At 47.7% G+C, this 72,089-nt stretch overlaps 3 protein-coding genes and 1 long non-coding RNA gene across 4 annotated transcripts; all 4 read right to left on the minus strand.

The window, feature by feature from the left end:
- Positions 1–16,991: 16,991 nt before the first annotated feature.
- On the minus strand, positions 16,992–18,170 carry LOC136485280 (uncharacterized). Its single transcript, XR_010766388.1, has 4 exons — positions 18,035–18,170; positions 17,856–17,957; positions 17,167–17,229; positions 16,992–17,060 (listed from the first exon to the last, which is right to left on the minus strand). It is a non-coding gene; the product is annotated as an uncharacterized lncRNA (long non-coding RNA).
- A 41-nt stretch (positions 18,171–18,211) lies between these two features.
- On the minus strand, positions 18,212–19,700 carry LOC136485279 (uncharacterized; the record flags this gene model as incomplete). Its single annotated transcript, XM_066482193.1, has 3 exons — positions 19,583–19,700; positions 19,105–19,476; positions 18,212–18,405 (listed from the first exon to the last, which is right to left on the minus strand). Coding segments are annotated over exons 1-3 (654 nt in total), but the record flags the coding sequence as incomplete, so codon positions are not given.
- Positions 19,701–20,386: 686 nt separating this feature from the next.
- Positions 20,387–21,791, minus strand: LOC136489029 (myosin-binding protein 7-like). Its single transcript, XM_066485777.1, has 2 exons — positions 20,839–21,791; positions 20,387–20,698 (listed from the first exon to the last, which is right to left on the minus strand). The coding sequence occupies exons 1-2, from the start codon at positions 21,544–21,546 to the stop codon at positions 20,387–20,389; spliced, it is 1,020 nt and encodes a 339-aa protein (XP_066341874.1). The 5' UTR covers positions 21,547–21,791.
- A 12,400-nt stretch (positions 21,792–34,191) lies between these two features.
- LOC136485100 (uncharacterized) lies at positions 34,192–36,328 on the minus strand. The gene has a single exon (XM_066482046.1). The coding sequence runs from the start codon at positions 36,203–36,205 to the stop codon at positions 34,463–34,465; it is 1,743 nt and encodes a 580-aa protein (XP_066338143.1). The 5' UTR covers positions 36,206–36,328; the 3' UTR covers positions 34,192–34,462.
- Positions 36,329–72,089: the final 35,761 nt, after the last annotated feature.

Here is a 72,089-nt window from a genome sequence, read left to right on the forward strand (position 1 = left end):
TTTTGTTGTGAGAGAAAAATATTATAGATTCTAGCTGATAAGCCGGCTAATAAGTTCAAGCCAAAAGGCAAAAGCTTATATTAATAATGGTGATTGAACTCCTGATCCGTTACCAAATTTTATCCGGAAAGAAGCTAGCTTTCTCCGAAAGGCGTAGTATAAAGAAAGAAAAGCAGGAAATGCGGTATGAAGACATGCATACACGTACGCGTGGATTGCAATGGCAGCCATCCATCCTAGATTAATGCTAGGGAACATAAGTACTGAATCTTAGGAAAATCGGACGCTCTGCTCTACGCTCGCTCCAGTACAGCGACCGGCCCAACAAGCCCATCTACGCTCTCTCATCTATCTACTCCATCTACACTGTGATAGCCGACATAAATCCCTAACTCCTTGCTTCAATCATTGCGGCTCACCGCGCTGTCCGCCCGCCCCAAGTCGCCTCGCGGTGGCAGCCCCATCCCGTGTCGAGCCGCGACACGTCTGTCGTCGCGCCGTGCTCCATCCTCCGCTGCGTCCACTCTGCCTCATCACGCCGTGCCAAGTCCCCGCCCTTGCACGCCATGCCCCGACCCTCGCTGCGTCGACATGCTGTCGACGCCGCCATTCCCCACTAGGAGGTCGTGGTCGATGCCAGCGCCGCCACGACACTCGACCTCAGCTCATGACATCACGAGATCTGGAGTGGCCATACCCAAAATGGGCTTCTCCGGCTGCACCTCGCACTCCCTTCCTTCCTCAGATGTTGCAAGCACATGTTGCATGCATATGTTTCCAGTGCTTCCGGTCATATTTCATATATATGCATGTTACAAGTGTTTCATGTGGATATTGCAAAAGTAGATCGGAATGTTGTATATGTTGCAATGACTATACACGTATTTTGTAAGCGTCTATTCCAAATGTTTCAGCTGTTTTAGATGGATGTTGCATATGTTTTATCCGGGTGTTGCATATATTTCACAGTTGTGTTGCAAGCTTGTGTTTCATCCGGATGTTGCATATGTTTCCACATATATGTTGCAAGTGTTTCATCTAGATGTTGCATATGTTTTTGCAATGGTTGCACATGTGTTTCAGACGTACGTTGCAAGTATTTCAACCGTTCTAGACGTATGTTGCAAATATTTCCTCTAGATGTTGCAAAAGTAGATTTGGTGTTGCACATGTTGTGGTGGAACCCATCTGCAGTTGATGACTGTTACTGTAGCTGCTGGGCCCGCCTGTATGCGCGTGGGTGTGGAGAAGACGCAAGCGGTAGGTGCGGGAAACTGTGTCGGCACAGATCGACATGGAGCGGCACGGAACACAGAGCAGGCCTAGGACATGGAGCAGCGCGGGACCCATGTGAAGCAGGCTTGCGGCGCAGGCGTCCGGCACTAGCCTCTCCCTAAATTCTTATTTTTCTGTGATTTTTGTTAACAGACCACTCATCAGCACAACCATGCAAGGGACACCCAAAAAATATCAATATAAAGAGCACAGTAGTCCCCCCCCCCCTCTCTCTCTCTCTCTCTCTCTATATATATATATATATATATATATATACTAGCCACTACTGCCCGCGCTTCGCTGCGGGTGATGTGCTTGGTATAGGAAAAATTTGAAGAAATATGGCTCACATGTCTAATATGTTTTCTCATCGTGTTGGTACGGAAGGTTGGTCTCAGTATTGTAAATGAACATAGAGGCTGGTTGTCATTAGATGGTGCCTATTCTAGGCCAGCAAATTAATGACATGTTAGTGGAAAGAAGTATTTGATGGAGCTGGGCTCAAGCAACTAACACACTTAGATTTAAAGTACAACATTGGATAGGATTACATTATAGGTGGAAATAGCAAAAACTACAACACAAATACTTCTCCTAACGCGAGAGTTTACAAAAAAGTGAATTAGGATACACTCCCCTTAGGCAAAACTACAACACGCATCCAACAACTACGGATGACAACAATGACAAGAGTACACTACAGGAGGACAGTGACGAAAAGCACTACTACTACGGGTACAGCATCCCAAGGCAACTAATCTACCTTGGAACCACACATCTTTATTCCTGTGCTCGACGGATTCTTCTACCGCCCTGGCTATGGATCTGCATCTTCTCGTGGCAATGGCTGAGTGAGAGGAACCAAGGGTTCTGCTTCTAACACTTCCGAAGGTGGAGGTGCTGACGGTTCTACATCACCGGTTCTCCTTTCATGCGGGTGGATAGGGATCACCTCCAAGATCGGGGCATCCTGCCTTTCATCAACCAGCGTCCTCCGCTTGGCCCTAGTGAACAGATAGGCCTCACCCAGCTGATGAACATGCCGATCTTCGGCCTCCTTCAGAGCTTCTGACATAGCAGTCTCCCAGCTCTCAGCAGCTGCAGCACTGGCATACGCTTCGGCGAGCTGCACCTGGAGCATCCGAGTGAAGATCTCGGCTTCTTCAGCGCGCCGGAGGCATGCCCTCAGCTCCAAGGCTTGCCGGTCATACTGCTCATCCAGAGCAAGCAGGTACGTGGTCAAGTGCACTACGGTAGGACTATCTTCCTGCGCATCCCGCCCTTGCAAAGCCTCCATGCGAGCCCTCCATGCCCGTCGATTCCTATCCAAGGGTGGAAAGAACCTCATGGGGGTACGGGCAACGGGCTCTTCATAGAGCTGGCAAAGGTACCGCAAGGCTTTGCGGGCCACAACCTGGTAGGTGTCGGTGAAACTAAACCCGTTTGCGGTCACACTCCAGGCTTTGGTGATGTCGGGGAACTCTTCACTCTTCCCAATGTAGACAGTAACCTCACACCGATCGGTGCCATGCTTCTCATACTCACGGCCCTCATACTCGGGACGATCTTTGACTCCGAGCTTTTGCAGGGTGGCATGCAGGATTCTAGGAAAACCCTCAACGTTCAGGCAGTAACTACTAACCCAGGCTCCTACCATTTCTAGCGGTGGCTACAAAGAAGGGCTGAGCAAAAAGCTTGTTCAAAGGGAAAACCTAAGCGAGCTACCAATGGCTAAGGCAGGCTCTGCTTATAAAGGCGGACCAGTCTGTGGTCCTGGCACGGTTCACCAGGGTTCCTGCGCGGGATCACTATGAACGAATCGACCAAATTCCACGTGTTCGAGATGAGTGACATGCGGTGCCACTATTGAGTAGTACAACTGTAGGGCAAGGGTCTGACAAGAGCGTAGAAAAGGGGTATGAGAAGACGTGGGTCACTACTGACGTGACTCACGGGCGAACGCGGAGCACAAAGCCATAGTGCAGACCTAACTCTGTAACAAGCACGAGTAGGCCATGCACACTACGACACGCGTGACACCTATGGATGGCGTATCTGCCAACAATATGGCACAATAATGCACAAACAGGCTATGCATTAATGCACATCCTATGTGTTCGAGGTGAGCAATGTCCGAGGCCATTAATGACTAATACGGCTGCAAGCCAAGGTTCCGACAAGAGCCCAAAAAAGAGTGCGGGGAGACTTGGGTCATGGTAGGCGTAACCGCAGGCGACGCAAAGCACAAAGCCACAAGGAACGAGTGCCTCTGCAAGTATGGATGCAGATGCAATTATGGTAGCTGTAGTAATGGCAACCAACCCAAACCACCGACCATCTCGGGAGTAATGTGCACACAACCCAAGCTGTGTCTTAGATGCATGGATGCATGTGTAAGTACAAATGGCCCTACATGGTCAGTGAATCATTTTTATCTGATGGTAAGGAGGAGAGGCATTAAATGTGTCCACCTGCCTGATTTGTTTTTATCTGATGGTAACATGAAGAAGAGGCATCAAATGTGTTCACCTACTGTTGACCCACCCTGCGTAGGTGAAGATGTCCAGTGCTTTCAAACTTACTTAGTGAATTTCTGGATACCTTAGGGAATGGCTTCGAACACTGCTCGTTTCATGCGCGTAAATATCTTGCCGCTTTCCTTTTATTGGTCTCCGCACCAGACTAAATAGTGGACTGCGCTAGGACCAATAACCGCTCCACCATTACAAAAGGCCAGTGGTGCTCAAAGGAAAAGCTAAGTAAGCTAAAGTGCGTCGAGTGATGGTACCAATGGCTAAGCGAGGCTCTGCCAAATCCGCTGGTGCTATGATAAACTATATTCGGCAGATCTAAGTGGCTCCAGTATCACCAAAAAACAAATGGTGCTGATTCGGTACGTAGTCAAAGGTTTCAGGGGCACGCAGCCCAGCCGTACAAACAAAATGGTGCTCATTCAGCAAGCTAAGTGGCACCAGTATCACCACAAATCACACTCATTGCCCACGTAACCAAATCAACACCCTCTCCTTGCAAACCCTAGCTTATCCCCTGGCTAGAGCCACCCACCGAGTAGGCGAGCACATCTATGATCTATCTAAGACGGCTGTTGCACGTTAAGAAGCGGATCGTTCATCATAACATTAATAGCCATTGCTGCCCGCGCTTCGCTGCGGGTCATGTGCTTGGTATAGGAAAAATCTTGGGAAAAATGGGAAAATATGGGAAGGAAAGGTAACCTGGCTCTTTTTCATTACAATGTTGTAAACGAACATAGATGTTGGTTGTCATTACATGGTTCCTATTGTAGGCAAGCAAATCAATGACATGTTAGTGGAAAGAGGTATTTGATGGAGTTGGGCTCAAGCAAATAACACACTTAGATTTAAAGCACAACATTGGCTAGTATTACATTATAGGTGGAAAGAGCAAAAACTACAACACAAGTACGTCTCCTAACGCGAGGGTTTACAAAAGGGTGAATTAGGATCCACTCCCCTTAGGCGATACGACAACACATTTCGTAAATCTAGAATTACACGAAAGATTACACGACGTCGAACACTAAATTACACCTGGATTTAAAGTTACATGGTTAAGAGCAACCTAGTACAACCAAGGCTTACTCCAGAAGTCGGGATAGACGAGGGCAATGGAGAAACAACAAGATAATGATTATCCAAAACATGGCATATGACCAACAGATCCAAAAACAGGAGTCTGAGAAGTCAAACATCATGAACCCTAAGACCAAACTAACCAACGGTAGACTTGAACTTCTTTGAAAACTAGATCCCTTCTTCTCAGATTACACCATCGCCTCTGTCAGATGAACCTAGATCCACAATGATGACTGGATCCCGTAGCTTTGCTTCGGATTCGAGAGAGATGACGATGAAGAAGAAGAGCAAGGACCAAGGGCATCTTATAGTGGCGAATGGAGATGGGGCGCAGCGCACCGGAAGTGGAGACGGCATGGATGGGATACACTGCCGGTTCATGTTGTGGGGATAAAGTCGACCATGGCGCACTCCCCACGTAAGTGAGCAGAGGGGGGAATAAAGGAGAGGAGAGAGGGTTCGCTCGACGAGGGAGGCGTGCGGGCGGCCATGTCCCCAAAAGAAGAAAGAAGGGAGGGGGGTCCAGTATGGGGATGAGGGCGAGGATGAAGAGCGGACCGGAGGCCGGGAAAAGGAGGAGCGCACAGCGCACAAGGACGGTGAGTGCGGCACGATGTCATGAACATGCGAGGATAGGGTGCTAATGGGCCCGACACCGACGGCGTCCGCGGGGCACGCGGTGACAACGACTCAGCATGCGTAGCGTGGTCGAGCTGGGCATAGTGCTTGGGACTTGACATCCACTCAGGCTTTTCTAAGTACTCCCTACTACCCAAGGCTAACTTTTTCTAGGTGTTCTTCTTTCCTTCCCTTCCTTGTCCACAACATGCGTCAAACTTTGTATGAAGTGAGATCGCAACATACATGCTTCCTCTGAAACCACCTCCTCTTGTTTACTTGAGAGAAAACTATTGCATCAACCCGTTGTGGATTTCCCGTTCAAGCACCCGAATATTTGTATCAAAAGTGGTATGGCGCTGTAACTTGGTAAAGGCACTTGGTTAATAACCTCAATACCAGCGCGTGCCGAGCAGCGTCACCATGTGGCAGCTATTCCACAGGGGCCTTCGGTTTTGTCGCGACACCATAAGCTATTAATCTGTTGCTTCTCTTAATCCAAGTCTGATCTTGTTGCTTCTCTTAATCTGCTCTATCTTATTCCAAGTCCTTTTGAATTAGATTCTTGTTCCATGTTATTCAAGTTAGATCTTGTTGCTTCTCTTAATCTGTTCTAATGAATCTTATTATCCATATGTTAAGCTTCCAAAAGATCTTGCTTCGCTTTAATCAGAACTTTGAATTCTATGGTTCATTTTTATGCATTTGAAATGTTTTACTTTTCAAAGGAAGCCTTTCAATCAAAACCGAACAATTTTTTTGTTTTCAACTCCTTTTGAATTAGCTTTCAAAATATATTTTATGTTTAGAACTCAAGAAAATATTTCAACCATGTTTCACAACAAGGGACAAGGACTTCAAATCCAACAACGGATTTGATTTAAAGAGATTCAAGTGTTCTGCTGGGACATCCATAGTTAGTCGATACAATGTCCTATGTTATCCAATCCCGGCTGGTCTACTCGCATCCGAATGGCAATTTCTCTTGTAACCCACTTAACATCACCCTCGAAAACCCTAAGCACGTCTAACAAGACTTAAGGTAGATGGACCCAATAACACAGCGAAATAAATAAAATGCATATTCTAAACATCCTTATGCTGGTACAACATACAGCACTTACTCTCCCCATTCTCGACACATCGTTCACCTTTCCTATGATCGGACTACCTCAACAACTACGGACGAAATACAACGGAAATATTACAATACCGGTGGACAACGACGAAAGACACTACTAAGTACGGGTACATCATCCTAAGGCAACTAATCTACTTTGGACCACGCATCTTCATTCCCTGGCTCGGTGGATTCTTCTAATGTCCTGGCTATGGATCTGCCTCCTCTCTTGGCAACGGCTGAGTGAGAGCAATCAAGGGTTCTACTTCTGACACTTCTGAGGGTGGAGGTGCTGGCGGTACTGCAACAACTGGTTCTCCTTCTTTCTAGCGGGTGGATAGGGATCCCCTCCACGATCAAGGGATCCTGCTGTTCAACAACCAGCGTCCTCCGCTTGGCCCTGGTGACAAGGTAGGCCTCTCCCAACTGATAGGCATGTTGATCTTCAGCCTCCTTCAGAGCTTCCGACATGGCAGTCTCCCGACTCTCAGTAGCTGCCGCACTGGCATGCGCTTCAGCAAGTTGCGCCTGGAGCATCCTGGAGAAGATCTCGGCTTCCTTGGCTCGCCAAAGGCACTTCCTTAGCTCTAAGGCTTCCCGGTCATACTGCTCATCCAGAGCAAGTAGATACGTGGTCAAGTGCACCACGGTAGGACTATCTTCTTGCGCATCCCGCCCTTGCAAAGCCTCCATGCGAGCCCTCCATGCCCGTCGATTCTTTTCTAAAGGTGGAAAGAACCTCATGGGGGCATGGGCAACGGGCTCTTCATAGACCTGACAAAGGTACCGCAAGGCTTTGCGGGCCACAACCTGGTAGGTGTCGATGAAGCTAACCCGGTTGCGGTCACATTCCAGGCTTCAGTGATGTCGGGCAACTCTTCACTCTTCCCAATGTAGATGGTAACTTCACACCGCTCAGTGCCATACTTTACATACTCATGACCCTCATATTCGAGACGATCTTTGACTCCGACCTTTTGCAGGGTGGCATACAGGATCTTGGGAAAACCCTCAGTGTTCAGGCAGTAACTACTAACCCAGGCTCCTGCCATCGCTGGCGATGGTTGTAAGGAAGGACTGAGCGAAAAGCTAGCTCAAAAGGAAAAGCTAGGCGAGATAAAGTGCACCGGGTGATGGTACCAATAGCTAAGCCAGACCTTGCTTATAAAGGCAGAGTGGTCAATAGTCCTATCGTGGTACACCAAGGTTCCAGCACGAGATCACTATAAATGAATCGACCGATTTTTTCACGCTTTCGAGGCGAGCGATGTTCGAGGCCATTAATGACTAATACGGCTGCAAGACAAGGTTCCGACAAGAGCCCAGAAAAAGAGTATGGGGAGACGCGGGTCACGGCTTGCGTGAACCACAGGCGACGCGAAGCACAAAGCTACAATTTAGCATTAACTTTAGAATAGGAATGAGTCAGTCGTGCACCATACGACACGCGTGACACCTATGGATGACGTATCTGCAAGCAATACAGGCACTACAATGCATAAACAGTATATGCATGAATGCATGTCCTATACATTCTTCTACTGTTGCCAACATATAGAGCAACCATCCTTAGATTTTTGGCATACCGATCTCTCCATGTAGTTAGTCGATACTATCGGACTATGCTCGGGGTCAGTATACCTGTAGAGAATTTGATTAAGCCTACCTAAGTCAGCAGAGTGCCATCTATCCTGGATACATAACCATAGTAATAGGGCTACTTATATAACTTCACATGCAGCGTCCTAACTTTTTGGAAAAGAATTTGTTGTTAAGTTTTAGTTTAGAAATAGGTTCTGAAGCTTTATTTCCTCATTTATGCCGATGGTGCTGCTGGTAGTGTTGGGAACACGAGCGGTGCAAGGAAGGCAGCGGATCTTCAGCCGTAGTCCACAGCGATCGCCCTGATGTTTGCCATGGTGAGGTGGACACGGAGGTGCTAAGGGATGATGGGACGTTGCACGACTGGGAAGTTGAACCTGCACTGGGTAGGGAGCCATACTAATGTCGACCAACTCCAACCACCGACCACCTCGGGAGCAACGTGCACGCAACCCAAGCCGTCTCTTAGATGCTTGGATGCATGTGTAAGTACAAATGTTCCTGCATGGTCGGGGAATTGTTTTTATCTGATGGTAAGGAGGAGAGGCATTAAATGTGTCCACCTGCCCGACTTGTTTTTATGTGATGGTAGCATGAAGAGGAGGCATTAAATGTGTCCACCTGCTTTCGACCCACCCTACGTAGATGAAGATGTCCAGTGCTTTCAAATTTACTGAGTAAATTTCTGTATAGCTTAGGGAGGCACTCGCCATGTTGTTTTATATACTTTGCACGTTCAGCCTATTGCACTCCTTGTATAAATTCTCCGGGGACCACCATTTATTGCTTCATCTTTATCGTGTTTTTTTGCCGTGTCTTTACCGTGCTTTTAGCGGACTATAAAACTTTATTCGTCGATAATTTTGAGTGTTAACACCTAAGTACTCTCTCCATCCTAAAATGAATATAATCCTCACTTTTCAATATGTTAGATAATTTTAAATTTAATCAATAAGATAGACGGTGTGGTTTTAAAGACGCGGCCAGACATAGCGTGATGTGAACCTCAGGAATTCCCTTCTACTTTGTCAGGACCATACAAAATCTTACAGACACGGTTGACGCTTTCAAGACGTTGAAAAAGTTAGCTCAAATTTGGTCAACTCCATTCTTTTTAAGTTGATACTTCGCTACCTGTGGTCGGGGAGGAGCTGTGCCACCGGTGCTCAGGTTCTCGCCATTAATGGTGTCATGTGGCGCCATGGCTGCACAGGGAGATGGAACGACGCTGTAGCTGGGCGGCACGGCGTGTAGCGGGGGGGGGGGGGGGTCGATGCTCGGCATGCATGGCCGGTAGCTCGTAGCGTGATGGTTGGCACGCATGCGAGCACGAACCGCGTGCATGCTGCTGAGGCCTTTGCTTGTGCCTGCGTGCTAACTTTGCATGGTGCACGCAAATGGAGGGCGACCAGTTAGCATGGTTAAAGGTAACAAGGTGCATGCGTGGTAAATGTGGTGGTTGTCTACGCGCGTGCTTGCCTTGCTCTATTTGCTGTGCATATACGATTGTGCTGCTCGTGCTGCTGCCATGCATGGAGAAGGGAGCGGGAGGAAAGGTGGGAGGTGAGACCGCTGTCATGGCGGGGTGCGAGCTGCCGTAGTCGGCGAGGTAACAAATTGTGCGCTTATCCACTCCTGCGCTCTGACGGTTGGCTGCACAGCCAGATGTGGACAACGCACGGCCTCTGCTCTTCAGCCGGGTTTTTAGGTCCGATGCAAACCACTCTCCTATTGTTTTTTGCATTGAACCCCAGTTTCTTCTCCTTGTAGGAGCTAAAGCAATGAAGCTAGGCGGTCACCGGTCACTCCGGTCCCAGTTCATATTCTAAGGAAAGCTGGAGCCCCCATGGAAAAATCCTTGGCTCAGAAACGAGAGCCGAAGACAAACACATTAAGGCCTCGTTCGGCTTATCTTAAATCTGGCTTGTTCGACTTCTTTTTTCAACTGAAACAGTGTTTTATCTCACAACGGTTCATCCAGGACAGTGTTTTCCACCCACTTTCAGCCAAGTTTCAGCAAACCGAACGGGGCCTAAACGTTTGTGGATAATTTAGTACAACCAATCAAAAAATTGCTTATCTTCATGCTCTTTGTATCCATTTTCTAACACATCCCATGGGTCAACGAAAGGAAAAATAAGCACTCAGTTTGCCTGATCGTATCAGCCATGTTTATTAGCCATGATACAATATTTTTCTCTCATAACAAAACAGCATCAGTCAGCTTATAAGCCACAGAAACGATCAAACGAACAGGGTGAAGATGCCCATGCATGGTGTTGAGCTCTCCCTTGGGCTCGGGGTGGTTGTCGTATATATGTCTGTGTCCATCGCCATCCCTATAGGGGCTGATAATCTGATAACACCAGTACGACTTGGAGACCAAGTGTGAGCATCTCTAACAATGCACATATAGATACTCTATAATCTGTATCCAGTTGCGATTGACTTTCTCTAGTTGTCAGATAGATTAGCTCTTATTGTAGGTTTGTAGCCCAATAGGAATGTTGATTACGTTAGTTACTATGTTTTAACTCTATTGGTTATACTACCTTTTTATCCAAAAATCTTTTTTTGTGTTCTATTGAAAATAGACTCTACATCCTACACTTTATTATTAGTTACTCCATCTATTTCAAATTATAAGTCGTTTTGATTTTTATAGATATGAAGAACACGTGGACCTAGGACCAACTGATCGCATCTCCATCCCCAATTCTCACATCTTGCAATCCACCAAGTTCAGCTCTGCTCTTAAGTTTGTAGCTTCAGTTCAGAAAAATGTTGAATAAATGAGAAGAAATCAGGGTAATTTGAACAGAGCGAACAAAAGCAAGGAGCTAACAAGTCTTTACAATGACATAAAACCTGAGAAAAGGAGATGTTGAAGCTGCTGCCCGTGCTTCGCTGCGGGTGATGTGCTTGGTATAGGAAAATCTTGGGAAATATGACTCATATGTGTAATATGTTTCCTCATCGTGCTGCTACGAAAGGTTGGTCTATTTGGTACATTAAATAGGAAAATATGGGAAGAAAAGGTAACCTGGCTTTTTTCATTACAATGTTGTAAACGAACATAGAGGTTGGTTGTCATTACATGGTGCCTATTCTATGCCAGAAAATCAATAACATGTTAGTGGAAAGAAGTATTTGATGGAGTTGGGCTCAAGCAACTAACACACCTAGATTCAAAGCACAACATTGGCTAGGATTACATTATAGGTGGAAAGAGCAAAAACTACAACACAAGTACGTCTCCTAACACAAGGGTTTACAAAAGAGCGAATTAGGATCCACTCCCCTTAGGCGAAACTACAACATATTTCGTAAATCTGAAATTGCACGCAAGATTACACGACGTCGAACACTAAATTACACCGGGATTTAAAGTTACATGGTTAAGAGCAACCTAGGACAACGAAGGCTTACTCCAGAAGTCGGGATAGGCGAGGGCAATGGAGAAACAACAAGATAATGATTATCCAAAACATGGCGTATGACCAATAGATCCAAAAACAGGAGACTGAGAAGTAAAACATCGTGAACCCTAAGACCAAACTAACCAACGGTAGACTTGAACTTCTTCGAAAACCAGACCCCTTCTTCTCAGATTACACCATCGCCTCTGTCAGACGAACCTAGTTCAACAATGACGACTGGATCTCGTACCTCTGCTTTGGATTCGAGAGGGATGGGGATGAAGAAGAAGAGCAAGGACCAAGGGCATCTTATAGCGGCGAACGAAGATGGGGCGTAGCACAATGGAAGTGGAGACGGCATGGACAGAATCTACTGTCGGTTCACGCTGTGGGGATAAAGTCGGCCATGGCGCGCTCCCTGTGTAAGCGAGTGGAAGTGGGGAATAAAGGAGAGCAGAGAGGGTTCGCTCGACGAGGGAGGCGTGCGGGTGGCCATGTCCCCAAAAGGAGAAAGAAGGGGGGTCCGGTACGGAGACGAGGGCGAGGATAAAGAGCAGACCAGAGGCTAGGAAAAGGAGCTGCGCACAGTGCACGTGGACGGCGAGTGCGGAAAAGTTATTATTCGAGTAGTCTGGAGTGATCGAAACGCCTAAATTGACGCAATGTCCCAATCCCAGTGTCCGGTTTGACCGCGCTACGCACGCATCGACACCTGTGGACACTGTCGATACCGGGACCCACCTACGTTCAGCTCTCGTCTGGCTATGGCGCACTCGCCTTGTTCACTCGCACAGTTCCTTTTTCTCTCCTTTTCTCGCACCCTGTCGGCTCTCGACTCTCGCCCTCGCCCCCGTACCGGACCCCTCCTTTTTCTTCTTTTGGTTCCTCCCTCCACTCAAGCTAGCGCAGGGAGCACACCATGGCCGACGCTCTCCCCACCTTGTTACCCGCCAATGTTTCTCTTCCACGCCGCCTCCACTTCCCTGTTGCTTGGGTGCGGCCGATTTAGCTACATTTACTCCACACCCATGCAACCAGCAAAGCGCACAGCAGGCCGCATGCAAATTAAATCCGCGCGCACCGCCAGTGGCCACTCACCCGCGCTCCTTTTCCCGCACACTGGTGCTGTCCTCTCAGCGTCACGCCGCTGTCTCTTCTGCACCGCCACCCACGACACCGCTCGTGATGTCACCTCCATTGGCCTAATGCTGCCGCTATTGTCCCCCACAAACCTGATTCCCTCTGCCCTGAATGCTGCTCAGTGCTGCCGATAATGGCGCGCACCCACCCTCTAAACCCGCCATCAATCGCCTATATCCTCCTTCACAACAAGACACTCCACACTCAACGCTAATCACCCGCATGAGCCCCTATTCAAATGCCAACCTATTTCAATATTTTAAGAAAAAGCCTGAGAGAAGTGCTGCAAGCTGGAGACTATCGAAGAAAACATCAAGTAGGAGCCGGAGTACATTGTCAGAAGGAAGAAGCTGACACTTTCAAGATGTGCTTAGATGAAGATGAGCTCACCATGACCATCTTTGGTATCCTAATTCGTACTATGGTGGCAGCAATCATATTGTATATCCTTATAATGCGCCCGCTACCCTACGAGAGGCCCTGAGATAGTTGTTGAAATAAGAAGAGTTGAATAAATATTCAAGTTTCGTGGATTTATTCAAATTTCGAGGGCATAGGGCCTGTCCACAACTTGGCTACGTATGATTATGTTATTTCTTACATTCACCAAAGAAATAGCGGCACAATTCCTATACCAGCTATATTGTGATGCGAGGTCCTCTGCAATTGTCATTGTGGTTAAGTTTTTACGTAGCTAGCATAGTATCAGTGCTGGGTATCCATGTGAGTTCATTGTCAGTAATAACTAAATAAAGTTTGGACATGCTGCACTCTAACATTTAAGATGGTGTTTGAAAAAGAAAATGGGGATCTTATCTGTAAGGATAAGGTCTAGGCACGCTTTAACTTTTGATTTATGGATCCAGAATCTGTAGTAACTTTCCTTGTATCCCTTATTTTCTTCTTTTCTTTCTGTCTCTTAAGCCTCTAGCTGTTTGTTTGTACTCTTTTGTTCCTTGCTTATTTTTAATAAATTGCCTGTAGGGGCTGGCAAGCCCCTCCAGTTTCGTCCAAAAAAGCATTTTATACCTCTGCAACTAAGAGATTAATCGAAAAGCAGGATCATGTTTACACCTTTTCATCTCCCAGCCACTGGCAGGCTGCATACACTTTACTGCCACAGCATCACAATTCTTCTGGTAGTTTATAAAATTTATGTTTTCAAAATGTATCAACTCCTCCATTTCTTCTTTCCAGATCCGCAGTCTAGAGTAAGGAGAAGATCATAAACAGATACAAGCTAACTTAAGCACATGAAGATACACCACTTGAATACAGGGATAAATACAATGTGTCAGAAATTCAACCCTGGTGTGAGGAATATTTTTTTTGAAGGTCGTGTGAGGAATATTTGTCTGGTGGATGTCATTGCCATCTTTTTTCTTAAACGAGTTTTACCTCTGCTTTTCAGAAAGCAACAAGTACATAAGTCTGCTGGGGTTACCAGCTTCCGCAAAGAGCAGCAACACCTATTCTACTACAGAATTCAGATTTCAGCTACATCTGACAGCATAACAGAACTAGGCTAAAAGTTCTTGAGCCAACCCATGACTGCATCCTACATATGTCGAAAGGCTTCTTAGCTCCTTAAGCAAAATCTTCCACCTCTGCATCAAGGATACATAAATGTAGAGCACGTCAGCTGGAGATTTAGGAATTTTTTTCTCTATCGCCATCTTATCCCTGATGGTCCACATAGCCCAAACAAAACCTGCAAAAGCAAACATAAGCAATCTGATTGGTAGGGGCCCCTTGCCCTGTAACCAAGTGCAACTAAACTCCTTCAGTGAACGAGGAACATTTTGTAGCTTGAAAACTTGAGCAATCACACTCCAAATGAATTTGGCAATGTGGCGCTGGAAGAAAATATGATCCACAGATTCTGCTAAACCATAGAGGCAACAATTAGCAGTCTCTTTTGAACCCCTTTTGATGAGACTTTGGGCAACCTGTAACTTGTTACTAAAGATTTGCCATAAAAAGAACTTGATTTTCAAGGGAATCTTTCCTTTCCAAACATAGCCAGCCACCCTGCTAGCTACCCCTTATGTAGTAGTTTCTCCCGATCTGTTGAAACTAAAACAGAAAATGTTAGAGCACGGGGAAAAAAAAGATGGTGAATCCATCCACATTGAGAAGGCAAAGAAATGGCCATAGAAATCAGTAGTTTGTACCTTGAGCCTGCGAGAGAAAGCGGACTGGTAGACAAGATTTCAAACGATTTCATACAAATCACCTGAGCTCAGTTTCCAAAGCTGCCAAGAGCAACAACCAATCGAAACTAAGAAACATCTAAGTGGGAAAAAATAACGGAAATAGAGGCATGGATGGCTGGACATTACTGAAACAGCAATACTGTATTCTTCAACCAAAGGCTCCTTCGTCGAGTCAATTTGTTAAGGGTCGTCAGTTGAAAGAGACACGGTAAACCTCTTAAGAAATATGTTGGGAAAGGGTTCCGGTGATAGTCGACAAACAGTGAGGTGTTACTTAAAGGAGACATTGCAAGATCAATCTGAATACAGCCAAAACAGAAGATATATTAGTCAGTTTCTCATAAGCAACCATATGAAAATCCAATTGATGTCCAATCAACCAAAAAAAAACTATCACCGGCCAGATATTTGCTATACCCAAATCTGCTAGTTGGAGCCCACAACTGAAGAGATTATTACCTGTGGCTTCCCTTGCTTGAAACAGGACCATGTGCTTGCTCATCGACGTACAAGTTTCCAAGGTTACCAATCTCTAGAACAGTTTCACATGCTGATGACAGCAAAAGATTTTCGTACTGGTGTTGTGCATTGTCCACCTGTAAAAACAAATTCACGGTGATTCGAATAGAGACACAACAGGGCATGTGAATGCGTGATACTTCTTAGGCAGACCATCATCGTTTCATGAGTGCAAACTACAGATGGGCCCACCACATCATCGGCGACACTTGTTGACAGAGTAAAAAAACAAATTCACTATTGTAGGCCTTATATTTTCTAAGTCTCTAAATCTCTATACAGTTGGTTATATACATACTAGACTACCGGTTCAATCACAAACTCGTGGTTCATAATTAAATCCTTTATCCTCCACTCCTCAGTTTAAAAGGTACCATGAAAACCTACTTACCAGGTTTTCTATGTTATCTCTGAACAAACTTCCATCTGCAGCAGCAAGTGAATCAAAAGCTAGTCTGGATTTACAATTCTTTTTTAGTAGCCCAAGTGTACGATTAAGGAGGTTTCCAGTTCAAGTGAGTAAGTGAGATCATTATTAACGCGTAAAGATGCATAGGTAACACAAACAAGGAGCACCAAGTGAAGAAAGAAGGCAAATGACAACAATTTCAGCACACATGAAAAGTATATACATGTTTCAGAAACAAAGGTAATTTAAGTAGAAATACCAATTGTATTAGCAAGATGACCATTGACTATATTGATAAAGCGTTCTGCTGAATAGTCCCCATCATTGCCGAATTCTACTTCCCGCAAGAAGTGCCTAACATCATCAGCCCCAAATCTTTCTACCAGATCTTTTGGTTCAAGTGTGTTGCCTAATGACTTACCCATCTTCATGCCATCCTAGGATTTTCAAAATACAAGCCATTGGTGCATGAAATAAAAGTGACTTGCTGAGATAAAGCATGAAAGGTGACTGAGAATCTAGATACTTTTTTTTTGTACCTATGGTAGAGTGCTATACTGTCATCAGGGCTCTATAAGTGGAAACAAGTACAATTGTAAATAGGTAAGATCACCTTTGTCAAGAATCCATGACCAAAAACTGTATCAGGAACACTTAAACCTGCTGACATTAACATGGCTGGCCAATAAACTGCATGAAACCGTAATATGTCCTGAGACACGCACAAAAAGTCATGTAGATATGTGCCTCTGCATCTCTGTTCATGCAGAAAGGTGGGCATGGTTATTTGGTTAGCAACAAACATTGTTGTACAGGCAAATCACTGAGCACGCGGTGTAAAGCATCCATGAGCGAGGCATTCGTTAGTATAAGATGGGACCAAAGAGAGATAAGCACCATGGTGTCCACTGTTGGTGGACCGTGTCACGGCGGAGGCGGTATGACACGCTGCGCGGTCCGGCGGGGGCCGCGGGAGGACTGAGGACAGCCAGGTCGGGAATGTTGCTTTCACAACTCCCATTAATTCATTCTCAACCTTAAGAAATTATTGCCTACCTGTGTTTTAACTGATGGAAATATGCTCCAGAACCGTAGAGTTTCGTCGCCTGCTCCTGTTACTATGGTCTGCAAACTACATCTCACCATCTTAGCTGCTCTCCTCAACGAGATAGATAGTAGTTTCTGGGTTCATCATTAAAACAATGTACAAACTAACTACATTCGGGTTTACCTATCCATCAGGCGACGACGCAAGGTAAAGCACACGCATCGTATGTCCGGTTAGAGTTGCAACCTGTCTGCCCCCTAAATAATCCAATAGTCAGTGAAATTAGGTTAAAAAGAAATGGCCCCTGGTAAACTGTATAAGTTACGCCATACAAATGACATCACTACAAAAATTGTTTATTAAGAAGCACATAACCGGTATATGCTGCATAGCAAGTGGTTTTCATTGCCTAGTTTACATTTCTATTGTGTTTTCTGCTGCTCGTAAGTCAATGTCTCAGCCCACAGAAACAAAATTACATCTTTGGCGTGGAATCCAAGATGAATCTAATTAATAACTTGCATATGGAGTCACACCATGGAGAGCTTTTGATGCTTCATACCAAAAGGGCACAATTATATGACAATGTTCTTACTGATCAACTGATGTGGAACTAAGCATGCTATCAATGGTATTATACAGCAAATGGTTTTCATTGCTTGCTTTAAGTTTCACTGTTGTCTTAAGCATTCCTTAATTCAATGTATCATCCCATAGAAAGGAATTATTATATTTCAGAAGCAAGCCGAGAAAGACTGTGTTGCGTAGATTGGAAGTCATTCTATAACTGTATCCAAAGGATGCAGTGTACGGCTGGCTTACTGATCTATCAGGAGATGCTAAGTACCTAGATCCACAACATATAAGCTCACCTTTGACATGGATGGATATTTCCACACCATGATTTGATTTTGGGAATACCCATGTGTGCTCACAAGCTCATTCACATTTTTACACCACGCAAGGTTGCAAACCTGCAACAGAAAGCAAAAGATGAGGATAGCAGCACCACACAACAGAGAGATCATTAGCAGTCAGAACTACTACTTGCCTGGCTGCCTGTGTCAATTGAGTTTAGAACATTTCCATTAGCCGTGTTCCAAAACCTGATGCATCTATCAACTGTTCCACCTCCTAATACTAGGAGTCCTTGCTGATGTGGTGACCACGCTATTGCTTTAACAACGACTGTATGTTCTGTCAACCGCAACACTGGCTGTTGCGATCGTTGCGGAGTTGGTGTCTGAGAGGAAGTTGGACTAGATGCAATCATAGGAGTCGCGATCCAAGAAGGCTCCTGGCTGGCAATTGGAGTCATTTCTGTTCCCATGTCTCTCATAGAGACAGACCTAACTACAGGTGTTGGTCCATCAACTATTGAAGCATTGTGTGCAGGTTTAAGCAAATCAGAATGGATGAGACCTGAAAATAGAGCATAAGATGAATTTTCATCAAAAGTGCACTGAAACATACCGATATTCCAATAACATAGAAACACACGGTTGGTAATTTATTTATTCTACACACATCTGCGAACTTCTAAGTGCAAGCAGCTAGCATATAATAAGAGAATGATGTAGTACGCCTCAAATATGTCCTGATCTGAATGCCCATTTATCCTGGTAGTTATTTTCCAAAAGAAAATATAGAAGTTTAACATTTAGTTGGTGCCTGGTGGGAATAGAGTGCCATCCTTATGTATTTGTTAAATGAAATACACGTAACTTTTTTGGGGTCCAAGAAGCTGCCATGATGAAAAGAGCAGCTGTCCAGCTGAACATCAAAGGCAGACTTCTCTGCACGGGCAGCTCATGATGTCACACTTTACCTATCCCCAATTCACCCCGCTCCAGCACTTCAAACTTGCAACCAAATGTTCTAAATAATCCTTAACTCTTATCTCTTCACGCTACATTATAAGATATAACTAAATTATAGTTAGGACTCCAAAGTTCAGACACACAAAACAGACTGGAGCTGAAATCTAATGCATTATAATCCGGAATATGACCTCACAATTACAATATGTATCACTGCATTATAATTCTATAATGTACTGCACTAGTCTATATGTGCTGAAAACAATAAAGAAATCGATAGCATGGCAAAGTTCATGCTTACCATCTGAATTCTTAACCAATGGTCCAGTGTTGGTAGGCACATCCGTGACCACCTTAGCAACGGCTGGTGGACGGCCTCCATGTTCAGGAAATGCCAATGCGAACTTCTTTGGCACAGTTCCAGCGGAAGGCCCCGCACGGCCAGTACGGTTTGACGTCGGGCTGGAAATCCACTTCTCGGCGTCGTCCCACTTGGACGGCGTTGGCCGAGAGAACGGCGGCAGTAACGCGGCCACCGTGGTCAACCTCTTCACCGTCGGCGGCCCCGATGAGCTGCTCTCCGAGTCGAAGCTGTCGTCGTCCGGGGCTCGGTTTCTTGACCTGTGGCCGCTGTTGCTCGACATCTCGGTGGAGGTGGAGCATTCCAAGCTCCCTGTCGACGTATTCGGTATTCAGTATCCGAGAACTCATGCTCAGCAAATGGTAAAAGGTCGAATCATATATGAATAGTTTGATGATTGGTCAGGCGATGGACTTACTCCGGTCATCGAGCTCGCCGGAGTCGTTGGCCTCCGGCGATGTGTCCTCGCCATTGTTGGGATGGTGTTTCTCTAGCCCGCGAAGCATTGCTCGCAGCTTAGCTGGAGAGAATCCGCCGGACTGGGGCAGAGACTTGGAACGGACACGCCTCCGACCGGAGCCAGCGCGAGCATGCAGGAGGCGAGGGTGCAAGGGAGAAGCGGAAGGGGCGGGTGGGCGTGGCGCCGTCGCCATCGTGCAGCTCGCTGGCCAGGCGGGGGGTGCAGCGGCAGAGGATGGATGGCCGGTGCAGGGATGGATGGGCGAGGAACCTCCTGGAAGGATACGGGGTCCCCTCCTCTCTCTCCTCTCCGCGCTCTCGCTCTCTCCCTCGCTCCTCGTCGCGACCGCCGAGGCTCCCCGCACCCTGTGCGCGGCGCAATGGCATCCCCCGCCACGGCGCCATGGTGCGCTGTCCAGCGCCGGTGGCCACGGCCGCCTCCGAGCCCCTGCTCTCCCCCGGCGCTGCCTCGTCCCGCCAGTCCGCGTGGCGTGTGAGAGAGAGACGCGCGCAGCGGGGGGAGGGGAGGCGGCTGCGCCCACCGCCGGGGCCTGGCCACGCCGGTGCACCGGAGGACGACCGATGCGGCCGCAGATCTGGAGAGAGGGAGAGGGAGAGGAAGAGAGAAAGGCGCCGCCGGGCCGCCCGCGTGGAGAGAGAGAGGCAAAGAGAGAGGAGGTGTTCGATGTCGGCCCACCGCGCGCCATCGAGACCAAGTGCGAGATGAAGGAGCGCCTCACCGCGCGCTGGGCCATGGGCAGGTTCATCGGCGGCGCCTCCGCCGATGTGCTGGACCCGCACCTCGCCCGCACGCCCACCGTGGAACGCGCGTTGGGCCATGGGCAGGTTCATCGGCGGCGCCTCCGCCGATGCGCTGGACCCGCACCTCGCCTGCACGGCCGCCGTGGAACGCGCGCTGGGCCATGGGCAGGTTCATCGGCGGCGCCTCCGCCGCTATGCTGGACCCGCACCTCGCCCGCACGCTCGCCGTGGATCGCACGCTGGAGATGGTGCTGGAGCTCGCGTTCCGGTGCATGGCCCCCGTCCGACAGGACAGGCCCGCCATGAGCGACTGCTGCAGGGCGCTATGGGCCATCAGGAAGACGTACCGGGACATGCTCGCCGCCGACGCCATGCCGTAGTTCTCCGACCGAGCCACCACCACCGGCAGCGCCGACAGTGGCCCCGTTCGGTGGCTGAAAAACGCTGGGCAACCGCATCCTCTTCCTCCTGCCTGTCCTCGTAGTAGTACTCCCCGTCGTTGCAGCGGAGCTCAGGGTAGTACCCGCCATCGCCATCGACGTAGCCGTCCTCGCCCTCGAGCAGGAGGAGGTCCTCTTCCTCCACGGCGGCGCTCTGCGCGAGGAGGTCCTCGCCCTCGCCCTCAGGAAGCGGGATGCCGAGGTGGAGGAACTGCAGCCTGTACTCGCGAAGCCTCACGCGGAGGCGCACCAGGCGGCGCGCGCGCTGCGCGAGCAGAGCGCGGAGCTGGTCGATGTCGGCGGCGTCGAGCTCCATCTTCTCGTCGGCGAAGCGGCGGAACTGGCCGAGCTCCATCTGGACCTCGGCCTTCTCGCGCTGCAGGCGGAGCATCATGGCCATGGCCTCGCTGGCGGCGCTGGCCGCGGCGAGGCGCTCCTCCTCGACCTCGGCCCGCAGCGCCGACGCCGTGGACTGCGTCGATGCCACCGCCTCCCGCAGCGCCGCACACTCGCCCTCCGCCTCGACCCGCGCCGCGGGGCCCGCCTCGTCGTCCCCCGCCTCCCCGCTCTCCTTCCCCTTCTCCGTGCCCAGCTTCCGCTTCACGGACCGCCGCCACGGCACGGCCGACGAGGAGGAGGAGCAGCAGCACGGGCACCGCTCCCCGGTGGCCGGCGATGGCGACGCGTCGGGGTCCTGGTCGTGGTCGTGGTCGTCGTCCATGGCGGCGGCGGGAGGCCAGAGGATTCGGGGAAACCGCAGCGAGGCGCAGGCAGACGCGGAGCCTTTCCTCGTTTGGATTTGGGAGCGCGTGTCGCGCCGAGCTCTGCCACCCGCGCAGGCGGCTGAGAAATGGAGATGGGGATGGGTATACGGGATGAGAACCGGAAACGAGGACGGGATGGGGTCAGGTGCACACAAATCGACAAGTGATACATGCGTGCAAAGCGAGGACGGTCCCAGCAGCATGTTCGTGTTAGGCACCGTCCATGCATGTACGCGTTAGGCACCGGCCATGCATGCCGACAATCACCTGCTTCACCTGGCCGGTTGAGACGTGTCTTATCTGAGCCGTGAAATTTCGATCTAACGCACCAAACAAAAAAAACTGACGTGGACATCCTAAAAGGCCGCCGATTCGGCGTGCCTTTATATCTTTAATATATATATATATATATATATATATATATATATATATATATATATATATATATATATATATATATATGGTGAGTTTTCTATACTCCACGGAGTAACTACTCTCTCCTCCTAGCGGTACATCAGAAACCCAATAGGGAAGACGGCTCCATGCATGGCACATTTGAATGCCACCAACGAGAAAATATCGGTATGGTGAGTTTTCTATACTCCACGGAGTACTCTCTCCTCCTAGCGGGTACATCAGAAACCCAATAGGGAAGACGGCTCCATGCATGGCACATTTGAATGCCACCAACAAGAAAATATCGGTATAGCAGATTGGAGTACGTGTACTCCCTTTAGAATATAGTATTTATACATAGTACTTTTTAAAATAGAGTATTTGTACATAGTTTTTAGGATAGAGTATTTATACATACTTTTTGGAATGGAGTATATGTATAAACTTTTTCAAAAGAATGGAGTATGTGTACATACTTTTTGGATTAGAGTATTTATACATACTTGCAAACATACGCAAAAATTTAGATAGTACAAGTGCATACTAAACCACACGATCGGAGTATGTGCATACATTCACGTATGAAGATATACAAAACAACGAGAGTATGTATTCATACTTATTTTGAAAAAAAATATATGTGCATACTTTTGTGAGAAGGGAGTATGCGTATATATTTTTCTCAACAAAATTACACCAATGTAACACTCACATGCCAAAATCAAATCGTCAGTACTAAAAATTCAGAGATAATTGAATCAGCCTTCACTGCCTATGCCTGCACTGTATCCCGCATGGAGCTGCGGGTGGAGCAACAACTCATGCAGGCAGGATTGCACGAACCAAATCCCACGACGACTATGGCGGGCAGCGAATGCCGATTGGAGCAGGTTCACGCGGACGGAAACTCTGATGATCGGTAGTCTCACGTTGAAGTCCGATCTGAAACCTATGGTGGAAAAAAATCAATGCTTAAAAATCCAAATGGAATCTGAATCCATCATATGCGAGGACTCAAGAATCAAAAAATGAGGCATCTGTTCAAGGAGGCATAGCAAGAAAAGAAAAGGATAACCGATGCCTGGATCTGGATCGAGAGAGGCACCGTGGGAGACGGGCACCGCCGCCGATGAAAGGTCCTTGTTGGTTTTGGTAATTGAGTGACAACCTAGGTGGACTAATTGTGTTTATGTGAGATACACAGGTGATTAGTCCACAGGTACATGTGTGTGAGCAACATATGCCATAAAGGTGAAAATGGCTTGGAGATGTTGCAAAGCTCACACATGTGATGATGAAGGAGCTTAAATGCACATGAGACATGACATTGAGTCATGTGATCAAGGTGGAGAAGATCAAGACAAGACTTGGCTTGATGGACCAGTTGCAAGCGTGAAGGGCAAGTCGGAGGCTTTGGAGTGATGGACCGCGTGGCGGTGAAGCTTGAGCAAGACTTGGCGCCGATGGACGATGGCAACGGTGAAGAGCAAGTAGAGTCAAGATCGATGAACCAATATGATCATGTGATGATATGAAGTGGATCATATCATTGTTGATCGTGTTGGTGCATGTGTTGCATCGACATTGAAGGAGATGGAATGGAATGCGCAAGGCAAAGGTATAACCTAGGGCATTTCATTTCACCGGTCATAGGTGTGTAGAGAAGTTTATGACCGGGTTTAGGATAGATGGCCGTACTATCAAGAGGGGCAAACTTGTTTGCATATCGGTCATCTAGTGCCACTCGAGTGATCTAACTTTGCATTGTCGCTAGGATCGAGTGGCGTGGCAAGTTGAGTGGCTAACATCCTTTGGGAAATGATTGTGAAATGCTAACACACATACACATGGTGGTGTACACTTGGTGGTGTTGGCACATTTACAAAGGAGGTGGTGTTTGTAGGGGTGAGATGGGATTCGGCACTTTCGGGAAAATGGAATGCCTATTTTCTACTGCGCCGGATGCAAATTCTTGGTGGTTAGCTCATTGGACCAAGGGTGAAGAAGATAGAGGAGAAAGGAATTCGGTCTCACTGTTTAACAGTGACCGGACGCTGAGTCCGAAACGACCGGACGCTGAAGTGGTGCGTCCGGTCAGGCTGTCGGTCGGCACAGTGCTTAGGGTTAAGCACCGGACGCTGGGCTGTGTCCGGTCGAGTTGACCGGATGCGTCCGGTCATGCTCGGGAGCTTACTGGAAACGACCGGACGCTGAGGGTCCAGCGTCCGGTCAGTTGAAGTGCTGCGTCCGGTCGGCAGATGACCGTTGGGATCGGAAGATGACCGTTGAACGCAGGGGACACGTGGCGTGTATCGCGTGACCGGACGCTGAGGTCCAGCGTCCGGTCGATCGGACCGGAGCGTCCGGTCGGCCCGAGTTTTGCCCAGTGAAGGGGTAACGGCTCTATTTGCCCATGGAGTTATAAATAGAGGCCATGGCCGGCCTTGGGCCGGCAGCTGAGCACACTAGAGCCTTGGTGGCTTGTGTAGTAGTGCTTGGGAGCCCTCCATCTCACACATACATGATAGTGTTCATCCGATAGTGTGAGAGAGCGATTCTAGTGCGATTGCATCGTGAGGTTGCATCGAGTGGCACTAGGTGATCGAGTTGCAAGCCGGTGGTGCTTGTTACTCTTGGATGTTGCCACCTCCTAGACGGCTTGGTGGTGGTCTCCGTCGAAGCGCGCAAGAAGCTTGTGCGGCGCTCCGGAGAAGTGCTTGTGAGGGGCATTGTGCTCGCCCCGCGGGAGTCGCGAAGAGCAACTTTAGTAAAGCGTGTCATTGAGCTACCCTCACTCAAGGGGTAGGTTCTTGCGGCGCCCGACGTGCGGGCTTAGCGGGTGATGCTAATTAGCCGCCGAACCACCAAGTGAGCGGTCGACACAACGGGGACTAGCGTGTTGGCAAACACGTGAACCTCGGGAGAAAAATCATCGTGTCAACCTTATTCTTCCCGTTGGTTTGCATCCCCATTACACAAGCTTGCAATTACTTTTATACATATTAAGCTTGTGTAGTTGCTCTTGTAATTAGATAGCTTGTGTAGCTTGCTAATTACCTTCTTGCTTGTGTAGCATAGAAGTAGCTCCCTTGCGTGGCTAATTTGGTTTTAGTAACCTTGTTAGTCACATTGCTTAGTTTGTGTAGCTAAGTATTTGCGCTCTCTAATTAGGCATTGGTTGCCTTGTTATTGAGCATTGCTAGTGAGCATCGTTAGCTTTGTGCTTTTGCTTACTAGCATGTGTAGGAGCTCCCTTGTCGCTTAAAGTACTAGTGGCATAGGTTTGTGTGACCTTGCTCCTAGAATTGTTTAGGAGAGCTCTAGCTAGCCCGGCACCTTTGTTGCATAATTGTTATCTTTGCAAGGTGCTAGTGAACATATATAGTGGGGTATAGTATTGGCTAGACCGATAGTTTTAATTCCGCATTTGTATCGGTTAGCCGACGCGATTAAGTTTTAGAAAAGACTATTCACCCCCCCTCTAGTCGCCATCTCGACCCTTCAGCCGACCAGATGCAAGCTCCTCAACCGTCGCCGGTCGCGGTTGTGGAGCGAGCGCCGCCGGATCCACAAGGCCAGGGGAGTGCCGCCGGATCAACTGACCTGGATCTGGAAGCTGTCGTGGGGGCGTCGTGCGGGCTGGCGGTGCCGTGCGCGCGGGGAGGGCCGTCGACGCAACTGGGAGGGTCGGGGCCGCTGCCGTCGCGGTTCGGTGGGGTGAGAGCGCCGGGATGGCGCACAGACTTCGGCACAGAGCTGCCACTACTACAGGAATCAATTTGCGCAGCGTGGCCAAAATGGGCTCCGTGGCGGGCACCTCTTTTGCCCGCCACGGTTAACTGGTGGCCGGCCACCGAGGCGCCCGCTGCGGGAAAAGGGTTTACCGCGGCGGGCCACCTTACTTGCCCGCCGCGGGAAACCGAAAACGCCCGCCTCCAGTAAAGTTTGTGTAGTAGTGTGCTTAGCGGGGACGGACCTCGGACACCGGTGGGCTCGCGTAGCCCAGCGTGCCCGCTGGATGATGGCGGCGCTCACATCTCCGATGGGGCCGTGGAAGAGAGGAGGAAGGGAAGAGGACGGCAGTGACTGCGAAATACGTCGAGTGGGGCTCCGGCCTGAGATGCTTGTGCATCTTTCTATATATATATCTGATTAACGGCGGGTCTATTTTTTAAACCCGCTAATGTTCCACGGGTGCATATGTGTGTGTCAGTGTGTAATTAAGAGCAGGGAGTAACTACTCTCAGGGAGTAGAAAATTTTTTCCATATATATATATATATTGGAATCTCAATTAGACTAGCCACTGATAGAACATGCCACTATTTGTTGGATCAGGGCCACGTACTGCAGGAGATCCGAGCCAGATAATCCCATGCAAGGCGGTTGGCACGCGCCAAGCGGATCGTCCTTGCTGCTGCAGATAGAAACACCACCAGCTGATACCTCCGCATGCAGCCACGTTGAAAGGTTCAGATGGGGTTGCAAATTGCAAAGTGCAGCCACAGCTATGCCTAGGACAAAGCCAGCCACTCCGGCCACTTGCGTACACAGGAAGAAGAAGAAGAAGAAGAAGAAGAAGAAGAAGAAGAAGAAGAAGAAGAAGAAGAAGAAGAAGAATCTCACCACACCTTGGCTTTCTCTCTCTCAATAGTGTGTATCTTACTGTGTTGTTATTAAGGACCACTTTTCTACAGTCGCTCATGGCCCTAGAAAGATATGCTTTGGATGCTAAAGCTGCTATTGATCTTTTCTTTTGAGATCATCACCTGGATCACTGTGAAGTGTGAACCTGTCTTGCGCACACCTGTACACAGATGCATGCATATACAGGACGACTTCAAGTGTGGCGTTTTTCTCCTTTTCAGAAATTAAAAAAAAAAGTGACAGTGCAGTGTACTGTATCTTCATCTATTCAAGTGGTACAAGTAGCCGAGATCATCAACATAAAAAAAAGGAAGTAGTACAAATATTATTGGGCATACACATACAGAACAATGCATTCACGATGCATATGCACATATATGAATATGCTCCCTCCGTTCCAAAAAAAAAAAAAGTAAATCTCGCTTCTCAGGAAGTAAAAAAATCTTAATTTTGACCATACATATATAATAAAGTATTAATATTTATGATGCGTAATAAATATAATTAGATTAAACATAAAATATATTTTCATAATAAATCTAATCGGAGATCTAAATATAAATAATATCTTCTATAAACTTAGTTAAATTTAAGATTTTTTTGACTCTTCGTGAAGTGATATTTACATTCTTTTTGGATGGATGTAGTGTGTGTGTGTATATATATATATATATATATATATATAAAATAATAATAATAATAATAATAATAATAATAATAATAATAAGAAGAAGTACTATATATTATTCCATCGGAATCTACCGATGAGACGACTGGCGTAAGTTCTAAGCCAGTGCAGTATTTAACTGGGTGTTGCTACCTTTTGCAGGATCAAGACATGCCATATGCATGCATATGTATGAACAAGAGGAATGTAGGTCCCCATGTCATTTGTGTGTGCGCATACGTCAATTGGCTTGCAGCTCTTCGTACCAGATCTCCCCAGCTGTCAAGTTGAGACACATGCATTACATGCACGTATCTGTACTTTACAGTATATATATCGAATTAAACTTAGCCAAGTAGCACATACTCCTATATATAGCGTGTACTGACTGCTGTATTGATCTCGTTAGATACATACGCATGGACTCGACCAAATGTATTAGTGCAAGTTGATTAAAGATTGAGATGACTCAGCTCATTCATCACATGAGGGGTCAATTGCATGGCAAGAAAGATCCATGATCGCCTGTTATAGATTAGCTAGGAGGATAAGGATGGAGGAAGAGTAGCATCAAGCTAGGGGAAACAATTTTGGTCTTTACTCAACATGTTTCATTACAATAATTTAGGTTGAGCGAGATTGATTTGTATACATCTCAATATTAAAATGAATCTTGTTCATGCATGCTAGCTTGGCCATCAAGTGTGTGTAACACTACTAGAAAAAAATCTTTTAGCAATGGAGGCCTGGTGCAGTGGTGAGAGCTGTCTCACTGAGTCACCAGGTCGTGGGTTCGAAACAGCCTCTCCATAGATTTTTACGGAGGGAAGGCTTACCTCGGTTTTTCCCTTCCCCAGACTCTACTCATGTGGGAGCCTCTGGCACTGGGTCTATCCTTTAATGGAGGCATTTTTTTAGAGGCGGCTTAATTAAAATCCTCTAAAAAATGATTTCTGAAACAAGACGCTTCTAGAAACCCATTTTTTGAGAGGAGACTGACATTTTCAGCCGCCTCTAAAAAAGTCCCTATCTTTAAAGGCAGTCGGATCTTGCCGTCTCTAAAAATCGATTTGTAGAGGAGAGTCATCTCTACAAATTGATTTGTAGAGGTGGCTTGCACTTTCAACCACCTCTAAAAAATACCCTATCTTTAATGGAAGTTAGATCTAGTGCTGCCTCTAAAAATTAATTAGTAGAGGAGAGTCGTCTCTAGAAATTGTTTTACAGAGGCAGCTAGATTTATAACCGTCTCTAAAAATAGTCGCATCACAGTAAAATTTATACACCTTTTTGCAACAAAGTCGGATGAAGACAAAAACTTTATATCGGAGTTGTATATCTCGAAGAGAGCTACAACTTTGTAGTTGGGACTTTTCATTTGAAATCATTTATATCCTATAGATTTCGTTTGAAGTTCTCACACATTTTGAAATTCAAATTGTTTGAATTTTCTAAACGACATCGGATGGAGAAATAATAAAAACCAAAGCTATAGATCGATCTCTAAAAGATTTAAAACATTGCAGTTGACAACTTTTTTATTTGAAATAATCTACAGTCCCAAAATTCAGTTTTAAGTCCTATCATTTTGAAATTCAAAATTTTCAAACAACCTTAGACGAAGAAATTAAAAAAACAATGTTGTATATTTCAAAAAGCTATGCAATTTTTTACTTGTCAACTTTTTCGTTTGAAATCATTTATCCAAGGAAATTGTATTTGAAGTTATCATATTTTAAATTCAAATGTTTTAAATGACCTCGAATGGACAAATAACCAAAACCAAAGTTGTAGTACTCAACGATATCTACAACTTTCCATTTCAGACCTTTTTCATTTAAATTTATTTATGATCTCAAATATGCATTACAATATTCAGTATAGTGAATACAAAAAGAATGTACCTACTATTCAATGATAGCTGAATTTGAGGTTTTGTGGTAAGGGAAGTACCACGTGAGGCCTGAAGTTGTGATTTTCCATCCCCGGCAAGATGGCAACCGCACATGTGCATATTTTGCACAAAAAATCATGCATGTGACTTGTGATTTCCCCAAATTTTAAAAAAAAAGTTGTTATTTTTATGCCCAATTTATAATTTTTAAAAAATGATTTGTAGAGGTGGCTGAGGTGAGAGCCATATCCACAAAGTTGATTTGTAGATGTGGCTGAAAACACAAACCGCACTAAGAAATCGCTAATATATAGAGAAGGAGAGGTAGAAGCGGTTGGCCAGCCTAGACTTCTCAGTCCCTACTACAAATCTTTTACATAGTAGTGTGTGTGAGAGGCGTCCTTAGGCCGAGCAGGTTGTGGGACTGTTTGATACCTCGACATACAAGGTGACCCATGATAATATAAGTGCACTATAAGTATATGTTATGTACTAGACTTTGTCTCATCCATCCGTAAAGCCTAACAGCTCCAAGCAAAGTCTAATACAGTGTATTGTGGCGATTGATAGTTTCTACGTCTGTGTGTCGTGCTTCTCGGCTCTTGGCAAATGCATCAAGGAAATAGGCACTTGAGGTCTAGTTGTAATTCTTTTATGAAGGAATGGTCTAGTTGTAATTGACGATCATTCGTCCTCCGTGAACCCATACTGTTTTAACCTCTCCGTTCCAAATTATAAGACGTTTTGGCTATTCTAGATATATTACTTTTTGTTATATATGTAGACATAGTGTTGGATAGCAGAAACTATGCATCTAAAAAAAAATCAAAACGTCCTATAATTTAGAACAAATATAGTATTTTTTTATACAATACAGTAAGATTTAACATTGTTATTATTTTAATTTGACACTTATTCAGGTCCCATTTAATTTCGCTCGATGTCTCCAAATTCTCTGAGACGGCACTGGTGTGTGTGTTTAATATATTTATTTTCTTTTGTGGGGAGGCAAAAGCGCGTTGCTAGTTTGTGCTGATAGGTCCAACTCCGTCCAAGTGCCCAATAACGGTGGTGGTCCAGATGAAGCGGGGACAAGCTTTGTTGATGAAGCCCAAGATACGAAAGCCCATTAAGAAAAGCCCAGCCGAAAGCCGATAATTTTTTTTTTGGAAAGCTTTAATATTTTTTATTGAGGAAAGCGAAAGTCTGAACTCGGTAAGTACGGTAGGCCCCGGCCAAACTATGGGTTTCGTTTAGCCGGCCCGGAGCATAACTTTGACATGCTTTTCCCACATACGGCACCTGACGTCCAGAGGTTGCTGTTCTATCCGTTCCCTCCAGTCACCTCCGCTCCCTGATCGTCTCCACCGTGGCTCCCACACGCCTCCTTCTTTACCGCGCCTCCCGCCGGCCTTTCTCTCAATCGCCGCCGCGCTCGCACCGCCACGGTGTGCTCACCGCACGAGGCCGCACCACCCGACTGTTGCTGTCGCCTCCACCACGGGCACCGCGTGTGCCCTATCGCCAAGGGCCGCACAGCCGCCCGTGTGCCATCCTCCTTCTCCACCGCGCCCGCACAGCCAGGATCCCGATGTGCCGTGCGGTGCCCGTCTGACTGCCATGTTTTGCTAAAAACGTATGTTGGAAGCGTATTTTTCGAGTGTTTCAAATGTTTAGAGGTATGTTGCAAGTGTTTCAGATGCATGTTGCAAAAGTAGACCAGGATGTTGCAATGGTTGTACACGTATGTTGCAAATGTTTGTTACCAATGTTTTATCTGTGTTGTACGGACACATGTTGCAAGTGCGTTTATCTGGATGTTGCATATGTTTCACACATACGTTGCATGTGATTTATCTGGATGTTGCGTATGGTTGCAGTGGTTTTCAATTGTTTTCTGGTGTGTTTTTTCCTAGTGTTTTAGAAGCATGTTTTCAAGTGTTTCATCTGCCTTTAGATGCATGTTGCAACTGTTGTATTTGGATGTTTTGAAAGCAGATCGAGTGTTGCCTCTTCTCCTCGCCTTCTGCTGCATCGTCTTATTGTGTCCTCCTCCCGACGTCGGCACGGCATCCATACGATGCTGCAGCTGGGTCCATCTGAATTGGAGGCGCTGCCCCCTTCCCCTCTTGTCGCTCGGGTGGCGCGGGCCCCACATGGAGCATGCGAAACGGAGTGCAGCACACGGCATCTGTTCGGATGTCCGGGCGCTAGCACTGCCGTTCCCGTACCTTAAAATTTTATTATGTGTTCGATATTCAAAGAATGAACTTTTTATGAGTGAACCTAGAAGGAGGCAGATATCATGCAACCAGTCACATAATAGGGGAGTGCGCGATCCCAGCTCCTTTTCGTCTTCCTCCTTGTGCGTCCATGCCCGCCTTTCTCGTTCGCCGCCCTCGGCCATCGGCTGCCTCGCCTCTGGCCACGCCACCCACCTCCCGCCTCCGTCCATCAACCCCGCCCTCCCCTAACTTCGTCCGGATTTTTGTCGCTCAAGTGTGCTCGCTCCCCCAGCCTCCATCGCCGCCTCCAGCCAGCCGCTCCCTCACCGCTGGCCGCACCGCCCACCGCCCATCCTGCCGCTCTAGCCCGACCTCCCCTTTCCGGAGGAGCCAGAGCTCGAGCATCTCGCCCCTACCGTCCGCTCCGCCCATCCAGTTGTCCCCTGCCGCCTCGCTCGCTATCCGTCAACCTGCCACCATGCCGGTCTGCCCGCCGCCTAAGCCCCCCCCCCCACCACACACACACCCCCCACACCCCCACTCCTCCTAAGCCCGCCGGGCATAGATTCCCGAACAGAGGTTGAAGACGACGTGGCGGGGTCGCGAGGAAGAAGACGATGCACCGTGTCGCGCGCTCGCGCTTCCGCGCGATTGATTTTCTAAACCTAGACTATTATTTATGGACGTTTGGCGCGGCAGAGCAGGCTAATAGAGATGGATGGGGAAGGTTTGTAGAGTTTATTTTGTTTTTTCTCTCCCTTGTTGGGCCATTTCCCCTGCCTAGTAGGAGTACAACAGAAATGGTGACCCCGGCACACATGTTGGAGCAGGAGCCCAGATACAGGCCCATGACGAGGCACGGATGCGCAATGAAACCGCTGCAGCGGTTGCCTTGCGGTGCAGAGCATGAGCCGCCGCCGCCGCCGCCGCTACAGACAGAGCTACAGCACTTGGTAGCGACCGCCACGGCTACGGTCCTCCGGAGCTGACAAGTGACAGCCGAGAACAGAACCCATCGCGATATATGGGGCACGTTTAGATGGCGAAATTTTTTGTAAAATGCCACTGTAGCACTTTTCATTGTTATTTGACAATTAGTGTCCAATCATAGTCTAATTAGGCTTAAAAGATTCGTCTCGTGAATTTCGTCTAAATTGTGTAATTAGTTTTATTTTTTATTTATATTTAATGCTTCATGTATGCGTCCAAAGATTCAATATGACGAGGAATCTTGAAAAATTTTGCAAGAAATGAAGGGAAGGGCATGCATGATGTCGCTCCCTGATGCCATGATCCCCTGCATGATTGAACGCCGCTCGCCTCGCCTGCCTAGACGGATGGATCACCGTCATGGGAATGGGCTGTTGCTAGCACATGGTACTAGCAGCGGTTAGGCCCTCTTTAGTTCCACTTCAAAATCCTAATTTTTTTAAGATTTTTTGTCACATCGAATCTTTGGACGCATGTATGAAGCATTAAATATAAATAAAAAATAAAACTAATTACACAGTTTAGACGTAATTCACAAGACGAATCTTTTAAGCCTAATTAAACTATGATTGAACACTAATTATCAAATAACAACGAAAGTGCTAAGTGTTATTTCGCTAAAAATTTTGCCATCTAAAGGGTACCTTAGTAGTGGGTTCACTCCAGTCCCATCCCATACAGGTTTAGCAATGGATGGATGGACCTTTAGCAGAGCTAACAGCGGCGGTTACGGTAACAGCTTCACCGACAAGGTCGTCCGTCAACGCACGAGCAGGGCAGGGACGTGTGTCCTGCCAGGCAAATGAGGGGACACGTATTCAAGACTCCGGCCTGCAGAAAGCCAGTACTAGTACGGAGTACCACTCCATTGTATGGCTTCACCCGGGCCTTGTTTAGATCGGAAGTTTTTTCACTCTCTTCGTTACATCAAATCTTTGGACACATGTATGGAGTATTAAATATAGATAAAAAAAATAACTAATTTCATAGTTTAATTATAAATTACAAAACAAATCTTTTGAGCCTAGTTAGGCTATGATTGGACAATAATTGTCAAATACAAATGATAGTGCTACTGTACCAAATACTGATTCATAACCCCAATCTAAACAAGGTCCAACCTGTACTGCACCAGTCGTACAACCTCGACTCCTTTTCATTCATGCGGCAAGGCACAATGGCCCCGGCCGTCGGGACCTGTGCTGTGTGCCCTTGCCCTCCCAAGCAACGGTGCTGCTGCCTGCTGAACAGTGCAGTGGTGAGTGCTGACCTGACCCACGAGGAGGCAAACGCTAACCATAACCACTACTGCTGATCCGCAATTATCGGCGCGGTGCGGTCAGCTTCATGAACATCGGCACATCGCCGCGACAGTGACACCGGATGCCATAGCCTCTGCAGCCTGGAGAAATCGTTGGCCGAATCAAAGCTACAACTACTTCTGCTACTAGTACCTCGCATGATTTGATTTGACACCCTGATGAAACAGGAGAACCAACCAACTGCCAGCAGCCTGGTGCGATGCGATCGTATATGTGGATTATTGCAAGAAAAATACTATTATAACTGAAAATTTACGATTGTTCACGACCAAGCGAACAGTTTGTAGATTGTTAGTATCAAACACTGGTAGATGCATAGTATTTGTTTCTTCGGATCACCAGCCAGTAGCCAACTGAAGCTACTTCGAATTCGATACGGAGAAGACGAGCAGTGAACAGTACATGCGCACCATATGAGTCGGTCAGAAAACTGAATCAGAAATCATTCAGATTGCTACTACATACAAGAATGTTTCCATCTTATTGTTTCCAGCATCAACACTCGTAATAATCTACCAAAGCAGAGCAACCTAAGAAGCTATCCAACAGCAGCACGCACGCCGACATGTACAAGAAGCAGAAGCACAAGGTGAACCGGGGCAGGGGGAATCAGATTCGGTTATAGCAGTAGAAGTAGCAGCAGTAGCTGCACATACATACAGTTGAACTGAGGGAGCAGCCGGAGCAGCAGCTCTAGAGGAACACCGAGGAACAGACCACGCCGTCACCAGCGTCACGTCCGCGGGAACACGCCCAGCATCTTGCCCTTGCCTAGGCACTCGGCGAGGCGCTTGGCGCCCTCCACCTCGGCGGCCACCAGGCCCTGCAGGAACCCGCACGCGCCCGCGGCCACCATCTGCTTCCGGCACCGCCGGGACTGCGCCACCGCCAGCAGCACCCACACGGGGAACCGCCTCTCCTCCACGCCAGACCCGGACGGGTCCCCAAGCAGCTGCACCGCGTTCACCACGCCGCGCTCGTCCTTCCGGAACGCCTTGCGGCACGCGCTCGACGCGGCCAGGACCGCCACCAGCGCGCGCGCCGCGGCGTCGCGCTCGCCCGCGGCCTTCGCCTCCAGCATCCACACCAGCCGCGGGACGGCGGCGTCCGCGACGATGGCCTCGTAGTGCTGCTGCTGCTGCCGCCGCGCGGCCTTGCCTATCCTGCCACCTCCTGCGTTAACGCAGAGCTCCGCGAGCGCCAGCGCGGCCTCCGTGCGCGTGGCGGACCGGTCGCTGCCGAGCGCGGCGGCCACGTGCGCCACGAAGCTGCCGCCGCCGCCGCCGCCGGAGCCGGACGCAGCGGCAATCTCGGCAATGTACCGGAACGAGGCCATGTTGCGGAGGAGGCCCAGCGCGGGTGCCAGCCCCGGCGGCTCGTCGCCGTCGCTGCTGCTGCTGCCGCCGTCGAGGAAGTCCCTGACGCACGCCAGCGCGCCCGCCTGGAAGACGTCCACCTTGAGCCGCTGCGCCTCGTCGCCGTCCCCCGCGGTGAGGCGCTGCAGGCACCCGAGCGCCTGCTCCTGCGCGCGCGGCGTGCCCAGGGAGACCAGCTGCAGGAGCAGCAGCGGCACTGCGCCGCCCTCGTCGCGGAACGCCGGCAGGAGGTCCGGGAAGGCCGCGAGGTTGCGGAGCACCCCAGCCGCGGCCGCCTGCGCCGCGGGTGTCCCGCCGGCGCAGGCGGACAGGAGCGCCGCCACACCGCCGCGCGCGGCCACGGCTGCCGCCGCGTCCCGCGACGACGACGTCAGCGGGAGCAGCGCCGCGCACGCGTGCTCGGCGGCGGACCCGGACTCCAGCGCGCGGCACAGGTGCGGCACCACGGCGCCGGCCTCCTGCGCGAGGGCAGGGCGCGCGGCGTCGGAGACCGCGAGGGCGGCCAGCGCGGCCACGGCGCGCTCGCGGAGGTCGCCTCCGCCGCCGGCGGCGGCGGAGTCGAGCAGCGCCGCCACCGCGGAGACGGCCGCGGCCGCGGATGGCGCTGGCAGAGTGGTGGCGGTGGTCGCTAGCTCCTCCAGCGCGGCGGCGCGGGAGGCCGCGGACCCCAGGCGGAGCCGGGAGACGAGCGCGTCTTCCGCGGCGGAACCGGAGGAGGAGGAGGAGTGGGCCGGCGCGGGCGCGGAGGTGAGGAGGCGCGCGTCGGCGGCGAGCTGGGAGAGCTCGGCGGCGGTGGAGGAGAGCAGCGAGACGGTGTGGAGGTGGCCGAGCCTGGGCGCGTGCGCGTCCCCCGCGGCGGACACGGAGAGCAGCGCGCGGAGCGCGGCGGCGAGCGGGGCCAGCAGCGGCGCGGCGGGCGGGAAGGCCGGGCTGGCGAGGGACGCCGACAGCGCGGCGAGCGACGCGGAGATGGACGGCCAGTGGCGGCGGAACGCCGGGGAGGAGGCCGCCGCGGCGGGCACCGCGTCCAGCAGCCGCAGGCACTCCGCGACGCCCGGGTGGTCCCCCGCCGACTCGTCCTCCGCCGGCGGCATGGTCATGGCGGCGGGAGAGGAGAGGATCAGATGGGGGAGGAGGGAGATGCCGGGAGATGGGGAAATGCGGAGGGGGGAGGGATGAGCTGGGTTGGCGCGTGGAGTGCGAATTCTGCGCAGAATCAGCGCGCCAAGGCCAGCTACTTTCAGTACGCGATTCTTGAGAAAATTTTGTATTTGGTCCTTAAAAATAATGCTCTTTTCTTATTTGACATTGAAACTAAAAATATTTTCTATATGTTCTGAACTCGAGTTTTTCTTTTCTATTTGACACTTCCGTCAGTTTGGATTGTTAACGGTGTTAAGTCCTATGTGAAAAGTCCATTTTACCCCTAGAGTTTTTTACTAGTCCTAGCATTCTATGGTTAATATTGCTATCTTTTATGAAACATTTATTTTAAACTGCAATGTTTCATAAAAGATAGCAATATTAGCCATGGAATGCTAGGACTAGTAAAAAAGTCTAGGGATAAAACGAACTTTTCGCATAGGACTTGACATCGTTAACAATCAAAACTGACGGGAGTGTCAAATAAAAAAGAAAAACTCGAGTTCAAGATGTATAGAAAAGATTTTCAATTTCGATGTCAAATAAGAAAGTAGCATTGTTTTTAGAGCCAAATACAAAATTTTCTCAATTTTCTTCTTGTTGTTTTGGGTAGGTGGGCTTCTTCGCCACTCTGTCAGCTGCTGCTTCCTTTCCTTCCATGGACCTACTAGCCTCCTTGAGGCAGTTGCGATTCTTCCGGAAACCCGGTCAAGGTTTCCCGGGAGCACATAAAGACGGTGTGTGTGTGTGTATGACTCCTTTTCAATCAACCAGTCATTATCGTTTAGAGAGGGGACGACGGCACGGCAGCATTCCATCGTTGAATTTCGCATTGCGTGGAGGACAGCCGAGGGTCCATCGGAGGATTCAGTGGTTCAATTGTAACCGTCTCGGTGTTGTAACACTATAAATTATTTACTAAAATATATCATGAACATCATGTTTATGTGTTAATATATGTAATAGCGTATGTAGATCAATTTTCGTAACTTAAAACGATCAACGGAAATGCGACATAAAATTTAATTCCATAGTCATGTCATAATACTTAGGGTTTAAAACTAATTTTTATTAAGCAAAAATGCTATAGATACATATATGTGATACTTGAATAAAGTTTAAAGTACAAACTTTGTAGATGACAATGAAATACATGTGGTCGAAAATAATATTACTAGCTAAGATTTCCAATAGCTTAGAAATGCAATTTAAAATAGATTTCAACTCAGAACTTTGAAAATTTCTTCAACTTTGGAAAGGGTAGACATTGCTTTGTTCATCAATTTTTGTAGAAAAATTTAGTTAAGAAGCAGAGTAGTGTCATGGCCTATTTTAGTAGCCTTATGTACCCTCTAAAGTATGGTGAAGATGGTTTGGGTGTTTGGCCATCCGATTAGTTGTTTTGGACGCTTTAAAAAGCGTGCATGTCACGTCATCTGTCGGTTTCCTCGCGTAGGCACGGTCACCGCGCCCCTGAACCACGACGTCGATGCGCCGGCCGCCCGCGCGCGCACCTGACCGCGCTCAGCAGGCCGCTGTGGCCAACAGCCCTGGCGCGCGGCTGCCCCACCTCACTGCCGCGCTACTACCCCGCTGCTAGCTCCTGGCCATGCGCCATCACGCCGTCGTTGCCCTGCCCCGTCCCGTGCTGCACTGCTGTCGCGTCCGCCACTGCTGCCTCGCATCACAACGCTGCTGCTGTCGTCATGTCGCTCTAGTACGCATGCTGCATCGCGCTGCCCCTCCCTAGCCCGGTTGGGTGTCGTCCGTACATGGCCGTGCGCGTTGCCGTCGGCCGCGTGGGCCACGCCGGTCGGGCGCACACGTCCGTCGTCTATCGCCGGCACGTGGGCCTCCCGGTCCCGCCGCTCGCGTCCCACCAAGGCGTGGACGAGCCGAACCCACTGTCGCGCGCGTCTCTCCCTCCCTCTCCTTTCCGTCGTCGTCGTGTCGCGTCGCGGTGAGGCCAGAGAGTAAGCACCTCTCATCAATTCCTCGTGCTCGCGTCTCCGCCTTCACGCCCCTCTCCATCCGACCCCGCCCCGTCTTGACTCGTGTCGCGCCAAGCTCCAATTTTGGAATCTTGCCGCCGCCGTGCCGTTAAGGCTCGTCGCCGCCCACGTCGTGGTCAGTCTCCACCAGTTTACCCCGTGTTAATTCCTTTGCACCGTTAGCTCGTCTTGGCTTGCTCTTCGTCGTGCGCACGCTAGTCGTAGCTTTTGTGCCGCCTCCTCACCACTGACGTGACCGTGCCTTAGTTGTCCTCCGTTCGCCTCACCGCGCGCACGCGGCCAGCCTCACTCGGGTCGTCTCCGGCCGAGCCGGCTTCTTGGTAAGGTCACCGGTGAGTTGTCGTTGCTCACCCGCTGCCCTACTTCCTTGATTGTTGCTGTGGCTCACATGAACATTGTCGCCATTGCCGCAGGGTGTCCGCCATCGTGGAGAGGTCCTTCTATGGCGTCCCGGCTCGTGCAACCGCCGCCCATCGTCTCGTGTTGAACCTTAGGTGAGCGTCGGTGTCGTAGCTAGGTTAGTAGGGGTCCCGTGTGGCCGGCGTAGGCACCGGTGCCACTACTCGCCGCGCCGGAGCGAGCGAGGATGGCCGAGGGCCTCACCATTGTAAAGAGGAGAATGGTCCGAGGGTTCTCTTGCATAAGTGCTGTCTATAGGAATAGTTACATGGACTGTGGGTTGTTTTGCTCATAGTCCAGGAGCATTTTTGCATATGTGCTGGCGCGCGCAGGCCGCCTTGCTGCGGGCCACCACCGCGCGTGGGTTGCGTCTCGCCTGTGGGCCGTCGCGCGCTCACGCGCACGCATGCGTTGCGCTGCGTGGGCCGAAATCGGGGTTTAGATTTTTCGTGGAAAATAGAAATAGCTTTTCATTTGTAATTCTAAGCTGAATTAGTAGCACAAGGGAGAGTCAAACTTTGTGATTCTTTGTGTGTGGAGTGGAATAGGTCACAAAATTTGACTCTCACATTACATAGACTAAGCCCCCCTAAATATATACATACATATGATGGAGAATGTAGTTTATGGATAATTGGTAAATTAATGCTCAAGGGAGTTTAATCTATATTATGCATGGAGAAAGCATATAAATACCAAAGTGAAATCAACATGATGATATCGGTTTACAAATACCACGTGTGGAAAACAATTTTATTTATACCACTTGCAATAGGTGGTGGATATTTGAAGTATGATGCTTAACTCTAGGGACTCCATTTTCCTTACAATGAGACTACTACACACATGATAAGCTTGAAAAGATGTTAGTCTCAAAGCATCCAACTTATAGAGTAACATCCCCCCAAATTTGTGCACACAAGTATGGAATACTTGTATGAGACATGCACATTGATTTTAGAATAAAAAATACCACTTGAAAGATGACATCACATGGATGTGAGAATCATTTTTTAAGGTGATATTCTGGAGAAATTATCTACAATTTGAACTTTGGCACATATTAGATGAATAATTGTAAAACAGGCTATGTGTCGTTGAAAGGGTCGAGATGACGACTAGAGGGGGGCTGAATAGTCTTTTCTAAAACTTAATCTCATCGGCTAACCGAAACAAGTGCGGAATTATAACTATCGGTCTAGCCAAGACTACACCCCTCTATCTATATTCACTAGCACCTTTCAAAGATACTAATTAGCAACAAAGATGCCAGGCTAGCTAGAGCTCTCCTAACCAATTCTAGAAGCAAGGTCATACAAACATATGTCACTAATACTTTAAGCGACAAGGGAGCTCCTACACATGCTAGTAAGCAAAAGCACAAAGCCAACTAAGCTCACTAGTAATGCTCAATACCAAGACAACCAATGCCAAATTAGAGAGCGCAATTACTTAGCTACACAAACTAAGCAATGTGGCCAACATGGTTACGCAAACCAAATTAGCCACGCAAGGCAGCTACTTCTATGCTACACAAGCAAGAAGGTAACTAGTAAGCTACACAAGCTAACTAATTACGAGAGCAACTACACAAGCTTAATATGTATAAAAGTAATTGCAAGCTTGTGTAATGGGGATGCAAACCAATGGGAAGAACAAGGTTGACACGATAATTTTTTCTCCCAAGGTTCACGTGTTTGCCAACACGCTAGTCCCCGTTGTGTCGACCGCTCACTTGGTGGTTCGGCGGCTAATTAGCATCACCCGCTAAGCCCGCACGTCGGGTGCTGCAAGAACCTACCCGAAGGTGAGGGTAGCTCAATAACACACTTTACTAAAGTTGCTCTTCATGGCCCTCGCGGGGCGAGCACAATGCCCCTCACAAAGCACTTCGCCAGAGCGCCGCACAAGCTTCTTGCGGGCTTCCACGAAGACCACCACCAAGCCGTCTAGGAGGTGGCAACCTCCAAGAGTAACAAGCACCACCGGCTTGCAACTCGATCACCTAGTGCCACTCGATGCAACCTCACGATGTAATCACACTAGAATCGTTCTCTCATACAATCGGATGATCACTATCAAATATGTGTGAGATGGAGGGCTCCCAAACACTCTCAAGCATGGACACAAAGTCCCCCAAGATGCTCAGCTCAAGCCATGGCCGAAGGCCACTTCTATTTATAGCCCTAAGGGCTAAACTAGCCGTTACCCCTTCACTGGGCAACTGTTGGGTCGACCGGACGCTCCGGTCGTGTTGACCGGACGCAGGACCTCAGCGTCCGGTCGCCCAATGACAGCCACGTGTCACCTGCGTTCAACGACATTCTTCCGATCTCAACAGTCATCTTTTGATCAGACACAGCAGCTTTAACTGACCAGACGCTGGACTCTCAACGTCCGGTTGTTTACTGTAAGGTACCGACCTCGACCGGTCGGACATGATCGGACGCAGCCCTAGTGTTCGGTCACTCTCCAGCGACACTGCTTCATCCGACAATAGGATCGGACACTGCCTCCAGCGTCCGGTCACTTTTAGAGCCAGCGTTCGGTTGACAGACCGATGCTACACGCTGACTGCCACTACTGACCGGACGCTGAGCCTTAGCATCCAGTCACTGCGTGACCAGAGTCCGGTCCACTCTGTGGGACCTTTCTCATCTCCGTTTCTTCACCGAGTTGATCCACATCAACTCCAACTTCATCTCCTTTGTAAATGTGCCAACACCACCAAGTGTACACCACCATGTGTATGTGTGTTAGCTTTTCACAATCATTTTCCAAAGGATGTTAGCCACTCAACTTGTCACGCCACTCAATCCTAGCGACGATGCAAAGTTAGATCACTCGAGTGGCACATAGATGACCGATATGCAAACAAGTTTGCTCCTCTTGATAGTACGACCATCTATCCTAAACCCGGTCATTAACTTCTCTACACACCTATGACTGGTAAAATGAAATGCCCTAGGTTATATCTTTGCCTTGCGCATTCCATTCCATCTCCAATGTTGATGCAACACATGCACCAACATGATCAACAATGATATGATCCACTTCATATCATCACGTGATCATATTGGTTCATCGATCTTGACTTCACTTGCTCTTCACCGTTGCCATCGTCCATCGGCGCCAAGTCTTGCTCAAGCTTCACTGCCACGCGGTCCATCGCTCCAAAGCCTCCGACTTGCCCTTCACGCTTGCAACTGGTCCATCAAGCCAAGTCTTGTCTTGATCTTCTCCACCTTGATCACATGACTCAATGTCATGTCTCATGTGCAATGAGCTCCTTCATCATAACATGTGTGAGCTTTGCAACATCTCCAAGCCATTTTCACCTTCATGGTATATGTTGCTCACACACATGTATCTGTGGACTAATCACCTATGTATCTCACATAAACACAATTAGTCCACCTAGGTTGTCACTCAATTATCAAAACCACACAAGGACCTTTCAGTCGTGCTTCTAAACAATTTAAACCATGTAGGTTTGCTCCAAGGGTTAAGAGTGAGACCGAGCAAGCCTACCATAAAATATACCTAGTGCATAAATGACAAAGGATTTAAGCATGCAAATGCAAACCTAGGTATGAAAAGAAACTAGATGCTAATTGAAATTGCAAAAAATTAAATCTAGTTACCTAACATGGAAAGGGGAATTTGGGTCCATAGTTTTCACTAACCCACTTGGCAATTACCTTGTCCATAATGATGCACCCCATGAAATGCACCTATACTTTGCCAAGTCTCTAAATTCCCCGAAGTCTATCGGACTTCTCACTTCCCTTTCAGGATCCAAACCTTTTTGGTGCTCTTCATGTTGGAAATGATCTCTTTTGGTACCCAAATGCGTTTGGCCCCATTATTGGCTTGCTTGTTCACCTTGATGGCCACCACCTTGTCATTTTCTTCTTCTTCAAGAGATAAGGTGTGGAGGCCTTTTTGTCCACCTTGTTAGTGTAGGTGTTGGAGAGCTTGCTTGTTTCCTTTTTTTTCTCTTTCTTCTTAGCTCCTTCCCCATTCTTCACCTTACATTAATAGGACTTGTAGCCTTCCTTGTGGCATATGTAGCAAACCACAATTTGTCCTTCATCAAGCTTCTTCACTCCCTTGATGGTGTTATCTTGATGAAGTTGGGCTTGCTTCGTTTTGCCTTTTACTTGAGTCAAGTCCTTGGTAAGGCGAGCCACTTCTTACTTGAGTTGCTCATTCTCCATTGCGACCTCTTGTGTGATGTATCTACAACAACTTTCTCAACATAAACTTGGTTGCACAAGGATGAGTCTAAACCAAAATCATTGCAAAAAGTAGAGGCATCCTTTTTAAGCATGTCAAAGGTAGAACTTTTCTTTTTAGGTTCCTTCGTGGGGGTAGTACCGACGACTTCAAGATTAACCACTTTATTTGTTAGCTCATCACAATGTTTGCACATGGTTTTTATTTTAGCGAGCAAACTTTTTATAATCATCTTGTGAGCTAGCTAACTTTTTCTTTAATTTTTCATTTTTCTTTATAAGTTGCCCATCATTGATTGTGCAATTATTTATATTTGCACTAGTCTCAAGTTGCTCAATTTTAGTAGATAGCTACATTTTAAGATTGGCAAAAGTTTCATATTGTTCAAGCAAAGTAGCATAAGCTTGTTGTGAGATATCTAGTTTTTCTTTTAATTTTTTAATCTTTGTTTGTTGACTAGTGCAAACTTTAGCAAAGTTAAGATTTTGTTGCACAATTAAATCATAAGAAGGTAGCTCATCATCACTATCACTATCATTATCACTATCACTAGGGATAGGCTTTTTGTTACCTCGTGCCATAAGGCACACACATGAAGTGCTTTATGATGAGTGCTTGTGCCCGCGCCTCTTGTGGTGGTCTTCTTCTTCACTTGAAGAATCATCTCATGACCTTATTGATGTGAGAGCTTTGTCCTTGCATGCCTTCTCCTTTATCTTGGGTGTGGGCTTGTTTGGACAAACTTTCACAAAGTGCCCCAACTTGCCACATCCATAGTATCATTTCTTTCTTTGCTCATTTCTTTGATTGGTGAAGATGAAATCTTGAATTTGGATGGGCACACCCTTGACATTGAGTTTTTGGATCATCTTCTCCACCTTGTTGATAAGCTTGTTAGATTCTTCATCAAGGTCGGAGGTAGAGGAGGAAGATTGATCATCATCACTTGATTCATCATCATCATCATCATCTTCTTCTTCATCTTCACTTGAGGAGCTTGAGCTTGAGCTTGTCTCAACTTGCTTGCCCTTCATCTTCTTTTTCTCACTACATGGGAGAGTTTTGCCTTTGCTTGATGAAGATGCTTCTTCTTGACCCATCTTGCGTGATATTTTAAATGCCACTATCTTGCCAATGATTATGGCCGGAGTCATGGTGCTCAAGTCCTCCATATTGTGAAGGATGGTGATGATGCTTGCATATTTCTTTTATGATAGCACAGAGATGATCTTCCTCACGATGTCCACATCATCTAGCTTTGTTAATCCTATTGAATGGAGCTCATTGATAATTAGATCCAAACGAGAATACATATCACGAACATGCTCATCATCATTCATTTTAAAGGAATCATCATTTTGTTTAGCTAGACAATGTTTTTGCTCATGGACATTAGTTGTGCCGTCATGGAGCTCTTGGAGTTTTATCCAAATTTCATGTACCGTATTTAAAGTGAACACTTGGTTAAACACATCCATGCTAAAAGATTCAAATAAGCAATTTTTAGCTCTAGCATTGAAATAAATTTCTTTTTCCTCACTCTTTGTGGGTTTATCGGGATTCTTAATGGGTTTCATCCCGTCATGAGTGACTCTCCAAACACTCAAATCTATCGTCTTAAGGTGACAAGCCATTCTAGCTTTATAGTAGGGGAAGTTAGTGCCGTGAAAGTGCGGAGGCCTAAAGATATCCATCCCAACCACTCTAAATAGCGTTGGCTCAATGGCGGACAAGCCAAAGGTCCAAATTGAGCAATCGTCTCTGATACCAATTAAAAGGGACCATAACGCCTAAGAGGGGGGGTGAATTAGGCAATTTAAAACTCTAACTCTAAACTATGGCCTCTTTTTCTAACCTCAACAAAACCTATGCAGAAAAGATAAACTATCTAAATGTGCAACTATGATTTTGCTAGTGTGTTGCTATCTCTACCGCAAAAGGATTTATACAAGCAATCTAAATGCGTAAGCTAAAAGATTAATTTAGAGATATGCAAACTCCCATCGACGACTCCAGTATTTTTACCGAGGTATCGAGAAGCGTGCAAGCTTCCCCCTAGTCCTCGTTGGAGCCCCTTGTAAGGGCCAAGCTCCCGGTCGGGTATCTCCATAGATAGCCTTGGGCCTTTCTCACGCGCAAGTGGGTCTCCGACGTGCCTTCCGGCAAGTCTCTCCCAGATGCTCCCTGCCGTCTTCACTATCAAGCTTCTGATTGAAACGCTGCGGGCCTTGTTCCCTCCGGTACACGGTGGCGGCCACACCACAAGCGTGGTTGGTGTGATCTTGCAAGACTACAAGCCCTTTCGATGTACAACAATGGTGCGTGCAAGCATCGAGTGGTAAGAGGTATGCAAACTTCACTAAACACTAGGCCTAAACCTAGAGCAAGCGCATAAGTGGTGGTCTAATCAATCTAAGCACTTTGCAAAACACCTACGCTAATCACCTAATGAATCACTAAGCACTATGTAAGTGGAGATCACTAAAATGATGTATCAACACCCTTGGTATATTTTCTCAGCACTCCACATCACAAATGGCCAGTTGGGGGGTCTATTTATAAGCCTAATCGAGAAAGTAGCCGTTGGGGGCGAAACCCAGCTTTCTGCTACTGACCGGACATTGATCATTGTCGATGCGGGACCCACAGGATACCCCGCAAAGGAGAAAGAAGATCTAGTCCAACTAGGATTCTTTCCATGTAATCTTAGTAGTAGAACTATTAAGTAATCCTACCAGGAAACCTCATTGTAAACCGACTAGGACTCTGGCCTCCTGACTATATAAAGGAGGGCAGGGCTCCTGAGGCAGAGAGACAACAATGGTACGACACAACCCTTGACAATCAATCCAACGCAAAGGCTAAGGCCGACTGGACGTAAGGTTATTACTCGATCTACGATCGAGGGCCTGAACCAGGATAAATCGACTGTGTCTTGCGTTAACCATCGAGTTCGGCATACGCCGAAGCCCGAACATACTGCCCCGGGTGCCCCCATGGCAGGCTATCGGTGGTAAAACATCGACAGCTGGCGCGCCAGGTAGGGGCCTTCGGCGACTTTGCATCCGAGAGCTCGATGGGCCTCAACAACATAATCTTCCCGACGGGATCAACTTTCATCTTCGGCTCATGGATCTGCGAGGCAGATAACAACGGCAGACTTCAAAGCCATCTCCTCAAAGATCCAGATCATCTGGAAAAAGTTCCTATTTCAACAACTGCAACGGATCAGCTCACCAGAAGATTCGCGCAACTCATAGTATCCGATTCGAATCAGATTTCACGACCACTCGTATCCGATTCGAATTCAGGCTCCAAGGCGAAGTCTTATCCGAGTACTTTCTGGAAACCGAGTTCTCTTTCGGAAAGATTCCAGAGCACGACCCGAAACAACTCGGATTACCCCCAGAGTTCTCACAAGAAGTCGAGTTCTTTTCCATTTGGGCTCGATAACATGGCAAAATCCTATCAGGGACAGGTCGAAAGATCTTTCAATCCTAGATTTGGGATACCACTGACAGGAGCTCAGGAGGGTCTCGTGCTAACAATAACATCGCAGGACTGTATCATCCACTGGCCGGGTTCCGTCCCTGAGGATAGCGGAACCCAACTAGTTGGCACATCAACAACAGCTATTCTACCTTACCAGGAAGGAGACTCGATCTACGACACCGAGGCATCTACTAAAGTTATCAGTGACTCCGACAGAATGAAAACTAATGCCAATAACAGAACTACTCATGCGCGAGAAGTGCTCATGGTTCGATGACCGCGGTCACCATTAAATCTCCTGGAAGCACCTGATGTCAGATCATCAGATGAATCAGAATCCAACATATCACCTTTTGCCCAAGGCTACGACGGAGAAACAGACAGTCAGAGACAAGCTAGAGAAAGAAAAAACAAGTTGAAGCAAGGGCGTCAACACCGTGCTAGGCAGCGCAAGGAAGCTTGGATCAGATACGAGTCAGAATTGGCTGAGTACGACAAAAGAAAATCACAACGAGAAGTCGAGGGGAGACGCACGGCGAATACACCCTACGATAAGATTCGAGAGGCATTAGAAGAACTCGGAAAAACTTCACACCCCAGTGAAAAGTATGAACAGCTCCAGGACTTGCTCCGATCAACGATCCCGAAAACACATGAAGAGAGAGCCCGATCAAGACTACCCGCAAGATCAACAACCCACAGACAAGAAGAACAAAATCAAAGGAAATCTACTTTCGAAAGACTTGGGCCAAGTGGAAGCCATGATGAAGGAAGTAGGAAGGAACATAATCAGGGCCACCGATTTGAACAACCCAGGAAGACTAGAAGTAGGGTACCTACCCAGACAATCTCGCAAGATTATTTCCGTCAGAACGACAGCTGGCCAGAAGAAGGTGCCGAATCCGAATTCAAAGAAACCAAGACGCACGACAGATTCCCCTGTTTCACGAACAGGCTTGCATTAGTACGATTACCTCACAAATTCAAACCGTCTAACCACTCCAAGTATGATGGCAAAACCGAACCAAGGCAATGGCTCAGAATATATTCACAATCAATTGAACTAGCCAGAGGAGATGACGATATTAAAACCCTTTTCTTTCCCATGGCACTGGAAGCCATGCCTCTCCAATGGTTCGACAAACTGAACCCAGGATCTATCAGAAATTGGGAGGATTTGCAAAGAGCTTTTTGTGAGAATTTTGCAGGAATCATTACACATCCAATCACCCATGCAGAATTAAAAGGACTCAAGCAAAAGGGAGGTGAAAGTCTCAGAAATTACTATCGACGATTCGGCGAACTACGAGCTCAAGTGCATGACATAACCGAACGAGAAGTAATTGAAGCTTTCTCTCACGGAATCATGGCTAGGTGGCAATTTCAAGATTTCTACAAAGAAAATCCGAGAAACAATGAAGAATTCAGACGAACAGTAGAAAAGATGATTACTGCAGAAGAAAAAACACGGGAAAGGTTCCCAGACAGAAACAACCAGGACAACTCGGACAAGCAAAATCATCGAAGTAGCAGACATCAAGAAAGAAAACGTAGACCAGACAATACTGTGGCAATGGCCGACAAATCAAAGAAGTTTCCCAAACCCAGAAGATATGATGACATTGAAAGCATACGTTGCCCATTACACCCTAGCGGGAGGCACACCATCGGAAATTGCTACACTTTCAACGATCGATACACAAGAAAAGATAGTAAGGAAAACGCCAAAGAGGACAATCAGAAAAGAGAAGAAGACAACCACGAGGACAAAGGATTCCAAAAACCTAGGGGAACGGTAGCAGTGATTTTCTCAGGGGCTCCGGATTGTAGAAGCAAACATCAAGAAAAACTAGCACTACGGACCATTATGACAGCAGAGCCGGCTACACCAAGATACCTCAATTGGTCACAGTATCCTATCCAATTCACCAGAGAAGACCAATGGACTAGCGTGGGAAACGCGGGCCATTATCCATTGGTTTTGGATCCAACTATAGCTGGTATGACCGTCACCAAAGTACTAATCGATGGAGGAGCTGGGCTTAACATCATCTTTTTAGAAACCCTAAGGAAAATGGGACTACAACTCGCCGGGATGATTACACCAACAAGCACGCCTTTTTACGGAATAGTACCCGGCAAAGCAGCCATGCCACTCGGACAAATTACTTTACCTGTTACCTTTGGAACTCCTTCAAACTACCGAACAGAGTTTATCAAATTCGAAGTCGCCGACTTCGACTCATCATATCATGCAATCCTAGGACGTCCGGCGCTAGCCAAATTCATGGCAATACCACATTATCCGTACTTACTGCTTAAGATGCCAGGACCCCACGGTATCCTTTCTCTTCGAAGCAATTTAAAGCGCGCTTTTGACTGCGACGTTCAGGCGATCCAAATTGCAGCCAAAGCACAAGCTGACAATGGAAGAAAAGAAATAGCCGCAATCGCTGCAGAAGCAAGCCAAGAAGAATTAGAAATACCAGCTAAAAAACCCAGTATCATTGCACCACCAAAAGAAGCCGACGTCAAGCAAATCGACTTAGGCACAGGCGACACCTCCAAGACAGCGACTATCAGCGCTCACCTCTCGGCAAAATAGGAACTCGCGCTCACCAACTTTCTTCGGGACAACAAGGATATCTTCGCTTGGAAGCCAGCCGACATGCCAGGGGTCCCAAGAGAGTTGGCTGAGCACAGAATTGATGTTGACAAAAGCTCCAAACCTGTAAAACAACGGCTACGACGATTCTCACCCGACAAGAAGGCAGCAATTAAAAAGGAAATAACAAAACTGATGGCAGCCGGATTCATCAAGGAGATCCTACATCCAGACTGGCTAGCGAACCCGGTCCTTGTTGTCGATGCGGGACCCATAAGGTTCCCCACGGAGAAGAGAAAAGAAGACCTAGTCCAACTAGGATTTCCTACATGTAATCCTATTAGGACTAGTTACACATAATCCTACTAGGATCTCTACTTTGTAACCGACTAGGACTCCCGCCTCTCCTGAACTATATAAAGGAGGGCAGGGGTCCCTAGATCGGCAGCTAACACACACATAGACAACAATTGTACGACACAACCCTTGACAATCAATCCAACGCAAAGGCTAAGGCCGACTGGACGTAAGGTTATTACTCGATCTACGATCGAGGGCCTGAACCAGAATAAATCGACTGTGTCTTGCGTTAACCATCGAGTTCGGCATACGCCGAAGCCCGAACATACTGCCCCGGGTACCCCCGTGGCAGGCTATCGGTGGTAAAACATCGACAGCTGGCGCGCCAGGTAGGGGCCTTCGGCGACTTGCATCCGAGAGCTCGATGGACCTCGACAACATAATCTTCCCGACGGGATCAACTTTCATCTTCGGCTCATGGATCTGCGAGGCAGATAACAACGGCAGACTTCAAAGCCATCTCCTCAAAGATTCAGATCATCTGGAAAAAGTTCCCATTTCAACAACTGCAACGGATCAGCTCACCAGAAGATTCGCGCAACTCATAGTATCCGATTCAAATCAGATTTCACGACCACTCGTATCCGATTCGAATTCAAGCTCCAAGGCGAAGTCTTATCCGAGTGCTTTCTGGAAGCCGAGTTCTCTTTCGGAAAGATTCCAGAGCACAACCCGAAACAACTCGGATTACCCCCAGAGTTATCACAAGAAGTCGAATTCTTTTCCATTTGGGCTCGACAACATGGCGAAATCCTATCAGGGGCAGGTCGAAAGATCTTTCAATCCTAGATTCGGGATACCACTGACAGGAGCTCAGGAGGGTCTCGTGCTAACAATAACATCGCAGGACTGTATCATCCACTGGCCGGGTTCCGTCCCTGAGGATAGCGGAACCCAACTAGTCGGCACATCAGCAACAGCTATTCTACCTTACCAGGAAGGAGACTCGATCTACGACACCGAGGCATCTACTAAAGTTATCAGTAACTCCAACAGAATGAAAACTAATGTCAATAACAGAACTGCTCATGCGCGAGAAGTACTCATGGTTCGACGACCGCGGTCACCATTAAATCTCCCGGAAGCACCTGATGTCAGATCATCAGATGAATCAGAATCCAACATATCACCGTTTGCCCAAGGCTACGACGGAGAAACAGACAGTCAGAGACAAGCTAGAGAAAGAAAAAACAAGTTGAAGCAAGGGCGTCAACACCGTGCTAGGCAGCGCAAGGAAGCTTGGATCAGATACGAGTCAGAATTGGCTGAGTACGACAAAAGAAAATCACAACGAGAAGTCGAGGGAAGACGCACGGCGAATACACCCTACGATAAGATTCGAGAGGCATTAGAAGAACTCGGAAAAACTTCACACCCCAGTGAAAAGTATGAACAGCTCCAGGACTTGCTCCGATCAACGATCCCGAAAACACATGAAGAGAGAGCTCGATCAAGACTACCCGCAAGATCAACAACCCACAGACAAGAAGAACAAAATCAAAGGAAATCTGCTTTCGAAAGACTTGGGCCAAGTGGAAGCCATAATGAAGGAAGTAGGAAGGAACATAATCAGGGCCACCGATTTGAACAACCCAGGAAGACTAGAAGTAGGATACCTACCCAAACAATCTCGCAAGATTATTCCCGTCAGAACGACAGCTGGCCAGAAGAAGGTGCCGAATCCGAATTCAAAGAAACCAAGACGCACGACAGGTTCCCCTGTTTCACGAACAGGCTTGCATTAGTACGATTACCTCACAAATTCAAACCGTCTAACCACTCCAAGTATGATGGCAAAACCGAACCAAGGCAATGGCTCAGAATATATTCACAATCAATTGAACTAGCCGGAGGAGATGACGATATTAAAACCCTTTTCTTTCCCATGGCACTGGAAGCCATGCCTCTCCAATGGTTCGACAAACTGAACCCAGGATCTATCAGAAATTGGGAGGATTTGCAAAGAGCTTTTTGCGAGAATTTTGCAGGAATCATTACACATCCAATCACCCATGCAGAATTAAAAGGACTCAAGCAAAAGGGAGGTGAAAGTCTCAGAAACTACTATCGACGATTCGGCGAACTACGAGCTCAAGTGCATGACATAACCGAACGAGAAGTAATTGAAGCTTTCTGTCACGGAATCATGGCTAGGTGGCAATTTCAAGATTTCTGCAAAGAAAATCCGAGAAACAATGAAGAATTCAGACGAACAGTAGAAAAGATGATTACTGCAGAAGAAAAAACACGGGAAAGGTTCCCAGACAGAAACAACCAGGACAACTCGGACAAGCAAAATCATCGGAGTAGCAGACATCAAGAAAGAAAACGTAGACCAGACAATACTGTGGCAATGGCCGACAAATCAAAGAAGTTTCCCAAACCCAGAAGATATGATGACATTGAAAGCATACGTTGCCCATTACACCCCGGCGGGAGGCACACCATCGGAAATTGCTACACTTTCAACGATCGATACACAAGAAAAGATAGTAAGGAAAACGCCAAAGAGGACAATCAGAAAAAAGAAGAAGACAACCACGAGGACAAAGGATTCCAAAAACCTAGGGGAACGGTAGCAGTAATCTTCTCAGGGGCTCCGGATTGCAGAAGCAAACATCAAGAAAAACTAGCACTACGGACCATTATGACAGCAGAGCCGGCTACACCAAGATACCTCAATTGGTCACAGTATCCTATCCAATTCACCAGAGAAGACCAATGGACTAGCGTGGGAAACGCGGGCCATTATCCATTGGTTTTGGATCCAACTATAGCTGGTATGACCGTCACCAAAGTACTAATCGATGGAGGAGCTGGGCTTAACATCATCTTTTTAGAAACCCTAAGGAAAATGGGACTACAACTCGCCGGGATGATTACACCAACAAGCACGCCTTTTTACAGAATAGTACCCGGCAAAGCAGCCATGCCACTCGGACAAATTACTTTACCTGTTACCTTTGGAACTCCTTCAAACTACCGAACAGAGTTTATCAAATTCGAAGTCGCCGACTTCGACTCATCATATCATGCAATCCTAGGACGACCGGCGCTAGCCAAATTCATGGCAATACCACATTATCCGTACCTACTGCTTAAAATGCCAGGACCCCACGGTATCCTTTCTCTTCGAAGCGATTTAAAGCGCGCTTTTGACTGCGACGTTCAGGCGATCCAAATTGCAGCCAAAGCACAAGCTGACAATGGAAGAAAAGAAATAGCCACAATCGCGGCGGAAACAAGCCAGGAAGAATTGGAAATACCAGCTAAAAAACCCAGTATCATTGCACCACCAAAAGAAGCCGACGTCAAGCAAATCGACTTAGGCACAGGCGACACCTCCAAGACAGCGACTATCAGCGCTCACCTCTCGGCAAAATAGGAACTCGCGCTCACCAACTTTCTTCGGGACAACAAGGATATCTTCGCTTGGAAGCCAGCCGACATGCCAGGGGTCCCAAGAGAGTTGGCTGAGCACAGAATTGATGTCAACAAAAGCTCCAAACCTGTAAAACAACGACTACGACGATTCTCACCCGACAAGAAGGCAGCAATTAAAAAGGAAATAACAAAACTGATGGCAGCCGGATTCATCAAAGAGATCCTACATCCAGACTAGCTAGCGAACCCGGTCCTTGTTCAGAAGAAAAACACAGACGAGTGGCGCATGTGCGTCGATTACACAGATCTCAACAAACATTGCCCAAAAGATCCGTTCGGGCTACCACGCATTGACCAGATAGTTGACTCGACAGCAGGATCTGCATTATTATCTTTTCTCGATTGCTATTCAGGGTATCACCAGATCGCACTAAAAGAAGAAGACCAGAGCAAGACATCTTTCATCACCCCGTTTGGTGCCTACTGCTACAAGACCATGTCGTTTGGACTAAAAAACGCTGGCGCCACGTACCAAAGAGCTATCCAGACTTGCCTTGGGAATCAAATCGGTGAAAATGTGGAGGCATACGTGGACGACGTGGTGGTGAAAACAAAAGACCCAGACACCCTAATTGAAGATTTACAGCAAACGTTCGAAAACTTGAAGAAATGGAGATGGAAATTGAATCCAAACAAATGTGTATTTGGAGTTCCCTCAGGGCAACTACTCGGATTTTTGGTCAGTCAGCGCGGGATTGAAGCCAGCACCAAACAAATTTGAGCCATAACAGAAATGGGCCCACCTAGAAGTGTCAAAGATGTGCAGAAACTAACAGGATGCATGGCGGCCCTCAACCGTTTCATATCAAGACTCGGCGAAAAGGGGTTACCTTTCTTTAAACTACTAAAGAAGACAGACAAGTTCGAGTGGACAACAGAAGCCGACGAAGCTTTCAAAAAACTTAAAGAATACCTCACTTCATCGCCTATCCTGACACCCCCAAAGAAAGACGAAGATATGATGCTATATATTGCGGCAACTCCCACAGTAATCAGCACAGCAATAATCATAGAAAGAGAAGAAGAAGGGCGTGCGTATAAAGTACAACGTCCAGTATACTACATCAGCGAAGTACTGTCAGAATCCAAAATCCGGTACCCACATGTACAAAAACTACTCTACGCTTTACTCATTACCTCTCGAAAACTTCGCCATTATTTCGAAAGCCACAAGATTACTGTAGTGACAGATTTTCCACTCGGAGACATCCTACACAACAAAGACGCCACAGGGCGCATATCCAAGTGGGCAGTTGAAATTGGAGCTCTGGACATCAATTTCACCCCACGGAAAGCAATCAAATCTCAAGCCCTCGCCGATTTCGTGGCCGAATGGACAGAGATTCAACAGCCCTTATCAGATACAATCCTCGACCATTGGAAGATGTACTTTGATGGATCACTCAAACTAGGCGGGGCCGGAGCAGGCGTTCTCCTCATTTCTCCAGAAGGAAAACAACTCAAGTACGTCCTTCAGATATTATGGCAAGCTACAAATAACGAAGCAGAATATGAAGCCCTCATCCACGGGCTACGAGTCGCGATTACCCTCGGAATAAAAAGATTACTCGTATACGGCGACTCAGCAGTGGTCATCAACCAAGTCAACAAAGATTGGGACTGCACCAAAGAAAACATGGGTGCTTATTGTGCCGAGATACGGAAACTTGAAAAACACTTCCAAGGATTAGAAATTTTACACGTTCTACGCGATTCCAACATTGCAGCAGATGTCCTTGCCAAACTTGGATCAGACAGAGCAAAGGTTCCACCTGGCGTATTCATAGAAGAACTATCAGTTCCCTCTATCAAACAACCCGGTGAAACAACACAAGAAATCCAGGCTAAAGGCGTTCAGATCCTGATAATCAACACTTCATGGACCCAAGTTTTCATTGACTATATCAAAGAAAACAAATTACCAGCAAATAAGGCAGAAGCCACCCAAGTTGTTCGCAGAAGCAAGAACTACGTTCTAGTAGGAGATAAACTTTACAGAAGAGCAGCATCATCAGGAGTACTCCTAAAATGTGTCTCATTTGAAGAGGGTAAAGAGATCCTAGACGAAATACATTCAGGTTGCTGTGGAAATCATGCCGCTTCAAGGACACTGGTTGGCAAAGCATTCCGTACCGGATTCTACTGGCCAACCGCTTTGAAAGACGCAGAAGAGCTTGTCAGAAAATGCAAAGGTTGCCAAATGTTTGCAAGACAAGCCCATGTACCAGCTCACAATCTTATCTGCATTCCACCCGCTTGGCCTTTTTCCTGCTGGGGGCTAGATCAAGTAGGACCCCTGAAAAAAGCAAAAGGCGGCTTCGAGTACATCTTTGTGGCAATTGACAAGTTTACCAAGTGGATTGAATACAAACCACTCGCGAAATACAGCGCAACCAAAGCAGTCGAGTTCATCCAAGACATTATGCACCGCTTCGGCATGCCAAATCGAATCATCACAGACCTAGGCTCACCCTTCACAGCTACAGAATTCAAAAGCTGGGCTCAAGACTGTGGTTTCAGTATAGACTACGCGTCCGTTGCACATCCAGAAGCCAACGGACAAGTAGAAAGAGCTAATGGACTCATACTAGCCGGATTAAAACCAAGGTTATACGAAGAACTAGTGGACTATGGGTCCAAATGGATTGAAGAACTACCGAAAGTAGTGTGGGGGCTACGAACTCAAATAAGCAGAGCAACAGGCCACTCACCTTTCTTCCTAGTTTACGGGTCAGAGGCCGTACTACCCGCCGACTTGATCTGGACATCCCCGAAAATAGAACAATATGATGAAGGAGAAGCAGAACACACAAGAAGATTAGAACTCGACAGCTCAGAAGAAGTCAGAATAAACGCTACCCTCCAAACAGCTAGATACCTACAAGGTTTAAGACGGCACTACAACAAGAATACCCAATCTCGATCACTACAAGGTGGAGACTTAGTGCTAAGAAGGATACAAAAGACTGATGGACGACATAAGCTACTCAGTCCTTGGGAAGGCCCGTTCATTGTCACAAAAGTCACTGGACCCGGCACATACAAGTTAATGACCGAAGATGGAAAAGAAGTCAGCAATACATGGCACATCAGCCAGCTAAGAAGATTCCATGCGTAAAAACAACTCAGGAAAAACAGACATGCAAGCCGCAAGGGACCTACGTTCACAACCAACGAAAGACAATACTCTTCAAAAACATATGTATTAGTTTATACTCATGATCAATAAAGATAATATTCATCCACAGCATGCCGTGTCATGACTTCCAACGAGTTGTTTTCACGAAACAAAAAGCAAAATGGCTGAAAACATGCCTGAGCATTCCGGCCGAGAGCAAAATAGCTGAAAAGATGCTTGAGCCCGCCGATGAGGGTAGCTAAAAGCTAACACCCGAAACAAAAAGCAAAACGGCTGAAAACATGCCTGAGCATTCCGGCCGAGAGCAAAATAGCTGAAAAGATGCTTGAGCCCGCCGATGAGGGTAGCTAAAAGCTAACACCCGAAACAAAAAGCAAAATGGCTGAAAACATGCCTGAGCATTCCGGCCGAGAGCAAAATAGCTGAAAAGATGCTTGAGCCCGCCGATGAGGGTAGCTAAAAGCTAACACCCGAAACAAAAAGCAAAACGGCTGAAAACATGCCTGAGCATTCCGGCCGAGAGCAAAATAGCTGAAAAGATGCTTGAGCCCGCCGATGAGGGTAGCTAAAAGCTAACACCCGAAACAAAAAGCAAAATGGCTGAAAACATGCCTGAGCATTCCGGCCGAGAGCAAAATAGCTGAAAAGATGCTTGAGCCCGCCGATGAGGGTAGCTAAAAGCTAACACCCGAAACAAAAAGCAAAACGGCTGAAAACATGCCTGAGCATTCCGGCCGAGAGCAAAATAGCTGAAAAGATGCTTGAGCCCGCCGATGAGGGTAGCTAAAAGCTAACACCCGAAACAAAAAGCAAAATGGCTGAAAACATGCCTGAGCATTCCGGCCGAGAGCAAAATAGCTGAAAAGATGCTTGAGCCCGCCGATGAGGGTAGCTAAAAGCTAACACCCGAAACAAAAAGCAAAATGGCTGAAAACATGCCTGAGCGTCCCGGCCGGGTGCAAAATAGCTGAAAAGATGCTTGAGCCCGCCGATGAGGGTAGCTAAAAGCTAACAACCGAAACAAGTCGGCCGAAATTTAACTTCAAAAGACCCTCCAGCACTTCGTTCCGAAAAGCAAGAGGCTCGGGGGCTACGTCCAGATAGGAAAAGAACGAGTGCCACTCAAGAAAGCACTCGGATGCCGAAGTTTATCAAGGCAGCATTCTATACCGAGTCATTTCACATAGCGCAGGCGAAAGGTTGTTAATGCAAAGCACTCGACGCATCACAAGGGAGAAAGAAAAGAAAAGTACTCGACAAGTCGAGAGGCTTCGTCAGAATAACACGCAGAGTTATTTTACGGAGCAGAGACAGGAACAGGACAAAGTACTCAGCAAGTCAAATAACTTCAACCGCACCCAGGCAAAGAATACATCAACAAAATAAAGAATCTTCATTTAAAAAGGAGTGCAATATTACAAGAGAACGCTCAATTGAGTCAGGCATTGTCATCAGAAAAAGAAATATCAATACTTAGACTATCTACAACTCTACTGGCTAGATCTTCGACCTCAGGCTCCATCTTTTCAACGGCGTCGAGATATTCTTGGCTTTCAGCTTCTTCCGCTATCTTGGAGAGGGGCGCCTCTGGAGCAAGGACCCGGACCTGGGCCAGCACATTCTTGGTACAAACTTGGGCACACCTCTTCGCGAACTCTTGGAAACGAGTCGGAATCCGGGGAATGAACTGCGCCCAAGATTGCCCGTCATCCGCCGGAGTCCGAAGGACATCGGCTACTGAACGAAAAGATTTCCACAAAGCATTCCAATTCTCAGTAGCCGTCGCCAGCTTCCCGGACAAGTTTTCAATAGTTTTTTGGGCCTGCACAAGATCTCTGTCAGCTCCGCGCCTAATCAACCTAGCAAGGACAAGTTCTTCCTCAGCATGAGTTATTACCTCCTCAGCTTTATTGTGACTAGAACGGACAAGAGCTTTCATTTCTTCAATACCCTCCGAGAGCTTCTGCTTCTCAACTCGGAGAGCTAGGCAAGACACCCAAGAACAAGTCAGCAGGAAAACAAGTCAAAATACAAGAAGAAACAGGCAGAACCCACGGCACCTTTGCATTCATTCTTCGCAGACTCCACTGCAGCATCTCTCTGCTTCTCCGTCTCCACTACCCGGGCGCGAAGGGTTTTCTCCTCTTTCTGATGCACTTGATGCTCCGTCTCCAACTCAGCCCGGAGGAGGTCAAGATCGGCTTTCAGAGCGTCCACCTCCGAAGACAGCTTCCTCTCATTCTCAGATGAGAAGAAGAAGCCAGAATGATCGCGAGAGAAAGACTGAGCAAAAAAGAGGCAAAGAGAGACAAGACGTAAGGGTAAAAGAGAAACAAACACGCAAAAAGAAATAGCAATAAAACCTACCTGAAGTTTCTCACCAAAAGAAGACGCAAGGGTCGACAAGCTCCCCCAGGCTGCGGTCAGCTCCGATAACCGATGAGTGGCATCAAACTGTTGCACCACGTCACCAGAAATCGAAGGGCCGCCGGAAGCAAGAGAAGGGGAAAAAGAAGCCGGCTGGGGTGAAGCAGGAGCGACCAGAGCAACCTCCAGGGAAGCCGGAGCTAAACCCCCAGAAGAACCCGGCGCGACGGCCACAGTTACCTCCGGAGCGACCAAATCCGCGACTCCGCCAGGTAGCTCTGAAGCCCCCGCCGCGACTTCATCAACAAAACGTTGTGAGTCTCGAAGCTCAGAACTCGTTGGCATGACGGGAGGCAGAGAAGAAGTCGATGAAGAAATTAGAGAAGACGAAGCACTGAAAAGTGATAAAAGGAAACACCAATAAGAACCAGAGGGAGGAAGATAAAAGCCAAAAAGATGAAGCAAGAATCTACTCACCCGACTACTTTTTTCTTTGCGAAGCCAAGAGAAGGCCTCGCAGGGGGAACCACGACGGCGAAGACGTCCCCGCCGCCCAGCGACGGGAGCGGGACAGCCGACAGCGGAGCCGCGGAAGAAGTCGGGGCTGGAGCGGTGGAAGAAATCCGCACCGAAGGAGCAGTACAGCTCGGGGCAGAAGCAACCAAAGAACTCGACCCCGGAGCTTCGGAAGAGGTCGGCGCGAGAGCCTCGGAAGAACTCACACCCGACCTCCGATTACTTCAAAAAGTTCAAGACTAAAATTAAAAACAAAGAGGAAAAATTCAAGCCGACAAGAATATGAAAAACGACTCACCGCCGCATGATGAGAGGAACTTCATCATCCTCTTCTTCTTCAGCCAGCGAAACCAGAGCACCCGCTGAAAAAGAGATGAAAAGTACTCGGTTCAAGAGAGAAACATGAAAATAAAAGAACAAAGAATACTAAATGTGCTCACCTAAGAGCATGCTAGCAACAACTGGAGTACCTGAGGGAGTACTTGGTTTGCGAGGCTTCTTGGAGACAGGCAAGCCAGATGAGGACCCGTCCATTCGCCCCCTCTTCGGGACACTGCGAGGACCGCGAGGGACTAGACGAGGAACATACTCTTCATATACATCATCAAATCTGAAAGAGACCCCAGGAAGGGCTGTAAAAGTTTGAGACTTACTAATTGCAGAAGTACCGGCTGAACGATCCCCAGCCTCCGCCACAGCAGGGAGAACATCAAGGGGGATCGGATCAACAAAGTTCCGCCCAAGCACCTACGAAAAAAGACAAAACACCAAGACAAGGAAAAACTAAGCAAGAACGGACGCAGAAAGAGTACTTAAAGAACTCAAATAAAAAGAAAAAGGAGAACAGGCAACTCACAGCCGAGGGCGGGTTGTTGGCCGAGTACTCAGGGACGGCAGGAGGAATGACGCTCACTCCTTTCAGCATCTTCTGAAGGCGCTCGAGTACCTCCTCACCGGTCAGCTCAAGAGCTGGGACCATGCGCGAAGGATCCTCGGCCCCAGAATACTCAAAGCCGAGATGTTCCCGCTCTTTCAAGGGCTGAACCCGGCGACGAAGGAAACTTGAAACAATACCAAAGCCGGTCAAACCTTGCTGTTTCAGCATGCTAATTCTATCAAGGAGTGGCTGGATCGCTTGAATCTCAGCAGGTGACTCAAGTTTCTTGTCCCATCGGTCATTAACCACGGGACCAGATCCGGAGTGAACGACAAGAGAAGGGATCAAATTGGCGGCGTAAAACCACTCGGCACGCCAATCTTTGACAGAATCGACCAAGTCGTAATCAAAAAACTTGATTTTAAGACCCTGGCGAAACTGAATCCCGCAACCGCCGAGGGCACTGGTTTCCTCACGGCGGGGTTGAGGTTTCAGGCGAAAGAAAAAGCGAAAAAGAGAGAGAGAAGGAGGGATCCCAAGGAAGGCTTCACAAAGATGAACAAAAACGGAAAGATGGAGAACAGCATTGGGGGTTAGATGGTTCAGACTAACCCCGAAATAGCCAAGAAACTGATGAAGGAAGGCGGAAGCAGGAAGACAAAGTCCGGCGCGGACAAAAGAAACGAAAAGGACAACCTCACCAGGACCCGGAGCCGGAACCCGATGCTCGCCCGGAACTCTCCATTCAGCGATGACTTTGCTTTGGATCAAGCCATCACTAACAAGCTCGCGCAGCTGGTCTTCGCCGGTCGTCGGAACAGGCCAAACCTTCTGAGCCGCCCTCATGGCCACGAACTCCAGGTTTTCAATCAAAGACAGGGATGACTCCTCGTCCACGAAGGTCGCCTGAGACTTGCTTGCGGTTTTCTTCTTTCCCATGAACTGGCGGAAGCAAAGAAGGCGCTAAGGAGGACAAAGCTAAAATAATGGCGCTCGGGCAATGACGACAATGACGGCGGCGGGTTTCTGAGAACTAGGGTTTAAAAGCAAGAGCTAGATGACAAGGGAAAGGAAGATAAAAGGGTCTTTAAATAGATTTCTCAACGATACAAACGGCCCATAAGGCCCGTTAAAGCGCAGCGTGGAAACGCAACGGTCCATTTACCGACGCAGCTAAAATGATGGAGGGCACAAATCCACACAACGGTACAAACCAACGGGCAGATTTCAGACTTATCCGCACAACACCACAGCAGAATTATCAGATAACTACAAGAACAACTCGTCGAACCGAGAAGAAAGAAAGGGCTAACTCGATAGCCTCATGAACGACAGGGATCACAACAGAAAGGTCAAAGACAACTAAGAAGACAAGATTCGTTACATTACAAGCGACTTCAAAAATAGAAGATTACAAACCTTACAAGACCCGACGAACTCGGCACCACGAAAAGCAAAGTAGCAAAGAGGGACACGGGCACGACTAAGCTCTGGAACGACTACGTGTCCCAAATTGCTACTCGGAAGGACAAACCGCCATCAGCTACACTGTTTTCTTCAAAGGACGAACGCAGTGCATCCAAGGCGGAAATCGGCAGCACGGCAGGGCAACATGGAGCAGAGAAGGCCGGCGGGCATCTGTCTACCCAAGACCGATGTGATGCTGGATATGGTGTTGATCTGCACCGGACGGTCTCAAGACAGGCGACGAGGATCAACCCAGAACTGCCGGATGAAGGAACAAAGCCCACATCACAAGACTTCCTCCAACTACCACCACGTACATCCTGGCACAATGCTGTCGCGGGATTAGCCTACCTCTAATCCCTATCACAAGACTTCCTCCAGCTACGACAAGACACACAGGAACTACAAAATACGCCCGGGGGCTGCTCTACTTCACAAACTACCATGTTCACAACCAAGAAGTTTTCAACAGAATGGCCAATGGATGCAAGCAACCACTCCGGGACAGTACTTATAGGCCAAAGGATCGGCGCACATGGACCAAGGGTACCAACGAAATAAACCCAACAAAGGACACAGTGAAAGGACAGGACTCAATAATGGATGACTCAGGCGAGAAGAAACAGTACTCGAAGACGGGCATATTCGGAAGAATATACCAGCACAGTACAACCCGTGAACAAAAGGCATTTACACTCAACCACCACCACACAACTACATCTGACAACAGCAGACTATCAAAAGAATACGCCAACACCTCGCATCCGATTCCTTCCTGAACAAAACAACACGGATATACACTCAAAAAAGAACCCGGATTGAAGAAAAACAACCCAGATAAGTTGAGAACAGAAATCAAGACAAAAAAGAACTTGGATTGATCAGAAAACAACCCGGATGAGGTACATACAAGTTCAGAAAGAACCTGGACAAAGTGCAAACAACCTGGAAGAGGTACATCAAGAACCAGAGAAGTCTAGAAAATGACCTGGATGAGTAAAAACAACTCGGAAGAGCATCACGACTTAGTCAAATCAGAAAACAACCCGGATGAGGTACATACAAGTTCAGAAAGAACCTGGACAAAGTGCAAACAACCTGGAAGAGGTACATCAAGAACCAGAGAAGTCTAGAAAATGACCTGGATGAGTAAAAACAACTCGGAAGAGCATCACGACTTAGTCAAATCAGAAAACAACCCGGATAAGGTACGTACAAGTTCAGAAAGAACCTAGACGAAGTGCAAACAACCTGGAAGAGGTACATCAAGAGCCAGAGAAGTCTAGAAATGACCTGGATGAATAAAAACAACTCGGAAGAGCATCACGGCTTAGTCAAACACTAAGCTCGGGGGCTCAAGTACTCAAGACTACAACAAAGACAACACATCAAGACCCTTCATCCGATTTCTATTCTAAAGAAAAGTACTCGGAGAAGGCTCGGGGGCTGCGGGATACATAACCCCCAAAAATTTTTTTTTGAAGATAAGAATCTGGACCCTCCAACTTTTGCAAGCAAAAGCAAGAGGCTCGGGGGCTACACTCAGTGAGTGCAATTTTTACGAAAAATTGCACCCACCCAAAAAGAACTCAGAGCAACCAAGAAGACTAAAGGGACCCTCTGGCTTCTTGCCCCAACAAGCAAGAGGCTTGGGGGCTACACTCACTGAGTGCACTTTTATTCAAAAGTGCACATCAGCTGGAGAAAAGACAAAGAAGACCATCTCAAGATTTCACTTCAAGAAAGAACCCGGAACAAGTCTACAAACAACCCGGCCCTTGAAGCTCAATCATGAAATGCTCGGGGGCTTGTCGATGCGGGACCCATAAGGTTCCCCACGGAGAAGAGAAAAGAAGACCTAGTCCAACTAGGATTTCCTACATGTAATCCTATTAGGACTAGTTACACGTAATCCTACTAGGATCTCTACTTTGTAACCGACTAGGACTCCCGCCTCTCCTGAACTATATAAAGGAGGGCAGGGGTCCCTAGATCGGCAGCTAACACACACATAGACAACAATTGTACGACACAACCCTTGACAATCAATCCAACGCAAAGGCTAAGGCCGACTGGACGTAAGGTTATTACTCGATCTACGATCGAGGGCCTGAACCAGAATAAATCGACTGTGTCTTGCGTTAACCATCGAGTTCGGCATACGCCGAAGCCCGAACATACTGCCCCGGGTACCCCCGTGGCAGGCTATCGGTGGTAAAACATCGACACTTGTTCAGAAGAAAAACACGGACGAGTGGCGCATGTGCGTCGATTACACAGATCTCAACAAACATTGCCCAAAAGATCCGTTCGGGCTACCACGCATTGACCAGATAGTTGACTCGACAGCAGGATCTGCGTTATTATCTTTTCTCGATTGCTATTCAGGGTATCACCAGATCGCACTAAAAGAAGAAGACCAGAGCAAGACATCTTTCATCACCCCGTTTGGTGCCTACTGCTACAAGACCATGTCGTTTGGACTAAAAAACGCTGGCGCCACGTACCAAAGAGCTATCCAGACTTGCCTTGGGAATCAAATCGGTGAAAATGTGGAGGCATACGTGGACGATGTGGTGGTGAAAACAAAAAACCCAGACACTCTAATTGAAGATTTAAAGCAAACTTTCAAAAACTTGAAGAAATGGAGATGGAAACTGAATCCAAATAAATGTGTATTTGGAGTTCCCTCAGGGCAACTACTCGGATTTTTGGTCAGTCAGCGCGGGATTGAAGCCAGCACCAAGCAAATTCGAGCTATAACAGAGATGGGCCCACCTAGAAGTGTCAAAGATGTGCAGAAACTAACAGGATGCATGGCGGCCCTCAACCGGTTCATATCAAGACTCGGCGAAGAGGGGTTACCTTTCTTCAAACTACTAAAGAAGACAGATAAGTTCGAGTGGACAATAGAGGCCGATGAAGCTTTCAAAAAACTAAAAGAATACCTCACTTCGTCGCCTATCCTAACACCTCCAAAGAAAGATGAAGATATGATGCTATATATTGCGGCAACTCCTACCGTAATCAGCACAGCAATAGTCATAGAAAGAGAAGAACAAGGGCGCGTGTATAAAGTGCAACGTCCCGTATACTACATCAGCGAAGTGCTGTCAGAATCCAAAATCCGGTACCCGCATGTACAAAAACTACTCTACGCTTTACTCATTACCTCTCGGAAGCTTCGCCACTATTTCGAAAGCCACAAGATTACCGTAGCGACAGATTTTCCACTCGGAGACATCCTACACAATAAAGATGCCACAGGGCGCATATCCAAATGGGCAGTTGAAATTGGAGCTCTGGACATCAATTTCACCTCCCGGAAAGCAATCAAATCTCAGGCCCTCGCCGATTTCGTGGCCGAATGGACAGAGATTCAACAGCCCTTATCAGATACAATTCTCGACCATTGGAAGATGTACTTTGATGGATCACTCAAACTAGGCGGGGCCGGAGCAGGCGTTCTCCTCATTTCTCCAGAAGGAAAACAACTCAAGTACGTCCTTCAGATATTATGGCAAGCTACAAATAACGAAGCAGAATACGAAGCCCTCATCCACGGGCTACGAGTCGCGATTACCCTCGGAATAAAAAGATTACTCGTATACGGCGACTCAGCAGTGGTCATCAACCAAGTCAACAAAGATTGGGACTGCACCAAAGAAAACATGGGTGCTTATTGTGCTGAAATACGGAAACTTGAAAAACACTTCCAAGGATTAGAAATTTTACACGTTCTACGCGATTCCAACATTGCAGCAGATGTCCTTGCCAAGCTTGGATCAGACAGAGCAAAGGTTCCACCTGGCGTATTCATAGAAGAACTATCAGTTCCCTCTATCAAACAACCCGGTGAAACAACACAAGAAATCCAGGCTAAAGGCGTTCAGATCCTGATAATCAACACTTCATGGACCCAAGTTTTCATTGACTATATCAAAGAAAACAAACTACCAGCAAATAAGGCAGAAGCCACCCAAGTTATTCACAGAAGCAAGAACTACGTTCTAGTAGGAGATAAACTTTACAGAAGAGCAGCATCATCAGGAGTACTCCTAAAATGTGTCTCATTTGAAGAGGGTAAAGAGATCCTAGACGAAATACACTCAGGTTGCTGTGGAAATCACGCCGCTTCAAGGACACTGGTTGGCAAAGCATTTCGTACCAGATTCTACTGGCCAACCGCTTTGAAAGACGCAGAAGAGCTTGTCAGAAAATGCAAAGGTTGCCAAATGTTTGCAAGACAAGCCCATGTACTAGCTCACAATCTTATCTGCATTCCACCCGCTTGGCCTTTTTCCTGCTGGGGCCTAGATCAAGTAGGACCCCTGAAAAAAGCAAAAGGCGGCTTCGAGTACATTTTTGTGGCAATCGACAAGTTTACCAAGTGGATTGAATACAAACCACTCGCGAAATACAGCGCAACCAAAGCAGTCGAGTTCATCCAAGACATTATGCACCGCTTCGGCATGCCAAATCGAATCATCACAGACCTAGGCTCACCCTTCACAGCTACAGAGTTCAGGAGCTGGGCACAAGACTATGGTTTCAGTATAGACTATGCGTCTGTCGCACATCCAGAAGCCAACGGACAAGTAGAAAGGGCTAATGGACTCATACTAGCCGGATTAAAACCAAGGTTATACGAAGAACTGGTGGACTATGGGTCCAAATGGATTGAAGAATTACCGAAAGTAGTATGGGGGCTACGAACTCAAATAAGCAGAGCAACAGGCCACTCACCCTTCTTCCTAGTTTACGGGTCAGAGGCCGTACTACCCGCCGACTTGATCTGGACATCTCCAAAAATAGAACAATACGATGAAGGAGAAGCAGAACACACAAGAAGATTAGAACTCGACAGCTCAGAAGAAGTCAGAATAAATGCTACCCTCCAATCAGCTAGATACCTACAAGGTTTAAGACGGCACTACAACAAGAGTACCCAATCTCGATCACTACAAGTCGGAGACTTAGTGCTAAGAAGGATACAAAAGACTGATGGACGACACAAGCTACTCAGTCCTTGGGAAGGCCTGTTCATTGTCACAAAAGTCACCGGACCCGGCACATACAAGTTAATGACCGAAGATGGAAAAGAAGTCAGCAATACATGGCACATCAGCCAGCTAAGAAGATTCCATGCGTAAAAACAACTCAGGAAAAAACAGACATGCAAGCCACAAGGGACCTACGTTCACAACCAACGAAAGACAATACTCTTCAAAAACATATGTATTAGTTTATACTCATGATCAATAAAGATGATATTCATCCACAGCATGCCTTGTCATGACTTCCAACGAGTTGTTTTCACGAAACAAAAAGCAAAATGGCTGAAAACATGCCTGAGCATTCCGGCCGAGAGCAAAATAGCGGAAAAGATGCTTGAGCCCGCCGATGAGGGTAGCTAAAAGCTAACACCCGAAACAAAAAGCAAAATGGCTGAAAACATGCCTGAGCATTCCGGCCGAGAGCAAAATAGCTGAAAAGATGCTTGAGCCCGCCGATGAGGGTAGCTAAAAGCTAACACCCGAAACAAAAAGCAAAATGGCTGAAAACATGCCTGAGCATTCCGGCCGAGAGCAAAATAGCTGAAAAGATGCTTGAGCCCGCCGATGAGGGTAGCTAAAAGCTAACACCCGAAACAAAAAGCAAAATGGCTGAAAACATGCCTGAGCGTCCCGGCCGAGTGCAAAATAGCTGAAAAGATGCTTGAGCCCGCCGATGAGGGTAGCTAAAAGCTAACAACCGAAACAAGTCGACCGAAATTTAACTTCAAAAGACCCTCCAGCACTTCGTTCCGAAAAGCAAGAGGCTCGGGGGCTACATCAAGATAGGAAAAGGAATACTTTTTTCAAGAAAGCACTCGGATGCCGAAGTTTATCAAGGCAACATTCTATACCGAGTCATTTCACATAGCGCAGGCGAAAGATTGTTAACGCAAAGCACTCGACGGATCACAAGGGAGAAAGAAAAGAAAAGTACTCGACAAATCGAGAGGCTTCGTCAGAATAACGCGCAGAGTTGTTTTACGGAGCAGAGACAGGAACAGGACAAAGTACTCAACAAGTCAAATAACTTCAACCGCACCCAGGCAAAGAATACATCAACAAAAATAAAGAATCTTCATTTAAAAAGGAGTGTAATATTACAAGAGGACGCTCAATTGAGTCAGGCATTGTCATCAGAAAAAGAAATATCAATACTTAGACTATCTACAACTCTACTGGCTAGATCTTCAACCTCAGGCTCCATCTTTTCAACGGCGTCGAGATATTCTTGGCTTTCAGCTTCTTCCGCTATCTTGGAGAGAGGCGCCTCTGGAGCAAGGACCCGGACCTGGGCCAGCACATTCTTGGTACAAACTTGGGCACACCTCTTCGCGAACTCTTGGAAACGAGTCGGAATCCGGGGAATGAACTGCGCCCAAGATTGCCCGTCATCCGCCAGAGTCCGAAGAACATCGGCTACTGAACGAAAAGATTTCCACAAAGCATTCCAATTCTCAGTAGCCGTCGCCAGCTTCCTGGACAAGTTTTCAATAGTTTTTTGGGCCTGCACAAGATCTCTGTCAGCTCCGCGCCTAATCAACCTAGCAAGGGCGAGTTCTTCCTCAGCATGAGTAATTACCTCCTCAGCTTTATTGTGACTAGAACGGACAAGAGCCTTCATTTCTTCAATACTCTCCGAGAGCTTCTGCTTCTCAACTCGGAGAGCTAGACAAGACACCCAAGAACAAGTCAGCGGGAAAACAAGTCAAAATACAAGAAGAAACAGGCAGAACCCGCGGCACCTTTGCATTCATTCTTCGCAGACTCCACTGCAGCATCTCTCTGCTTCTCCGTCTCCACTACCCGGGCGCGAAAGGTCTTCTCCTCTTTCTGGTGCACTTGATGCTCCGTCTCCAACTCAGCCCGGAGGAGGTCAAGATCGGCTTTCAGAGCGTCCACCTCCGAAGACAACTTCCTCTCATTCTCAGATGAGAAGAAGAAGCCAGAATGATCGCGAGAGAAAGACTGAGCAAAAAGAGGCAAAGAGAGACAAGACGTAAGGGTAAAAGAGAAAACAAACACACAAAAAGAAATAGCAATAAAACCTACCTGGAGCTTTTCACCAAAAGAAGACGCAAGGGTCGACAAGCTCCCCCAGGCTGCGGTTAGTTCCGATAACCGATGAGTGGCATCGAACTGTTGCACCACGTCACCAGAAATCGAAGGGCCGCCGGAAGCAAGAGAAGGGGAAGGAGAGGCCGGCTGGGGCGAAGAAGGAGCGACCAAGGCAACCTCCAGAGAAGCCGGAGCCAAATCCTCAGAAGGACCCGGCGTGACGGCCACAGTCACCTCTGGAACGGCCAAACCCGCAACCCCGCCAGGAAGCTCTGAAGCCCCCGCCGCGACTTCATCAACAGAATGTTGTGAGTCTCGAGGCTCAGGATTCGTTGGCACGGCGGGAAGCAGAGAAGAAGTCGGTGGAGAAATTAGAGAAGACGAAACACTGAAAAGTGACAAAAGGAAGCATCAATAAAAACCAGAGGAAGGAAGATAAAAACCAAAAAGATGAAGCAGGAATCTACTCACCCGATTACTTTTTTCTTCGCGAAGCCAAGAGAAGGCCTCGCAGGGGGAACCACGACAGCGAAGACGTCCCCGCCACCCAGCGACGGGAGCGGGACAGCTGACAACGGAGCCACGGAAGAAGCCGGAGCTGAAGCCGTGGAAGAACTCCGCACCGGGGGAGCAGTACAGCTCGTGGCAGAGGAAACCAAAGAACTCGACCCCGGAGCTTCGAAAGAAGTCAGCGCGAGAGCCTCGGAAGAACTCACACCCGACCTCCGATTACTTCAAAAAAGTTCAAGACTAAAATTAAAAACAAAGAGGAAAAATTCAATGCGACAAGAATATGAAAAGCAACTCACCGCCGCATGATGAGGGGAACTTCATCATCCTCTTCTTCCTCAGCTAACGAAACCAGAGCACCTGCTGAAAAGGAGAGGAAAAGTACTCAGTTCAAGAGAGAAACAGGAAAATAAAAGAACAAAGAGTATTAAATGTGCTCACCTAAGAGCATGCTAGCAACAACTGGAGTACCTGAGGGAGTACTTGGTTTGCGAGGCTTCTTGGAGGCAGGCAAGCCAGATGAAGACCCATCCATTCGCCCCCTCTTCGGGACACTGCGAGGACCGCGAGGGACTAGACGAGGAACATATTCTTCATATACATCAACAAATCCGGAAGAAACCCCGGGAAGGGCTGTAAAGGTTCGAGACTTACTAATTGTAGAAGTACCGGCTAGATGATCCCCAGCCTCCGCTACAGCGGGGAGAACATCAAGGCGGATCGGATCAACAAAGTTTCGCCCAAGCACCTACGAAAAAAGATAAAACACCAAGACAAGGAAAAACTAAGCAAGGACGGACGCAGAAAGAGTATATAAAGAACTCAAATAAAAAGAAAAAGGAGGATAAACAACTCACAGCTGGGGGCGGGTTGTTGGCCGAGTACTCAGGGACGGCAGGAGGAATGACACTCACTCCTTTCAGCATCTTCTGAAGGCGCTCGAGTACCTCCTCATCGGTCAGCTCAAGAGCTGGGACCATGCGCGAAGGATCCTCGGCCCCAGAATACTCAAAGCCGAGATGTTCCCGATCTTTCAGGGGCTGAACCCGGCGACGAAGGAAACTTGAAACAATACCAAAGCCGATCAAACCCTGCTGTTTCAGCATGCTAATCCTATCAAGAAGTGGCTGGATCGCTTGAATCTTAGCAGGTGACTCAAGCTTCTTGTCCCATCGGTCATTCACCACAGGACCGGATCCGGAGTGAACGACAAGAGAAGGGATCAAATTGGCAGCATAAAACCACTCGGCACGCCAATCTTTGACAGAATCGACCAGGTCGTAATAAAAAAACTTGATTTTGAGACCCTGGCGAAACTGAATCCCGCAACCGCCGAGGGCACTGGTTTCCTCACGGCGGGGTTGAGGTTTCAGACGAAAGAAAAAGCGAAAAAGAGAGAGAGAAGGAGGGATCCCAAGGAAGGCTTCACAAAGATGAACAAAAACAGAAAGATGGAGAACAGCATTGGGGGTTAGATGGTTCAGACTAACCCCGAAATAGCCAAGAAACTGATGAAGGAAGGCGGAAGCAGGAAGACAAAGTCCGGCGCGGACAAAAGAAACAAAAAGGACAATCTCACCAGGACCCGGGGCCAGAACCCGATGCTCGCCCGGAACTCTCCATTCAGCGATGACTTGGCTTTGGATCAAGCCATCACTAACGAGCTCACACAGCTGGTCTTCGCTGGTTGTTGGAGCAGGCCAAACCTTCTGAGCTGCCCTCATGGCCACGAACTCCAGGTTTTCAATCAAAGACAGGGATGACTCCTCGTCCACGAAGGTCGCCTAAGACTTGCTTGCGGTCTTCTTCTTTCCCATGAACTGGCGGGAGCAAAAAAGGCGCTAAGGAGGACGAAGCTAAAATGATGGCGCTCGGGCAATGACGACAATGACGGCGGCGGGTTTCTGAGAACTAGGGTTTAAAGGCAAGAGCTGGGCGACAAGGGAAAGGAAGATAAAAGGTCTTTAAATAGATTTCTCAGTGATACAAACGGCCCATAAGGCCCGTTAAAGCACAGCGTGGAAACGCAACGGTCCATTTACCGACGCAGCTAAAACGATGGAGGGCACGAATCCACACAACGGTACAAACCAACGGGCAGATTTCAGACTTATCCGCACAGCACCACAGCAGGATTATCAGATAACTACAAGAACAACTCGTCGAACCAAGAAGAAAGAAAGGGCTACCTCATGAGGGACAAAAGAACCCGGTTATGTAAGAAAGAACTCGGTAGTCTCATGAACGACAGGGATCACAACAGAAAAGTCAAAGACAACTAAGAAGACAAGATTCGTTACATTACAAGCGACTTCAAATCTTACAAGACCCAACGAACTCGGCACCATGAAAAGCAAAGTAGCAAAGAGGAACACGGGCACGACTAGGCTCTGGAACGACTACGTGTCCCAAATTGCTACTCGGAAGGACAGACCGCCATCAGCTACACTGTTTTCTTCAAAGGACGAACGCAGTGCATCCAAGGCGGAAATCGGCAGCACGGCAGGGCAACATGGAGCAGAGAAGGCCGGCGGGCATCTGTCTACCCAAGACCGATGTGATGCTGGATATGGTGTTGATCTGCACCGGACGGTCTCAAGACAGGCGACGAGGATTAACCCAGAACTGCCGGATGAAGGAACAAAGCCCACATCACAAGACTTCCTCCAACTGCCACCACGTACATCCTGGCACAATGCTGTCGCGGGATTAGCCTACCTCTAATCCCTATCACAAGACTTCCTCCAGCTACGACAAGACACACAGGAACTACAAAATACGCCCGGAGGCTGCTCTACTTCACAAACTACCATGTTCACAACCAAGAAGGTTTCAACAGAATGGCCAATGGATGCAAGCAAGCACTCCAGGACAGTATTTATAGGCCAAAGGATCGGCGCACATGGACCAAGAGTACCAACGAAATAAACCCAACAAAGGACACAGTGAAAAGACAGGACTCTATAATGGATGACTCAGGCGAGAAGAAACAGTACTCGAAGACGGGCATATTCGGAAGAATATACCAGCACAATACAACCCGTGAACAAAAGGCATTTACACTCAACCACCACCACACAACTACATCTGACAACAGCAGACTATCAAAAGAATACGCCAACACCTCGCATCCGAGTTCTTCCTGAACAAAACAACACGGATATACGCTCGGGGGCTCGACCAACATCATAGCTTAATCAACACTAAGCTAGGGAGCTTGGTTTTCATTTTCAACCACTCCTGGAGGCTCGGAACCAAAGACAAAGGACCAAGAATACAAGACACATCAAGACTCTTCATCC

Source organism: Miscanthus floridulus, chromosome 10 (genome assembly GCF_019320115.1).
Source record: "Miscanthus floridulus cultivar M001 chromosome 10, ASM1932011v1, whole genome shotgun sequence".
Taxonomy (NCBI): domain Eukaryota; kingdom Viridiplantae; phylum Streptophyta; class Magnoliopsida; order Poales; family Poaceae; genus Miscanthus; species Miscanthus floridulus.

What these genes read in the sequence shown, in the direction of transcription:
- LOC136489029 (XM_066485777.1), bottom strand. Translation starts at nt 21,546, where the DNA reads ATGGACGACGACCACGACCACGACCAGGACCCCGACGCGTCGCCATCG. An exon ending in GGCAGGAGGAAGAGGATGCG is followed by an intron (nt 20,699 to 20,838) that starts GTTGCCCAGCGT and finishes AGCGCCCTGCAG; the next exon opens with CAGTCGCTCATGGCGGGCCT.
- LOC136485100 (XM_066482046.1), bottom strand. Translation starts at nt 36,205, where the DNA reads ATGACCATGCCGCCGGCGGAGGACGAGTCGGCGGGGGACCACCCGGGC.